General features: G+C 31.9%; 4 protein-coding genes and 2 long non-coding RNA genes across 12 annotated transcripts; 2 read left to right on the top strand and 4 right to left on the bottom strand.

The window, feature by feature from the left end:
* Positions 1-4,787: 4,787 nt before the first annotated feature.
* LOC107949766 (rhamnogalacturonan I rhamnosyltransferase 1) lies at positions 4,788-9,177 on the bottom strand. Its single transcript, XM_016884516.2, has 9 exons — positions 9,104-9,177; positions 8,282-9,027; positions 7,681-7,748; positions 7,402-7,490; positions 7,083-7,248; positions 6,629-6,918; positions 6,338-6,542; positions 6,087-6,244; positions 4,788-5,646 (listed from the first exon to the last, which is right to left on the bottom strand). Exons 2-9 carry the CDS (start codon positions 8,463-8,465, stop codon positions 5,388-5,390), a joined length of 1,419 nt encoding a protein of 472 aa, XP_016740005.2. The 5' UTR covers positions 8,466-9,027; positions 9,104-9,177; the 3' UTR covers positions 4,788-5,387.
* A 12,643-nt stretch (positions 9,178-21,820) lies between these two features.
* On the bottom strand, positions 21,821-25,013 carry LOC107950836 (uncharacterized). The gene is made up of 3 exons (XR_001698226.2): positions 24,895-25,013; positions 24,568-24,661; positions 21,821-23,901 (listed from the first exon to the last, which is right to left on the bottom strand). It is a non-coding gene; the product is annotated as an uncharacterized lncRNA (long non-coding RNA).
* Positions 25,014-28,470: 3,457 nt separating this feature from the next.
* Positions 28,471-30,118, top strand: LOC121215485 (uncharacterized). The gene is made up of 4 exons (XR_005911356.1): positions 28,471-28,667; positions 28,816-28,911; positions 29,325-29,420; positions 29,859-30,118. It is a non-coding gene; the product is annotated as an uncharacterized lncRNA (long non-coding RNA).
* Positions 30,119-33,053: 2,935 nt separating this feature from the next.
* Positions 33,054-35,375, top strand: LOC107949767 (uncharacterized). 4 transcript variants are annotated; one of them, XR_001697886.2, is made up of 4 exons: positions 33,085-33,305; positions 33,534-34,493; positions 34,575-34,653; positions 35,163-35,375. XR_001697886.2 is itself a non-coding variant. In XM_016884518.2 (3 exons), the coding sequence occupies exon 2, from the start codon at positions 33,573-33,575 to the stop codon at positions 34,470-34,472; it is 900 nt and encodes a 299-aa protein (XP_016740007.1). In that variant the 5' UTR covers positions 33,054-33,305; positions 33,534-33,572; the 3' UTR covers positions 34,473-34,493; positions 34,575-35,375. The 4 variants fall into 4 exon arrangements, 1 of the variants encoding a protein (XP_016740007.1); XR_001697885.2 differs by having other exon boundaries at positions 35,153-35,375; XR_001697887.2 differs by having other exon boundaries at positions 34,966-35,375.
* Positions 35,376-37,897: 2,522 nt separating this feature from the next.
* LOC107950837 (uncharacterized) lies at positions 37,898-46,581 on the bottom strand. Of its 4 annotated transcripts, XM_041090102.1 has the most exons (7): positions 46,284-46,581; positions 46,080-46,169; positions 39,511-39,651; positions 39,180-39,416; positions 38,898-39,095; positions 38,725-38,817; positions 37,898-38,650 (listed from the first exon to the last, which is right to left on the bottom strand). In XM_041090102.1, exons 4-7 carry the CDS (start codon positions 39,252-39,254, stop codon positions 38,525-38,527), a joined length of 492 nt encoding a protein of 163 aa, XP_040946036.1. In that variant the 5' UTR covers positions 39,255-39,416; positions 39,511-39,651; positions 46,080-46,169; positions 46,284-46,581; the 3' UTR covers positions 37,898-38,524. The 4 variants fall into 4 exon arrangements, 3 of the variants coding, with proteins under 3 accessions (XP_040946036.1, XP_040946035.1, XP_040946037.1); XM_041090101.1 differs by lacking the exon at positions 39,511-39,651 and having other exon boundaries at positions 46,284-46,577; XR_005911355.1 differs by lacking the exons at positions 39,180-39,416; positions 39,511-39,651 and having other exon boundaries at positions 46,284-46,572.
* A 21,461-nt stretch (positions 46,582-68,042) lies between these two features.
* Positions 68,043-68,846, bottom strand: LOC107949909 (uncharacterized). The gene is made up of 2 exons (XM_041089892.1): positions 68,294-68,846; positions 68,043-68,188 (listed from the first exon to the last, which is right to left on the bottom strand). Exons 1-2 carry the CDS (start codon positions 68,844-68,846, stop codon positions 68,043-68,045), a joined length of 699 nt encoding a protein of 232 aa, XP_040945826.1.
* Positions 68,847-72,089: the final 3,243 nt, after the last annotated feature.

The raw sequence follows: 72,089 nt of genomic DNA, 5'->3' as shown, positions 1-72,089 counted from the left end.
TGCACTTTTGACCTACACGACCACAATAAATTACACGATTTGTTCACATGGTCATGTGACTCCAGTTCCGTATAGGGTCAGTCTATTACACGATCTGTCGACACAGTCGTGCGTCCCACCCTCATACAACCTCAGCCTTTCACATGGTCAGGGACACACCCATGTGACCCCTATTTATAAAACTTTCCTATTTTTTAAAGTGTTTCAAATCGATCCCTGATTGATACCGGGTTAATTTTTGAGCTTTCATAAGTTCAATTTAAAACCCGAAATTGGTTGTATTGCATGATATACTTTTTATATGTGATTAATTAATATTAAATTAAAATTTTTAATTATGAATTGTATATAAATGTTCTGTATTTATCTGTAGCATCATATTACTCAGGTCCAACGATTGGACCGGGTAAGAGGTGTTACACATATAACTCTAGTACAACATTCCCACTAGAGTAATGAAAACAAATCACTGTCTCGATCTTGATGTCCCCTGCGATCTCAAATATATTATATCTAACGGGGTTCAATGACATTAGATATGTACATTTCAAGCTTGAAATACTTCTCCGACTTCCCACTTTTCGCTTAATTTTGAATCGAAGCTCGTGCAATTTTATGTTTCAGTTGAAAACCAAATATTCAGATTGGGCTGATACAAAAACAAGCCCAATTTTGATCTCACAAATATGACTGTCATAACAAATAATGGCTCTGACTCATCTGCTCATCTTGAACCAAATAACTTATTCCATATTTTTAAAACCGAGAAAATAGTAAAAATATGACATCCAAATTAAAACACCTACACGTGATTTAACAAATTACCTTTGTTTGAACAACTATATTAAAATTCAGATTTTTAACAAAAACACTCTTCTCCTAAAGCCAAGTCTCCTTATGGAAATAATCTACTCGAAATTTTAGTATGGAACCTCAACGGAATGTATTTAGTTTATTTTATAAGGAACAATACCCCCTTTATATCAAACAATTTCATATTTAACACATGTTGCCGGAGATTCCTGGGTTTTGAAGTACATAGTTAGGTTTAGGGTTGAAAATGGTGGCAGAGAACATGCTCCCCGCATGGCATATTTTCAGCTAACATGCAGTGAAAACGCGCTCTGCAGGATGCGTGTTCATTAACTTGTCAAACATGTCAGGGAAAACGCATCCTGCAGGGCACATTTTCACTGCCATGTTAGCTTAAAACGCATCTTGCAAGGGTGTTTTCTCCCCAACCATTTTCAACCCTAACCCTAATTGTGTACCTCAAAACCCAAAAATCTCAAGATAATTTTGAGACACTAGAACCTAGGAATCTCGGGATAAAATTGCATACCGAAATTTTTTTCTCCCACCCCCTTGCAATATAAAAGAGAGTTTCCCTCCCTCTACTCCATCATCTCTCTCGCCCACCGTCTCCTTTAAATTGTTTTTTTTTCTTTTGGTTGCATGTTGAAACTTCTGCGTTTAAAGATTTATTTCTCTTTTTCTTTGAGGGAGACATAGTGATATTTTAAGTTGTGTTTGGGTTCACGGTGATGTCATAGAGCTCGATGACCTGCAAATTTCATCTATTATGTGAGGATGGAGCCATCACTTAAGAAGTCGAGATCGCATCACAACTTAAGATCCCAATTGACGATGATTATACGACCACGAGTAGAAGTGTAACTAGGGCTTCAAGTTTACAAAGGTTATATTGTCAAGGGATAGAGTATAACTGGAGCCCCAATTGATAGTAGTTAAGCGGCCACGGAGTCGAGTTTCACCTCATCAGAGGAAGATGCTTTATAAAACTCATACAGAAGTCTAAGATCATAGTCGTAGCGAAAAGTATAGGAGCTTTCCAGTATAATAAACTTAGTAATTTTCTCCACCAAAGACGGTGAGCCCGTTACTAAAACCTGTGACTTAGTTGGTGGCAACAAGATTTATATTGAGTCACAGGCTTTAGTAATGGGCTCAACATTTTTGGTGGAGATGGATAAAATGGATTACTTATTTATACAAGAAGACCCTTGTGTTTTTCACTATGACTATGATCTTAGACTTCTGTATGAGTTTTATAAAGCATCCTCTTCTGATAAGGTGAAACTCGATGTCATGTCTGTATAACCATTGTCAACTAGGGGGCATAATTATACTTCATCCCTTGATAGCAAAACCATTGTAAACTTGAAACCTTAGTTACACTTCAACCCATGACCGTATAACCACTGCCAGCTAGGACCTTGAGTTGTAATGCGATCCGACTTCTCAAGTAATGACTCCATCCTCACATGGCAGATGAAATTTGTAGGTCACTGAGCTCCACATCATCACCGTAAATTCAAACATACCTTAAAACTATAACAATGTTTATCTTAAACACAAACAAAAATAAATCTATAAACTTTAATTTCCAACAAAAAGAAAAAATAATTTCTAAGTGAGTGAAAACGTGCCCATTAAAACGTGCTTTCATTTTCTCTCTCCAAAAACAGCCTATTCTCATAAATATAAAAAAAGCAATATAAATTCATAAATTTTATTAAAAGCTACATTTTTATAAATTAACAAAAAAAATTTAAGTATCTAAATGAGAAAATTTTCATAATTTAGATGCTTTTCATGTAAGTCTAGACTTACAAATTTATTGTATCAAGCGGAACTTAAACAGGCCAAACCCAACTTATATTTTAAAAAGAATTTCTCAAATTTTTCTTAAAATTCAGACCAACCCTTGAATTTGATAAGATAACCCGGAACACTTGAAGAAGTCCAGTTTAGGAGTCATTCTTGCTACTATCCTTCACTAATTCGTTAAGTGCAAATCTACTGGTGCTTTAGAATTAGGGAAATAGAATATCATCATGACAAGTTCACACTCCTTTCGGCTCTTCATTTTCTAGGCTGGCTTATCACATCATGCAATTTTTTTTTCCATTACACAGATCAAGCAATTAATTTATATTATTTTTGTGAAATTAATATTGAAAAATAAAAAATTATTATTGTTTATTTAATACTTTTTATCGACCAAGTATTTTTCATGAAAAAAATACAGAAAAAGAAGAAAATAGCTTATTAAAATAATTATTTTAATACATTGTTGCAGTTTTTCAGGTTGATGTGTGCAAGACAAACTTTCGGTATCTCGACCAATCTTTAGGATCAAAGAACTAAAAATCAAGAATTTTTTTATAAAATTAACTCAAAAAATTAATTATTTACATAAATGATTTATTTTTTGATAAAATACGTAAATAACTTAAAATCTATCGTAAAAGTTGGTGAAACCAAAGTGTGCCAAAGTGTTTGGTGCCACCAACATACCTTGTCAGTATTGAGATAAAAAAATCATTTTTTTAGTGAAGCCATATAAAAACACCACATATATAATTACTAGAGAAATATTACGATTTTTAAAAAAATTAGATCTCTAAATAAATTTTTCTTTTTTTAGTGGAGCCAAATAATTTGACACCACAAATTCCAAGGCCTCTAGTACATTTTGTCATTTTCCTATTTTTTATTTATTTATTTATTATTTATTTTATAACATTTTAAATTTATATTTTAAATGTTTTATAATATATGTTTATTCAAACTTTTTTTGACAATTTTTTTTTGTAACTTTATATTTTAAATGCTTTATAATCTCTATTTATTCAAACGTTTTTTAGTAAACAATTTAAAAATAAATAAATTTTCAAAAAATGTTTGAATAAACAAATATTATAAAATATTTAAAATATTATAAAATAAATAATAAACCATTTAAAAAATCAAATTTTCAAAAACAAAATGTTTAAATAAACAAATATTATAAAACATTTAAAATATAAATTTAAAATATTATAAAATAAAAAATAAAAACAGGAAAAGGACAATGTACCAGAGGCCTTAAAATCTAGTGGCGCCAAATTATTTAGCTCCACCAGAAATAGAAAAATTTATTTCAAGCCTCTTATTTTTTCAAAAATCGCAATATTTCCTAATATTTTTACAAGTAGTGCCATTTTACATGGTTCCACCAAAAATTTAATTTTTTTAACACCAATACTGACGTGGCATGTTGATGGCACCAAACACTTTGACTCCACCAACTTTTACAGTAGATTTTAGGTTATTTACGTATTTTATCAAAAAATATATTACTAGTGTAATTAATTAATTTTTTTAAGTTAGTTTCATAAAAAAAAAACCAAAAACAATATTACATTGTCCATTTCTACCTAAATTATTATTAAGAAACAAAAGTATCAGTTCCTGGCGCTATGAATATGACTGACATCTATCCCTTGTCTCTCTCAAAATCTGTCACCTTTCTTTCGAAACCATAACTAAACTAATTACATCAAAATTTGAACTTCATAAACAAAAAGAATTTACAATATGACACCTTTAAATATTTAACACAATTAACAAAGCATTGTTATTGTGTGTGGATGTAATCATAGCAAGGAAGAAGAGAGGCAATTGCAATTATAGAAACAAAATGATTTTTAACCTGGTATCAAGTATAAACCAATATTTCCTTATACTACATTCTGTCATATATCAAATATAGAATGGACCAGGCAGGCAAGCTCTGGTGTTCTAATTAGTAAAACCCTAACTCAGAAACAAATCATTCACAAAAGTGGATCATAATAAATGAAAAGAACCAAAATTCCAAAGTTGGGAAGTACCATGATAGGCTAGGGTATATTGAATCGTTTATCAAATGTGATTATCAATTTTGAATCTTAAAAGCAAAAAGTCTAGATCCAACAACCTTAGTAATTGAACAAGCAAGATTTAATAAATAGGCGTTATTGACATTGATAAGGATGGACCATATTTCCCCCAACAGGAAGGCAAGACCCCAGTCACCAACACTAAATGTGAAGTCAAGTACTGGTCATTTAATTTACAAGTGTAGTAAAGTCGATATTCAATGCTTTCAACCATTCCCTGCATTTATGGGGTCATACTAGAACAAAATGCCGATGGTCTGAGTAGGCTGTGACAAGATGAATTTATTTCTAGACAGTGATATATGCTAGAAACTGAGATCATTAAGCAATCTAAAAAGGAAACAAAAAAGAAATAGTGCAAGAAGGGAGAGGGATTAACCTTCCATGTCCAGTATCGTTAATCCGAATTTAAACTTGCATCCCTCTTTTGTACAACACATTTTGATCTGGTAGTAGCCTATAAAGGCAGGGCAGCTCTTCTACATATGCTTCTGATTATTTGCATATATTATATATTTTTTGCCCTCCAGCTGCTTCACAGGACCCTTGGGCTTTCTTTGAGTTCTCTGTCCCCCAATCATCTCCGCAGTAGCCTCCTTGGAAGAAAACTACATTTTACTTTCAGGTATTATCCTAGCCGTATACCAGTACTGGTAAATGTCACAATCCCCCAACAGAAAGATCTAATCGACTATATGATGGCTGCAAGCATTCTTCTGGATTCGCATAGAAGTAATCCTCTTCCTTAGGCCTGTCAGGAATCACCAACCTCTGAGTTGGTTGCCCCTTGCGACTTTCATGAGATTCGTTCACAGCATCTGAGAACTCATACCAACTCAGAGTTCCACTATTGTACTGGTCAATCAGATCAACCAAAAGCCTTCTCTCCAATAAAATTGTCTGCTTGAACCCCAGAAATCTGAAGGAACATTCAACACTACATGTTACACTAATGACAAATAGCTTTAACTATGAAAAACAAGAAAAAAATACTACTATCACTAAGGGAGGAAACATTGTAAAAGGCACCCTCAAGAAAGAGTGGCTGAAACAGTCCTTAGTTCATGTTGCATACATTGGAAACAAAAATAATCAGATTCCTGAGTATAAGAAAAATGTTTGGAAAACGAAGAAGGAAAGAGGTTGGAAATGATTTCACAGCTAGAAATAAACAAACTATTACAAGATTGGAAAACTATTCTTAATACTGGAAATAAAAATGGGGATGTTAAAATGTTAGTGAACTTGAAATTCCAAAATTATTCATCTCATCTAAAGGAAAAAGGGCCATTGAATCATTTAACAATTGCAGGAAACCTTTCTGAACTTATTAAGAGCCAACTGTATATAGAACAGTACCTGCGGTGGCCTTCAACTACCTTAGCCATGTTTCCGTCATATGTAGGAATAAAAATATCACTCTCCAATGAAACAAGGTAATCTAACGCGGCCATCTGGGATGAATGGTTTTGAAAGAACCCAAGGTCTGATGGCTCCAATAGAGTCTCCTTTCTAACCTGTTTCAACAAAGAAAATGGACATTCATTGATACCGGAGAAACAAACTTCAAAACTTATTACATTATGTTTGCTGAGCTTCTACCTACTTACCAATTTTGGATAAGCTGCAGCAAGAGTAGCCATTCTCCTTTGTCCGCCATATATTTCACCGGCTGCAATATAGATTTGGTAACTGTTATCTATGTCCAATGCCCTCAAAATAAGGGCAGTTTCCTCAGGCGTCAAAGGGCAGAAACCATCTTTCCTTTTCAGGTCAGAGTTTATTATTTTTTCTTTCCACCATGGATAAGCATATCTAGCAACATGGTTGTGACAATTAGATTAAAGTTTGAAATTTAGGGCAGCTGATCAATAAATTGTTCAACATCTTGTATGGCTCACCTCATTCTTGTCAACTCCTCCACCTCCTCACTGTTGCAACCTTGGGTACAGCCAGAAAATGCTAACATGTCCATTTCATATCTAAGGTGAAGTACAATAAAAGGACCATTTTGCCTCAGAAGCTTAACAACTCGTTTCCCCAACTCCTCTATCTGGGAAGTGAATCTCAAAGCACTAAAATTTACACGACATCGCAGCTTCTGAATTTCTAAAGGCTGCCCATTGTTGGCAAGTCGAGTATCAGTTTTATTCAAATGTACAACTTTATACTTCTTTATCAGAGGAAGAATCTGCATGAAATAGAGATCAAACATACTACTTTAAGATGAGTCTTGGAGGAAGGAAAAGAACCGAGGAAGCATAAAAAACATTTTAAAAAATGAAGAATGAACCAAGCTAAATTATAGTAAAACCTAAATAGGTCTAGGTCGAAAGGTAATGACAAGGAATTAACCTGGTTATGGTAGTAGGATATATCCGACCAACTAATTGGTGGCATAGAATACACCATCCCTATTTCTACTCTCCTCTTAAGCCTAGGAGGCAACTCCTTCAATATACGGACCTCATCTCTCAATGACATAATGAAATGATCCACATCAAATATATCTTGAAATTCACTGCCATAAAAGGTAAATGCATATTTAGAGATAAGTGGGAAAAATAAACTCAGTTGAAAACTACCAGTAATATATTTTAAACATCCTTTCCAAATCCATACATGCACAATATCTAATGGCTTCAATCATATGAGCAAAGCTTATTTAACACACCTGGGATCTGACCAGAAAGATGTTTTATCCAGCTCCGGGACTATAAGTGTGACATTCAAATATCTTGCAATGGTAACCATGTCACAAATCTGTTAAGCAAACCCCCCCCCCCAAAAAAAAAAAAGAAAAGAAAAGAATACAGCATCAGTTTCCGTATAGATTTGAAGTAAAAACAACCCATTAGCATACACAATCTAGAAAAATGTTGAAAAGAAATAAAAAAGAAAGAAAAGGAATGGAACAAGAAATGCGTTTAGAGTTCTTTGCTAAAGCACTCACTGCTGCTCGCATTTGATTGAGACCTCCATTGCAAGAAACCATCAAGTAACCATTGTTCTTATATACCCCTATAGTAACAACAAAACATCATATCAATTTCGAGTTTAAAATTCCATAACCAGAACATATATAGCAAGTCGCCACCGATCCCTAAAACTGAAATGGAAAGAAAATGGAAGCAAAAGTAACAATATATTAAAATAAAAGCACATATATGAAAAATTCAAGAGATAAACGATCTCAAATTTCAAACAAACATATGCCACAACAAGAAAAGGATAGAATTCCACAAAACTAAGACATAAGATACGAACATTGGAACCATTAAATTGATACAAGTTCAATCCGTATGACTATATAAAAGGAAAGCTTCAATGAAAGCGCATAGAAATCCCCAAGAAATCTATCATTTTCTTCTCCTCAAATAGGAATGCGGATAAGGATAAAAAGGATAAACCCATTCCTTCTTTTCCATTAAAGACTAGCTCAAAATTTTTCTCCGATTTAACCCCAAAAAAGGCCTAATAAAGAATAACTACATCAAAATCAGCAGAAATTTCAGTAAAAAAAAAAGAACAAAAAAAAAGGTGGAAAATCTTACTTTTGGGAGGAAGAACACGGGCAGGAACGGAGGGAACCTTATCTTCAACAACGGAAACGGAAGAATCCTGGTAAGAAAAACAGGAAGGCCAACCTTTAAGGAGATGTGGACCCCAAGTATCCCCCAAGGCCGTTAATTGTACGATGCAAGTCCAAAGCAACACCGATGTGGTGGCGCGTATCATCCACAGCTTCGTTCTCGAGCTCTTCAACTTCTCAACTCTCTCCCCTCCGCCGCCACCTCCCCTTTCGTTGCCCCCATTCTTATCCCTCTCATTTTCCCTTTCCCCTTCCCTTCAATACTGCACATTTCCAGCAATAACCCCGATTTCCACCCTCCTCATCTCCCCCCCCCCGATACGCCACCGTCTTCTTCCTGTCAGATTCGATCAATGTAGGTCGATTTTCAGAAAATCTGCATCTAATTTAACAAAAACCTTTTCCTTTCTTTTCTTTCTATTTTCCGAAAATTTTCGAGATCCGTTAACTTCCAAAACAACATCAACAACAACAAAATAATTCAAAATCAATCAAAGAGATCCAAATTTTTTCCTCCTCTTCCCAAATGAAACTCTTAACAACTCAACCAATTCCAATCGAATATTAAACAGTATTTTCCCGAAACAAAAAAAAATCCTTCTCTTCCTCGGCGATCTAATCACTTTTCCGGCGAAAATTGTCGTGGAATGGCCGTTGAAACCCCTGCCTGTCTTCAAGTATAAGCGAATCGAGAAAATATAGAGAAATCTGTATAGAGAAAGAAGAATAAAATTAGAAATGAGAATATAGTGCAGATTACAATGCGATCGAGAGAGAGAAAAACCGGGATGTGAGCCGTACACCGTTGGGCTTGGGGTACACTTTTTTAACCATAGTTTTCTTGAATCTAAAAGGATTTGTTGACTAGTGTTAGTTGTCGACCACAGTCCATGGTTAACTCCTTTTTAACCAATAAATACCTGCCACCTCAGTTTATGTCTGAATGGGCCCAACATTTACCCTACGTGGCTGCTTTCAACTGCGTTTGTAAAAACTACAGGTGTCCACGTCTCAGGAATTGGAGTTCATCCGTCGCCGTTAGATTTGTAATGGGCATTAAAACAGCTGCCGATACGCCGACAATATATCGCGAGAATTTCTATAGGTGCGAATATACCGCGACAATTATCCAATTTGTTCAAAGATTTCTTTAAAAAAAGTAATTCATTTAATTAATATTTTCAGCATTTAATTCTTTTTCCGTGAAACAAAATAATAAGAAATTTTGTTTGTAATTAACAGAATTGTGTATCAAAGCAAAAGGACCAAAAAAGTAATTATATTGACGCTATGTATTAGTATTTCAATAAATAAAGACTCGAATTATCCTTTTCAAAATAATCAAACACCAACTATTATTTATTTAGTAAAGATAATATTACAAATGAGGGTGTAATCATGTATAAAACATCACTGTCTTTTCTTACATTTTATTTTTATTTAGATACATTCACACATAATTTTGATTAATTTACTTATAAATGTCCATTTTTAAGTATATTTATAAAAATGGGTCAATTTTTGCATTATTTATCGAAAAAGGTCAATTTTGACAAAACGCATTCACGTAGGAGCATTTTAGGGTGAAATTTAGCAAAACGCGCCCCTGGGAAAGGGATTTTACTATGTTAGCACAAAACGCGCTGACGTGGATGCGCTTTGTTGACATGGCAAAATCGCTCCCTCAAGTGCGCGTTTTGCTCTGTGTTTTTTTCCCCAATAGCTATTTTATTTTTTGACATTGAGAGGTCCAACAGTAAAAAAAAAGAGTATAAAAACCCCCTCTCCTATTATTTCACACAATATTTCTTCAAATTTTGACAAAAAACTCTCAAACCTCTCCCTAAATTTCTCAAAACTCTCAAATTTCTCCTTAAATTTCTCAAAGCTCTCTTTAATTAATTATTTCCTTTTAATTTTTTTCTAAATTAGTATTATTTTTTATAATTTCAAAAATATTTGATCGTGTTAGCAATGGACGGGGAATTAATTCGTCTCGATCATAAACATATCTTCGTCGAACAAATGAAAATGGTAAGGGTTAATTTTAATTTTTTAATATTTTTTAATATTTTTTCATTTATGTAATTTTAATTAATTTGTATTTTATAATTTTTTATAACAATCTGTAGATATGGTGTTACAATGTTATATTCGTAATATGTCTGGTCCTCCATCACCGTTGATAGAAAATTACTTGAAGGGAGCGAGTTTTTGGCACGTGGCCACTATAGGCCGGGGATGCAAGTTGGACCAGCAACTCATCAGCGTGTTAATAGAGAGGTATAGACCTGAGACGCACACATTCCATCTTCCATGCGGAGAGTGTACTATTACTTTGGAGGACATGCAGTTACAATTAGGATTGCCGGTGGATGGTTCTGTACTCACCGGGTTCGTTCAATCTACTGATTGGGGAGCCATATGTTACGATCTTTTTTATGTGATTCCAGATAATATTTACGGAGGTCGGATCGAGATGAGCTGGTTACAAGACACATTCCTGGAGTCGAGGAATGATTCGACTAAAGTAGAAAGAATATGATATGCTCGGGCATACATCCTTGAGATGATTAGAGGTTATTTGATGCCAGACTTGTCAGGAAACCTCGTACATCTGAGGTGGCTGCTAAAACTCGTTGATTTTAGAGTAGCTGACAAATTTAGTTTGGGGTCTGCCGTGTTGGCAACATTGTACTGGGAGATGTGTGGGGCGACGCCACCAAATAAAGCCAAAGTCGGAGGTTGTCTATCACTACTACAATCATGGGCTCTGTTTAGTTTTCCATTTTTACATCCTCGAGTGAACCACCCATATACATTCCCACTTATAACGAGGTAAATTTTTTATTTGATTTTACAATTATTACATAGATTTAAAATAAAATTGTATGCTAAAAATTTATTTAATTAGGTGGAACCATCCGACGAGTTATGTTGGAATACCTACCGCTCTTAAATATATACGACTTCTATTAGACCAACGGTCGGAAGCGCAAGTAAGTATTAAATAATATATATAATAGTTGTTTCATATTTAGTATTTAGTATTATGTATATAACTAATATTTTTATCACGTTCATGTAGTTTCAATGGACACCATACGAGGATCCGACAATTTGAGCAGCAATTTTGGATGAATTCTTTCAAAATTCAAACATTTGTCATGTTAAGGTCCCATTGGTCAACTATGTTACTGTCGAGATGCACCAGACGAATAGAGTGTTACGATAATTTGGATTCTGACAACTGATTCTCGAGGCACCTGAGGTGCTCGATAAAGAGCACAAAATCGACTTACGGCAAACAAATACGAATTGACTGGTATTTTTCTCGAAATATATCGAAATTTGGGAAAATTGGTATGATCATATACCTACTCACGAACCGATCATCATTCTAGAGTTAGCGTGTGCACCGGATTACATGCCATAGTTTAGGATTCCTGGCAAGCCATATTTGCTATCGAAAAAGTAGAGGCATCGACAAATCCGTGTCGAAAGGGAACGAAGGGGCCCTTTAAATTCAAGGAGAAGGGATAACGGCACGGACCCATCAACAGCGCCCACACAATCACCGGGCCCAACACCTCAACCGACAACACCCACACCACAGCCCCTTCAAATTATGTCAGGTGCATATCCTAGCCTTTATATGTATCCTAACCCTTATATGTTTTCTTTTCCCAGTCCTATGCCAGGTTAGAATGCATGGCCCGGTACATCTTCTTTCCCGATGACTCCGACTCAACCGACGATATATAGGCCATCATCGCCAGATGGATCGCACGAGGCACCGTTGGGGGAACTCATCTCATTACTAATCCCCATCGCCTTATGGGATTCAAACACCTCCGCCATGGGTGATACAAACACCTCTACATTTTTTATTCTATCAAGGTGGGTCATCCTCCTAACACCCACAACCGAAGTAACCACAACCCCCACCGGAAGCTAAACCAAGGAGGAATCCAATGCGTAATCGTCGACCACCCCTATGTGACACTGATTTCGACCGGTCAATATATTGATTTTTTTAATATATTTGTACAAACTGTTTTTATATTGTTTCATTTAATAAAATAAATTTTTTTACTATTTTAATAGTAAATTATTTTTATATTTTTAATAAAATAGAAGTTCTTTTGAATAAGGCAATAGAAATAATGCAACATAGTTTCATTATAGCAATTATCAACTATTTCGGTTTGGACATAATCGAATTGTATGACCTGGGTTCCTACATCATCCGCACAACTTCTGTTGGTTCGTTCTTTTCCGGATATCCATATTATTACATATTCTACTCGAGCAAGGTCAACCTTTTGGTTTGCGATGCAATTCTCTATCCAATAACAACTTAAACGGAGCAAGCGGTACAGACGACCACTTACGTTCATCTGGGACCGATGGGAATACATGTCTTCACACATTGTACATGTATTCTATTTTGCATACTTCGTCGACATATTTCATGGGATCCAAATGGAGATTCTGACAAGCTGCAATTGCATGAGCGCATAGGTAACGAAGTGCGTCAAACGTCCCACAGTTGCAAGTCATATTTCTCAGGTGTACATAATATTGCCCGCTGGTAATATATTGGTTTGATCTGTCAAACTCCGTCACACGAAACCATAGGTTGTCGCGATTGTGACACACTGTGTGCATGGTGTTGGCCTGTGCCTTTGTATTGTTAATTTCTTGCAATACCTTTCAAAACCATACATGGCCTCCCTGCATTTGACCTTTATAACTCATTGTTCGCTTTGGAAATAGTACGCCAAATAAAATATGTGTCTCGCAAAACCGAGGTTATCGGTATATGACGCATTCCTTTTAAAACATAATTTATACATTTAGCCAGGTTTGTGGTCATATGACCATATCGTAGGCCACCGTCGTATACTTGTGTCCACTGTTCAAAAAGTATGTTACAGAGGTATTCTGGGCCTTGATCGTTAACTGAACGTAAAATCCCCAACATCTCATAAAAACGAATTTTATTAACCTCGTACCCTGCCAATATAAGTTGATAGCAAAAATTACATACCACTATTCCATTCAGAATAAACTAAATATTACAAACAAAATTATATTAATAGAGATTAAATACCTATGTTGGTCACTTGTTGTCATTCAGTGGTAGATCGATATTGCCCGTTGTAGTTGGACGCAACGTATCTTGGACAATATCGATAGTGTGTGTGATCACATAGGCTTCCATGTTGCTCAATTGCGGCTAGTATTCTAGTGCCCCGATCTAATATAACGCAGATATCAGGTTGGGGCATACATGGCTCCTTAAACTAGAAAGAAAGAAATCTCAGTCATCACTTGACTCCTCCGATGTTATTGCAAATGCAATTGGAAGGATTCTCTCACCGTCATCCTGTGCCACAACTAGCAATAGTCGATGGGTATTTCTACCATACATAAAGGTATCGTCAATTTGTACTAATGACTTGCAGTACACAAATACGTCTTGACATTGCTTAAAGCTCCAGAACAGATGCTTGAGCACTTGGCATCCACGGAGTAATCGGTCGTTGTAGTATGCAAGGACCGTTTCAAGGTCTGTTATGCAACCTAGGACGTACCTCTCCAACATCTAACACCACTGCCACACCTCATTATATGAAGCGTCCCACTCACTATGCATCTTTTCCAACGCCTTTTGCTTAGCTATCCAAGCCTTGCAGTAAGAGGGCGTGTACCTCAATTGACTACGAATATTGGCAATTAAGACCAACACAAAAGTTCTGGGATCTGCCTTCAACATCGGTAGTATTAAGCTAACTATCATACCTGAATCTATCTTGGAATGACCTTGTGAAACACCTGTCAACGAAGTACGTTAAATAATGCAACATTAAGTAATAACATTATTATTCAAAAACCCTAAACACTCACTGATACTGTACCAACAACACAGGTATGTGGACCTTTGTACTTTTTTATCTCCCACAAGTTTGTCTTCTTCCTAAAAGAAGCCATGATTTTTCATGAACAAGTACTGCCTTGCACTGCACACTTAGCCTCGAACTTCTCAAATTTAGATTTAACCACGTTGTAGCTAACCCCGTGATGGATGCTATGTTGTTTCAATGCACCAAGAAAACTATCCTTATTGGAAAACTCCTTACCAACTTCTAATTCACCCGAATCCAATGACGAACTTGTACGGTCACGCCTTCTGTGTGATAGATCTAGAAACTCAAATACATCATCTACTGATATATTGATATTATACATGTGGGCTGGAGGCAAGTATGCCCTGAATCACGGATATTCTTCTTCCTCATCTGAACCCCCTTCAACGCATTCAGGTTTAGATAGAACAAGCTTCAGTTTAGAAAATAATGCAAGTTCTGCACCATGGGACCGGACTCTCGAGGTGGATCCACATCGGACTCATCATCCAACCCACTATCATCTACAACGTACGAGCTCCCCTCGCTGGTGGATGTCGTAGGGAGTACATCATCCTTTCTTGTGGATATTTTGTAACGTCCCCAGTCAGATATAGATTGCCAACCACTAGAAGTTGATGTCATTCCCCAATACGTATTTCCAACATTGAACATCGACCCACCGACGTGCATGTCCTATCCACTAACTGAGTGTCGTGCAGTAGTTGTGTATTCCATACTGCCACCAAACACGGGCACTTTCGTATTCTGTCTCCCACTAACGGAGTGTCAGGTAGGAATTGTGTATTCTTCTCGAACAACAATAGATGTTGAAGTCACAAATGTTTCATTTAGCGATGAAAATTGTACATATAACTCAAGATAGGGTGATCCACTAGCGAGATGAATATGCACAATCGCCTCAAAGCTACGACCACCTTTAATATCAAATGAGTCATATGTCATGGGATCAATCGAAGCACAAAATTGATACTTAATAGAAGAAACCCTGATTGGCATTGTTCTGAAGATTTTACGTCTAATTCTTTTACGAAATTCTATCAAATCTATAGTCTGGTTAAAAATCAGTCGCGTTGTATTCTCTGATAAAAAAATAACATTGTTCTGGGTGTCACAGACCTCACCATCATTGTAAATAACAACACTAATACGTTCACTCATCTTCAATTTCTATTCTACTTAGTCTCTTTAATATTTCTTGCTATAACTTATGCAACCTGAGAATGAAATTTGGCTCATTTATAGCCTAAGGCCAAACATGAACTATTGTAGAAAAAGAGTGTCGACGTAGGAGTTTTTTCATCAATTTTGCTAACAATGCATCTTGGTTGAAGCTTTTTTGACACTATTTGTTCAGGAACGTCTTCTCAAAATTATTTTTTAGGAACTACAGTAGAAAAAGAGTGTCCACATGAGAGCTTTTTTCTGAAATTTTACTGACAGTGCATCCTGCTTGAAGCATTTTTCACATTATTTGTTCAGAACCGTATTCTCAAAATTATTTTTCAGGAACTATTGTAAAAAAAACAAAATCCTTATTGTCAATATAATTTTCTCTAAACCCTAAACCTAAACACAATATTATTTTAAAAAAAACTAAACCCTAATTTAATTAATTTTTTAAAAATAACTAAACCCTAATTTTATTTATTTATTTAAAACCCCTAAGCCCTAATTTAATTAATTTTTAAAAAAGAACACTAAATCCTAATTTATTTTTTAAAATTCTTAAAACACAGAACCCTAAATTATTTTAACAAAACCCTAAACCATACAAACCTAACCCTAAATTATTTTTAAAAACCCTAGGGACTAAACATGCAAAAAGCCTTAACCTAGAAAAAACACGGAGCAAAACGCGCCCCTAGGGGAACGATTTTTCCACGTCAGCAAAGTGCGTCCATGTCAGTGCGTTTTGTGCTGCCATGGCAAAATCGCTCCCCCAGGGACGCGTTTTGCTAAAAATTTACCCTAAAACACTTCTACGTGGACGCGTTTTGTCAAAATTAGCCCTTTCTGGTAAATAATACAGAAATTGGCCCATTTCCGTAAATATACTTGGAAATGGGCTTTTATAGGTAAATTAGTCCATAATTTTAAAGTCTCATCAATAATACTATTAACTATTAATAAAAATGGGAATTTGTAAAAAAAAATTTGGTATATTTTTATATTTTTAAAGTCTTTATTTCATTAAATAAAAGTTTATGTTAATTTTTTAATATTTTATTTTTTAGCTATTAAAATAAAATATTTGAAATAATATTTTTTATTAGATTTTATTTTTAAATCATCAAGATCAATATTAAGGGCTTGTTTATTAGTGCTTAAAAAAACACTTTTTGGCTCAAAGAGCACTTGTGGAAGAAAAGTTGTGCCAAACAAGCTACTTTTAGCTGAAATTTTTGACTTTTCAAAAGCACTTTTAAAAAGCACTTTTAAAAAGCACTACTGAAAAAGAGAAGCTAAAATTTTTAGTTTTTCCTCTCCCAAAAGTATTTTTGGTGCTTAATTTCTTTTTCACCCATCCAATAACATAGTACTTTCCTTTCTTTTTTTTTGGTGCTTAATTACAAATGTGTTAAAATTATTAATTAAATATAAAATTTTTAAAATAATACAAATGTGTTAATATCTATTTACAAATATTTAAAGGTTATATTTAAATATTTAAAATAAAGTTTATATATTCTAATTAAATTTTATAAATATTTAATATTTATTGCTTAAAAACATTTAAAATTTATATTTCATATATTAAAATATTAATAACAAGTTATAATAAATTTTTTTATATTCTTACTAAATATAATAATATTAACTAAGTTAAACATTATTTAAATGCATATTTGTTACTTGATAATAACATGTCTAAAATGAACATTTTATTTCTCAAAAGCACTTTTTGACAGAAATGGTAAACACTCAAATATTAAAAACCAAACTTTTCAAAAGTAATTCTCAAAAGCACTTTTCCACATCACTTTCCAAAAGCATTACTAAACTAGCCCTAAGTGGTGTTGGAAACTTCGACTTGCCCTATCTCATTTTATGTTCTAACAACAATTAGAACAAACTAGTTTATAGCAGTAAAAAATTTTGTGTTGGCATATTTGATTGTGTTAATTTTATTTAAGCCTTGTATAAAATTGTTTTGTACAACAAATGGATTGGTAATTTGTTTCAATAATAATAAAACACGTGTTGTGTTTTAGGCCTAGTTTAGGAATACTTCTCGAAAGTGCTTTTGAAAAAAAAAACACTTTCGGGGAGAAGCTAAAATTTTCAACATTTGAAAAAAAAAATGCTTTTGGGCCAATTTTTGGCTTGGAAGAAACACTTTTTCTCTTAAAAAATAACTTATTTAGGAATGTTTTTGAACTAAGAAAGCACTTTTGAGAAACATTCCTAAACTGGCCTTCTAGTTGAATGACTTCTTAAAGAAGAAGAAGAGTTTTTGTTATTTTAAGGATTCTATCTTTATCCTGATCATATTATTTGAAGTTGTTGGAAGACTTGTTTGGCAGAGGCTGAGAAAGTGATGGAATCACTAGAGGTCAAGAGAAGAACACCGAAGGTTAGAAGAAATAGGTAAAAGGTCGAGTCGAAGTTAGAGGTTAAGTCGAGGCAATGGATTAGGTTAGGTTTTAGCTTGAAAGGGCTCAGGGGCTCAGGGGTTAGTGGGATTCATTAAAGTTGTGGAGTTTGTTGAATTAGTGGAGTTAGTTAAGTTAGCTGGGTTGAGGGGAGAATTAGTTTGAGAAAAATCCATAGTTTGGTCCATGCTCACCGCACCAATTATTAATGAAGTGTATCAACAAGAGAGGATAGGAGGAAAAGCTGGTGGTGCAAAGGAGGTCGGTTCACCTAAACAGGAAGAGAGTAGGAGAAGGATAAAAGGAGAAAGGTTGTTGCGAAGGTAAAGAAGATTGAGTGTAGAGAATAAATGCTTAGGATTGCTAATGAAGAAGAAGATCCCTTTCTCATCGCCATGAACGGTATTTTTAGGTGAGGTCCTCTTGTTTGGTAGTAGTGACGTGACAGGTCGTAACCAATGAGTTGTCATCATAGAGTATGTGAAAGACACTAGTGGTGGAGGCCATCCTATTATTCTTTTTAAGATAGTATGAGGTTGTTATTTTTAGGTAAACCCCAGTAGTTCCTAAAATGAGCGTTCATAATTGGATAAGTGTTCACACTTAAAAATGAGTGGCCTGGCTATAACAACAGATGGCTTAATGTTGGATATGTTCTCGCTACCGGTGGATAGTCCCCATGGGAGGTAAATCGTTTGGGAGGCGAAACAGGCAGTGACACTTCGAGGGATGAGAGGTGGAGAGTCAATTGCAGACGTCTTTCTAGTGTTCCCTCAAAGTGTCACATGTTTAGCCTAGGTGAGGTATAATAATGTTCAATGTACTTTTGCAAATCTTATATGCAGCCATTATATCATTGTAACACCCCTAACTCGTCTCTGTCACCAGATTAGAGTTATGATGTATTATGACATATATCAAAATAATTAACATTATTAAACCATTTATTTATTAATTTAAATAACAACATTCAACTATAAATTTCATTCATAGCATAATTACATTTACGGGGTCTTAAAAATAGTTTAGGAATCATGGACTAATTTGAAACAAAACAGAAAATTATAGAAAATTTTAAAAATTTAGGAAATAGGGGTCACACGACCGTATGACAAAGCCCAGACCGTGTGGTTCAAGAACACGGTTGTGTGGCCAAACCGTGTAAAATTTGAAGTAAGGGTCACACAGCCGTGTCGCAGCCTTTGTGCCCGCTCGTGTACAAATCGAAATAGGGTCACACGGTCGTGTTCTAGACCATATGAGTATTCAAAATAAGGTTACACAGTTGTGTCTTCAGGCCGTGTAACAACCTGATACTGTGTGAAAAATCCTGCACTTAAATTAAAAAAGACACACAGCTATATGAGAAGACCGTGTATGGCACATGACCATGTGATAGCCAGTGTCCAAGCTGTGTGCACCTTAAATAGCTTTCAAAACAAGGCAAAAACTTCATCCAAACTTAGGTACCAAGACAAACCAAAAACAATCATTTCCATACCTTCAAAACACATTGAAACATGCTTAAAACATATCAAAACATTCAACCTAAGTGCCTAACCAATGTGTCCTAATTGACACCACAATTCAATTAACAAACCAAATATACATTTCATATCAAACGAATTTGCATTCAAAGTTCACAAGGTCATACATTAAACACATGCCAAACTTACCATTTCATCCAATCTGTTCACATTCAATCTTACCATATTTCAAACACTTCCATAAGGTCTATATCAAATAGCCACAAAAATAACTTTACATGGGAATTTACATACCTAAAGCCAAAGTCACATACACAAACAAGCTCAAACGACTTTATACCAACCTAAGATGCAACACATGGAGTAGTAATCCAAAACATATACACAACACACGTATTGCATGCCATATAACCCAAAAGTGAACATGTCAATAACTACTGATAAGTATTTGGATAGTGTGATCTTCAGGTTGATCCAATCACCCGATTTTGCAAGACGATATATACTAAGAAATAGGAAAATGACACGAGTAAGCTTCTATAGAGCTTAGTAAGTTCAACTGTTAAAACGATAAAACTTACTATATAAACATATCAATTACACTAACAAGATTAACAAACAATAAATCCTGTCAACCACAGTTGTTCAACAGGTGAGTTCATACATATACTTATATGAGTTGCATAATATGTTCAATCACATGAAAATCATTCAATATCAAGTCATGATAATATCGAAAAATCATGCAATCCATTATACAATTTAGTATCAAGTCAACTATCATTGAAAACTTGCTCGATGAATGATATAACAGATACGAGTATGCGGTTAGCCACCCGAAACATGCTAGAAAGCTCAAACAAGCCAATCCAACCGAAAACATGCCTGGGCATCAAGTGCCAAGCCCGAAGGCTTTAATTTGCCCCTAGTAACATGCTATAATAATTGTAAATATAACACGATAGTTCGCAACAAATGTTAAACTTTTTTATATTTAGTGGATAATCACAAGTCAAGAATCATCATCTCATCACAAGTCAATCTCATACAGCGCGCAATATAAACTATTGACATGTCAATTGTACTCTATCCTATGTTCATCTGAATCAAAACACATCATCATTTAATAACGTTCAAAATAATTATTTCATCAATTTGCAATAGTTTATAACAAATCAATTATACCAAAAATATTCAACAAACAATTTCACAATCAATATATCATTTCAAATTATAATAAACTAAACCGAACAAACTTATCAAGGTTAGATTGCAAAGATAGTAAAAGTTTAGGGACTAGTTAGTAACTTTCCCTTTTCCTCGATTATCTACTTGTTCTTGATTTATAAAATAGTTTATTTCAACTTATTAGCCTCAATTTCATATAATATTCAATTTAATGCATATGATTTCCTATTTACAATTTTTTCTCACATTTTCCCCAAACTTTTACATTTTTTTCAATTTGGTCCTTAAAACCAAAACAAACTTATTTCATAATTAAACCTTAAACCCTTTATGTTGAATTTACTAATGCTTCAAATCAGTCCTTACAAGCTAAAATTTCACAAGAAAAATATGTCCTAATTTTTGTTATTTTCAATTAAATCCTTAAACTTAAAAATTATACAAAATTACTTTACAAAATAATTCTATTTATCAACCAAGCTTAATATTTTACCATTTAACTTCAAAAACATACCAAACTCATCAATGACATCTTCGAAAACATTAACGGTTTTACAAATGAACCTCCGGGTTAGCTAGATTAAGCTAAAACGATTACAAAAACATAAAAATTAATAAAAACAGAACCAAAAATCACTTACATGCACCCAACCTAGCTTGGCCGAATCTTTTTCTTCAATAAAGGTGTTTTTCTCCTTCAATCTTCGATGGTAGCATGAAGATGATGATGATACTTACTTTTGAATTATTTTTAGTTCATGTTAACATAATTATTATTTTACTATTTACCCTTATAATATAACTTAATAACTAACCAAACTTATTCCATATTTTTCCACTAACTTTTTATATGGTTTATTTATCATACAAATCCATCCACTCACATTTCAATAACCATTTAACAAATTTAACTACTAGAACTAACTTTTTAAGCTTTTACTATTTAGTCTTTTTTTACTTAATTAACTATCTAAATATTGAAATTTCTTAACCAAAATTTTAATATGACTCTAATGACCCCGTAAATATTAAATAACTAATATTTACGGACTGATACGTCGAAATTATCGTATCGAACCCACTATTTCCAACACCATTGGAAAACAAGCTATTACAATCATAAATACCAACACTGCCTACAAACTTGAATAAAAATGAATTAATTTCAATTAATTATGTAACACCCTAATCCCAAATACGGAGTACTCGAATACCAAGGCGCTACATCAAGTCACCGGAGTAACCCAGCAAAATTTTCAAATAATTTTAAAACATTGAAATACATTTTATATAAGAGAAAATACCATACATAGTTATATTTAAAATAGTAATAAAAGTAGCTATACAAAATATGTGGAGCTCCAATATCATCGTCTATCAAAATAGTCAAAATAACAAAAATGATAAATGAGTTATAGACCTACAAAAAAAATACAAGTAAGGCCTTAAGAATACAATGCTCACTAATAGATAAGGTATTGTACTCTGAATATGTAATGCTAGGAGTCTCTCGTCGATGATGTTCCTCGGACACGAACAAAAGTCTACAAATCTGAACATTAAGACAATTTGAAGGCTGAGCTTGTGGTGCACAACAAATCTACCATACTTCAAGCAATTCATAAATATAATCATGCAACTCAAATGTATACATAGAAACATGACATGAGTATCGAATAATTAAATCATAAGTCATTAAATCTACATAACCAAATCGCTTGCATATCAAACTTGTCAAACATGTTAGATTGCACATACTGCTCAAATAATCGAGTATCCGGATAGTCCCACGCCACTTCTGGCCACTAGTTAGGTTAGAGCCTGAAGGCTGAGTGCAAACAAAGCATCAAACATATAATTACAAAAATACAACCATGACATTCGAGTCTCATACTTATTTCAACTTGTTTATCATTCCAGCTAAAATATTAACTAATGAGATGTGACAGTCTGCTACCTTGACATTCTGACCTTTTCTCATTCAAAAATTAATAACTCTTAATATATAAATCAAAATTGAGCATCGTTTGTTTTAAACGAAACTAGAATTCTGTACGGTTATAGAGATATAAGGCTCACTTCCTATTTTATCTTATGAAAATTTTGGTGATTTTTCAAAGTCACTATTAAATCTGTTTTATAAGAATTCTGCTGCCAGATTTTTATGACCTTTCAGCACTAAAAAATTCATATCTTTTAAAATAAAAATCGAAATAGATCTCCATTTGTTCTAAACAAAACTAGACTGACTCACGATTACAAAAATGTATAGATCACTTCTTAATTATTTTACAGAATTTATGGTGAATTTTCAAACTTACTATTCATGTAATAATCTGTTTCTAGCAGATTTCACAACTAAGTTTTTAGCTTCATTTTAAATCTTTCAAACAAGGTTTCCACCCAAAAACATATAACATGCAAGCATTATCACACAACCATCATATTTATGAATTATTAAGAAGTATAGGAGAGTTAGAGGGTACCACCTTGATGGAAGAACACCAACAAAGTTTCTTGCCTAGCTCTCCACTAGTTTACCTTTAGCCTTAGCTTTAGAAGATTCACCACCCTCTTTAACTAATAACTATGTAACACACAAGATTTCCCACCAAAATAAGAGTTGATAGGATGTAAAATACATACTTTAAATAAATAAATAAATAAAATATGAGAAGATGGGTAGAGACTTCCTTAAACTCAAACCCTTCCAAACACCCAAAAACCTCCACCTTCATCCTTGAAGAACATAGATATTTTTTTCTTCCATGGAACTTTTTAAAAGAAAAAAAACTAGATCAAGACCCTTACCTTCTTTGAAATTCAGAGGATGAAAAAAATGGTGAGAACTCACTTAAATCTCTCTCCCTGTACATGACTTAGTGAGGAAAAATAGATGGAGAAAAAAAGAAAAAAATGAAGAAATGTAAAAAGAAAAAAAACAATAGGGTGATTATAATATAGATAATGTACTGTACTCTGAATACGTGATACTAGGAGTCTCTCGTCGATGATGTTCCTCAGATACAAACAAAAGTCTACAAATTCGAACATTAAGACAATTCGAAGGCTAAGCTTTACAAGCTCAATGGTACACAACAAATCTACCATACTTCAAATAATTCATAAATATAAGCATGCAAATCAAATGTATGCATAGAAACATGACATGAGTATCGAATAATTAAATCATGAGTCATTAAATCTACATAACCAAATCACTTGCATATCAAACTTGTCAAACTTGTTAAATTGCACATAGCTCAAATAATCGGGTATCCAGATAGTCCCGCACCACTCATGGCCGCTAGTCAAATAATCTCGGGTGTCCATAGGGTTATCACGAGCGCCACTCATGGCCACTAGTTAGGTTAGAGCCTGAAGGTTGAGCGTAAACAAAGCATCAAACATATAATCACAAAAATACAACCATGACATTCAAGTCTCATACTCATTTCAACTTGCTTATCATTCTAGCTAAAATATTAACTAATGAGATGTGACAGTCTGCTCCCTTGACATTCTGACATTTTCTCATTCAAAAATTAATAACTCTTAATATATAACTCTAAATCGAGCACTGTTTATTTTAAACGAAACTAGACTTCTATACGGTTATAGAGATATAAGGCTCACTTCCTAGTTTATCTTGTGAAAGTTTTGGTGATACTTCAAAGTCACTGCTAAATATGTTTTATAAGAATTCTGCTGCCAGATTTTAATGACCTTTCAACACTAAAAAATTCATATATTTTAAAATACAAATCAAAATCAATATTTGTTTGTTCTAAATGAAACTAGACTAACTCACAGTTAGAAAAATGTATAGATCACTTCTTAATTATTTTTACAGAATTTATAGTGAATTTTCAAACTTACCGTTCATGTAATAATCTATTTCTAGCAGATTTCACAACTAAGTTTTTAGCTTCATTTTAAATCACCCAAACAAGATTTCCACCCAAAGACATATAACATGCAAGCATTATCACACAACCATCATATTTATGACTTATCAAGAAGTATAGGAAAGTTAGAGGGTACCACATTGATGGAAGAACACCAACAAAGTTTCTTGCCTAGCTCTCCACCAGTTTGCCTTTACCCTTAGCTTTAGAAGATTCACCACCCTCTTTAACTAATAACCATGTAACACACAAGATTTCCCACCAAAATAAGAGTTGATAGGAAGTAAAAAATACATAATTTAAATAAATAAATAAAATATGAGAAGATGGGTAGAGACTTCCTTAAACTCAAACCCTTCCAAACACCCAAAAACCTCCACCTTATCCTTGAAGAACATAGATATTTTTTTTTCTTCCATGGAACTTTTTAAAAGAAAAAAAAAAACTAGATCAAGACCCTTACCTTCTTTGAAATTTGGAGGATGAAAAAAATGGTGAGAACTCACTCAAATCTCTCTCCTTGTACATGACTTGGTAAGGAAAAATAGATGGAGAAAAGAAGAAAAAAAAATGAAGAAATGTAAAAAGAAAAAAAAAAGGTGATTATAATATAGGGACAAATTCACTTTATCCGATACCCCAATCTATCAAACCATCTTTTCCCATTAATTGGGAGAAGATTTTTATTCAAAAATGGCAAAATCACTATATTAGCCATTCATCTTCCCCTACTTCACACAAGCTTCCCAACATCCTTAATTTCTTATAAAAAGGTCCAAAATTCACCCAAATTAATTCCAACAAAAACCCAATCCCAAAAATAAATTTATCCATCGCCAACCCAGTCAACACTTGAACGTTGACTCGAGAATTTGGGGTCGTTACAAATTACATCAATTTTCATTTTATCCAAAAAAATCAAAATTTTTGGTGTTCTTTTTTAGGGATAAATCTGAAAATTATACATGAACTTTAATTTGGTGCAATTATACTTATGAAACTTTGATTGTGGTTTAAATGTATATATGAAGCTTTAATTTTAATTCAATCATACACATTTAAAGAATTAAATAATACATAAATTTATTTATGTATTGGATAAATAAAATTATATGTGTATACTACATTGTTGTACCCTCACCTGAGTTTGACACATGGCACTCCGAGGGAACACTGAAAATATGTTTTGTAACAACTCGTTTTTCTGTGGTATTGGAAATGGTGGTTTTGGAACCCTATTTTTCGATGATTGAATCTGTAAGTATTATTATTTAATATTTAAGTATTTACTATAGTATTATATTGAATTTTGGTTTAGAAATTTTATCAAATCATTAGTTAATTAATATACAAAGACTAAATTATAAAAGTGGTAAAATTTAATCGCTATAAACTTTTAGTCGCTAAAGGGCTTATTTAATGATTGAATAATGCCTAAAATGGTAATTAAGCTAATTTAATTATATGTGGACGGTTGGATAGCCTATTATTGGTAAAAACAAAGTTAAAAGAATTATATTATAATATGATAATAAAAAAAGATAAATAAAAAGAAACATGGATAGAAAGACAAAACATCTCTCTGTTTTTCATCCTTGCACCGATTCTCCATTATTGAGGAAGGAACAATTCGACCAAGCTTTGAGCTCTCAATTGATGAGTTCAATTTAGTTCATTTCGTGTAATTTTTATGTTTTTTAGGTCCCGAGAGCTTCATTTAGCTAACCTGGGTATCAATTTGTAAAATTGTTAAAGTTTTCAAAAGTTTTCATTGTTTATTTTTTGAAGCTTTTGGTACTAAATTGCTAGAATTTAAGCTTAGAAGTGAAAAATGACTAGTTTATAAAGTTTAATTGCTAGTTTTTGAACATAGGGACTAAAGTGTAAAATTTTCAAAATTTATGTTAAATTTCTATAATTAAAGATATTATAGGGCTATAGAAGTATGAAATTAAGATCGGTTTCGAAATTGAAGCTCAAATTTGAAATTTATAGCAATTTCGAATTTAGTGACTAAATTGAATAAAATGCAAAACTTTAAGAGTTTTGTAAAAATAGAATTAAATGGGTTCATGCATATCATACTATAGCATTACATTGTTGGTATTGAAAAATTGAATGAATTATTATATATAGATCGAGAACTGAACCAATCGAAGGATATTTGTGAAAAACAAAATTACAGATTAGTCCTCAACATCGTGTTTGGTGTTGTTTTTGTCAGATAAGTTCATATGGAATTTATTATGTTAATTTTTGTTATTTACATATTATATATATATATAAATTCTTGCTTGTATATTGAGTTGGAATGAAATATAGTTACTTTTAACATTAGATAAAACTAAATTGTAAAGTTTGAAATATAGGACATTTTTTAATAAGCATGAGTTATCGAATTGAGTTTGACTATATATATGATTGAATGATATGAAATTGTATATATGATGATGTTATGGATATTAAAATGGTACGAGTACAAAATAAGGTTAGGATGTATTTATAAATGACTAAGGTACGAATGGCAAACCATTACGGTTTTAAAGGAATTGGGTGTTGGTTAGGGACTTAGCTATCGATGGCTGAGATCTAGCATATGTTGTGGATACTCTATAGCCTATACGAGCAGCATTAAATAACACTTATATGAATAATCCCAACCTACAGCTTGTACAACCAGACCCAAATGATATAGTTCAGGTGCTAGACAGAGACTTAGTTATTGACGACTGAGATCCGACATATGTTGCGGATTCTCTACAACATATAAATTACATAAAAAAACATAGTTGCGCTACTTATCATAATTATGGTGTATGTACCTTGTTATATTATATATATACTAGTTTGTATATCCGTGCTATGCATATACTTAAATTGTGTTAAGTTTAATGTTATTAAACAAAATAAAAAAAATATTTAATGATATATTTTTGTAAATATGAATGTTATTCAAATTGATATAACAGAGAGTATGTATGTAAGATGATTTAAAGGCATTTAAATTAAATTCTTAAATATGTAAAAAGAAAGGGTTGAAAATATCACATTTATATTATTTTAATGTCGATATCAATTGAGTTAAGACTCAATCGACAAAAAAAAAATATTTGAAGAAATGGAAGTAGTATTATTTTAATGAATTAAATCATATATATTTTTAGTGAAAGTGTTGAAAATCATATATCTAATTGATTTTTTTGTGTGCGTTTTTGAATATCACATGTATACAATTCTAAGAAGGGTGATTTAAAAAATTATTAACCCCATCTTCTAATAAAATATAAAGAGTATTTAATGATTATGATGGAAAAAATCCATAAAAAATTACATAAATAAAAGGCTAAAATTGAAAAACTATTATTAATTTGGGTATTTTTGTTAGGTTGTAGTATTTGAAGGACCATTAACGTTAATTAGAAAAAAGGAAAACAAAATAAGCTAAAGTAGAAAACATGAAGGGGCATTTAAGAACAATTATTCCATTTCTTATACCTCTAAGTACGAAATATTATTTCCTTAGTACATAGAGATGCGATATGTAAATCATCTCCAAAAATATAAAATCTTCTATCATGTTATTTATTTTGTAATATTCAATTTGTTAATTAATAATTTATTGAATAACTTTTGTAACCCCCAAAATTTTTCAGTGTTCTATGTGAGACTGTTCTGGTGATTTTGTTTATGTATCTGATGAAAAATTCATTTTTATTAGATTTAATTATTTTTAGATTATTGAGAGGTCATCGTATTTTTAAATATTTTTATATTTTCGAGTTTAACTAGATAAAATATGAGATAAGGGGATAAACTTGTAATTTTTGCCTTCGAGGATATTTTGACCATTTGGGACTTAAATATGATTAAATATTAAAGATATAGTGATGTGTAGTGGTGAAATAATTTTTGAGATAGTTAAACACGTTGTATCACACCTTTCGTTAACTTTTGACTTGTTGACCCAAAAACTTAAAATTTAAATATTATGAAACATAAAAAGGGGGGAAAGAGACATCCTCGTGTCATCATTGTGCACTTGGCCATAAGAGAGAAGAAGACACCATACTTTTTCAAATTCCTTCACTTTCTACCATTTTTACTTCAATCTCCTTCCATTTTTCTTTATTTTCTTATAAAATCATCCTTTAGAAATCATAATAGAGCTAAGATTCTCCACCAAACTCGTCACCCACACATCTATGGTTTGGGTTTTAGCATGTGAATGAAGCTTTGGTAAGGATTCATGGTTTCTTAGCATTTCATCATTTTTATTATATGTTTAGAAGCTTTAAAATGAGTTGAGCCATTAATATGACTATTTAATGCTATTCTAACATTTTGACAATTGGGGAAAATTGTTGTTTTGTATGAAACTGAAAAGAAAGTTGTTAGAGGTGATTCTAGCAAAGAGAAAGAGAAGGTGGTGGATTGAAAGTATTGGAGAAGTCTCTAATCATTTTTGTTGTTTTTGAGAAAGGTAAGTTCTCATGAAACTTATTATATTTTCATGTTGTAGTGTGCTGTAGTTATTTAACTTATTAAATATGTTATTTGAACGTGGAAATATAGTATAAAATCAATAATGTTGACATGATAGGCAAGGTAGCATGAAAGCATGAATGTATGTTAGATTTATGATGCTATGTGTTGAAAGTATGAGGCAATCAAATGAGTTTTGTAAAAAGAAAACCATGAGTATTTATGAATGTTATAATTATGCACAATGAGACTTAATGGTAAATGCTCATTTGGTTGTTGTGCCCATGTAAACTTGGTAGGAAGGTTAAGATACGGTTGACATGTTGATTAGGGTCATATGTGCATTTATGTACGAGTTATTATAGAGTTGGAGCTGTATCGTGTCATTCAATGGTTTAACATTTGTTTCAGATCATCAGATGTACACCATCTCTTTAAAGACTATTTTGGTGTGGTAGACGGATGAACACGATGGTTTTGGGCTTTGCACTTATGTGCCTTAGTGTGGTATAGTTCTATACTCTTATGAGCATTCTTGGTATGGTGGTGGATTCTCGAGTGTCCAAGTCCATTTTACTAACATTGGGCAAAAAGCCTTATACGAATAGATACTTGATTATGAAAAATGAATATGAAATGATTGTGCTATAAACTTTAAAGAAAAGCTAAAAGTCTTTATATGTGTTACCATGATATCTATATTTGTGTTCCATGAGATGATAAGAATATATATTAACCATGTTATATGTGCTATATTAATTGTGTTGGTTGACATGATTATAAATTCTTATACTTAGCTTGCCTTATGTGATGTAGTTGAGAATGATGTAGCAAGTATTTAAGTTCTTATGACATTTAGTATGCTCACCTCCAACAAGGTAAGTATAGTGAATTCTATTTGAATTTACTAAGCATTATTTGCTTACACGTTGTTTTTACACGTAGATTGTTGATTTGCGGAGACTTGAAGCCTAGCTCAATCCGAGACATCACACTATCATTGAGACCTACAAGATTATGACAATGACATGTTTTTTAGTTGTAGCATGTACTAGGTGTCTACATGAGTAAATATGTTAAATTCATATTAGTTGGTCTTTATGTTGATTGTTATTGAAATTTGAGCTTGAAAGGCATGTTATTTCCCTAACCAATCCTTCTTTTGGTTAACTGATTATGTGCATGAATACTTTACTTTAGTAAAACATTTGAAGTGTTCTTGGATGAATTCAGCAATTCATGTTGCAACCACAAAGATGCAACATTGCAACTATGGAGCCCAACATTACGACCTTGCATATCTCACATGTCCCCACGTTGTGACATCGCACTTGTTTTGTCACTAGACTATTTTAAGTTGTTTTGACCTTCGATCACCTCCGATTAACTCCAGATAAATCCTAAATTATTTTAAATTGTTTTTAAAGTTTTAAATATTGTCTAAAACATATTTTAATTATTTTATAAAAATATTTTAAACTTTCTGTTAGGGATCGGCCTGTATAAATAACGAACAAGTAAAATAGAGAAATCAAACACACAAATATTTACGTGGAAAACTCCTCCGAAGAGGATAAAAACCACAGGTAAAGGAGGTATCGAATTTTCATTAAATGAGTCAACAAACGAGAGTACAATATGGAGAAAATAATCCTAAATGTACAATAACAAACCTCGAAAACAAAACCCTAACTTGGGAACAAAATTATCTCCATAGTTATCACGAAACTCTCACCAAAATTTATATGTGACTACATCTTGTTGCCCTCATGAAAAAGACTTTGCTGATTGGTGTGTCAAAACAAGGATACAATGACCCTTTAAATATGTTGAGATTGAAGGGATAAAACGACTAAAATATCCTTGAAGTAATCAGAGTTCAACTCGGAGAAGAAGTCCTGTTTGGAGTCTAAAACACGGCTACATTAGGTGAGATATCGCCGCGATGTTGCAACATCAACGTTGCCCTTGCTCGTGTCTCAAGAGATTGCTGCCTTGTCCTGACATCCTGACGACCCTCATTGTGATGTCGTCCATTGCTCGTCACAACGTCACATTTCTGGAAAATTGAGAATTATTAACCAATTTTATTTATTTATTTATTTCAATATTAAATTTTTTATTTGAGAAATTTTTTAGGGTCCATAGGAAAAAAAATTCTGGAATCTTTTCAGAATTCAGCAATTTGGATGAGAGCTAAAAAAGAATTAATTGCATATATGAAAATAGATGAATATTAGCTAAACATGGAAATAACTAAAAAGTGTAGCAAAGAAGGATCTTAAAATTTTGTAAAGCTGTAGTATGATTTGTATTGCACAAAATAACCTAAACTCCATTGTTTAATTTCATTTGGAACATTTTCGGGATTTTATAGATAATATATGATTAAATAAATAACATTTATTTAAATTAACTTTATATTTTTTTGCTTTTAAATATTTTTCAATTTTTTGAAATTATATAGAAAAGAAAAAAAACATTTCTTTTATGATACTATCATTTATCTTTATGATGAATATTAAATTTAAGATAAATATAATTTGAATATTAAGATATATATTATTAATTGAAATATATATGATTTGAATTTATTTTACTTTTTAAAAAATATTGTCATTGAATTTTAGCTCGATTGGTATGGGTATTGGCGGAGCCAAGAGGCAGGTAGGGGTCTTGCTCTCCCTTAAAATAGAAAATTTTCTATTTAGGGCTTTTATAATTTATAAAAATTTAAATTAGTAATGGTAAAATTTTATTTTAGCCCCTCAAAATAATAAAAATTTGATTTAATCTCTTAAAAATTATAAATATATAGTTTATTCAAATGGTAAAACTGCATTTTTATTATCTTAAAAATATATAATTTTATTTCGGCCCCCAAAAAAGTTTTTCTGGCTCCGCCACTGGGTATGAGTATTATTGTAAATGCAGAATGATGTGGTTCAAGTGTGTTGACGATTATCCTCCTATTTATATGAGTTAAGAAAATGTTACAAGTAATTTTAAATATTGTGTAAAAAAAATATTGGATTATCACGTTTGATCTTTTGGGATTATTTTTTATATTTTAAATTATTTTATTTTGGTTGAAAAGATACAATAATTGTAGGACAATTTTATGACCCATGTGTCATTAAATAAGACACCCCACGTCAATAATGGACTTGAAACCTTGTTAATATATAGAGAGGTTTTTTACATAATCATAAATAAATAAAAATTAATTATCAAAATATTATTTTAAAAAATTATTTTAACAATGTTTTGATAAATCTAACATCAAATCGCTACCATTCATAAAGATTTAGGATTCGATTAGTGTTTATATGATATCTAACATTTTATCATCCTTTTCTTCATTTCTTCCCTTATTTGTTTTTTTTCTTCTTAAATTACAAAAAATCAAATAAATATAATAAAATCAATGTTTTACAAAATTCAATCAAAACAATATTCTAAATATATCAAAATCAAAATAAATATAACACATATCCAATGCCTCATTTATATTTCTTTCCTCAATCTTGATCGGTTGAGAATAGAGGTGATTATGAATAGGGTCAGGCCTCAACATAATTTCAAGCTCGGGTTTGATTTGACCTAAAAAATAGGCCTAAAATTTTATCCAAGTTTGATCCGAATAAAAATACTAAAACCTGAGTCCGGTCCGGCCCAAATCATCCGTATTAAATTTTTTTATAATGTTATTTTTATATAAAAATAAATTTAAAAAATATAATACATAAAATACACTAAAATATTAAAATAAATATTTTTTCAAAAAATTTAAAATAAATTTTAAAAAATATTTATACTTAAATAATACTAAAATAAGTGTAACTTAACAAATAAATGCATCTAAAATAATAACAAAATTAACAATAAAATAATAATTATATAATATTCAAACAACAACAATAAAATAGTAATAATATAATAGCAAAATGACAGTAAAACAACAAAACATAGTAATAATTCTTTTACAAATTTGAGTCAAACCGAGCTCAAATAAAAAAAACCACTCGCCCATTTAAAAAATAAATCTCATTTTTTTACTCAAAATTATTTCTCAAAATTATATTTTTTTTCCAAACTGTCGATTTTTTCGAACTACGAATACAAACTTACTTTTATAACATGCCGTTATCGATGTCTGAAAAAAATCAAATCCTAAATCTCTAATTTTACGCTTTAGACAGTCAAATTTAAAGTTTTGATCTTTGATTGCTTGCCCAATAAAAAAAATCAGAACTAACATTCACTTTCTAGTTTGTAATTATTCAGCAGCCTACTTAAGTAAGTAACCCACCAAAGATTCTAATTTGGAAGCATGCAAAAATTCAATTTCTTGTGCCACTATTACTACTACTACTACTACTCCCTTCCCAGGTTCACTTCTTCACTTTTTCCTTATCTACTTCTGCTTTCTTCTTTTTTGTTTATTCACTGACGTTGATGTAAATTGTACTTGTAAGGATCTTTAGATTGTTTTAGGAAGATTAATTGTTGTTTTTGGGTGATATTTTATTTGGATTTTGTGTATCTACTGCAAAATTTTTGAAATTTTTAGCTGATTTTGAGGTTTAATTTTGTGGGATTTTGCTTTGTTGTTATTAGGGTTCGATAAGGAAAAAAAAGGGTAGAAATTGGTGTAAAATGTTGGCTTTAAGCGTGAATTCAAAAAGGCAAAGGCGACCGAACGTTAGGTTAGGGGAAATTGGATATGTGTCTGCTGCTTTTGCATGTGGGTTTTCTCAGAAAACTAAGGAAAATCTGGTTCACAAAACATGGAAACCTGATTCTCTCTACTCTCAACACAATGAACTTGATACTGTTATTGAGTTTTCTTCTAAGGGAATTTCTCCAGATTTCTTCATATCGGCTGATTCCCAACACAACACAGAGAACAAGAACCCGAATTCTTCGAAACCAGGTTTCGATTCGGTTGGTGCTGATGAAATTCACATGATGAAGTCTGGTTTAATTTTTGGTACCGTAACCAGGAAGAGTAGGGTCATGAAATGGCGAGGAAGGAGTAGGGAGGGCAATAATTGCTTGTTCGGTAGTGCTTGGACTCGGAGTTCTAAACTTAGTCCTCGGTTTACTGGTGAAGATAGAAAGGAGCATGGTGAGAAAGAGTTAACGGGAATCGGATCAAATGCTTTTGCTGGTTATTACCCTGATAATGTTTTCCAAGACATATTGGATCATGAAACATCAGCTAACAGTAAAGATGCTTGTGAATATAATGTGGATGAACCTGGTTATGACAGTTGGAAGGATGCTTTTTATGAAGGAAACAATGTGTTTCTTAAATCTGATGATGCATGGGACCAAACAATATATACGCATAATGACACAACTAGTGTCCGAGGATGGTTGGAGGACCTTGGATTTGGCAGGTATGCTGGTATTTTTGAAATGCACGAGGTCGATGAGGAAAGTCTGCCTCTGTTGACACCAGATGATCTCAAGGAGATGGGTATATTTGCAGTCGGCCATCGAAGGAAGTTGTACAATGCAATACAGCGGTTAAGAGGCAATGATTCTTCTTGAAGACTTTTCAGATAAGCAGAGGTAAATGCTAGCTTACTTGTTTTTCAAGCAATCTAATTAATTCTGTTTTAACTATCATGCACATGTTTCCTTATTTCTCAGTTTGAAGTATCACAAGTGATGCTGCTATGCCAACTGTTGTAATTCGAGGACAAGGAAACGTTATTGCTGCAAAGCTTAGGTATGAATTTTGTGTTTAATGCTAGTGTTGTTGTTATGAGCTTTATATCAAAAACTTAAACCACAAATCACAATCTTCATTCCAAAATCTTTTAAGTAGTTCAGAGATCTCATTTTCTTAGTTTTGCAAATAAAAACTATGTTTATATATATATAGGTGTGTGTGCGTGTGCGTGTGCGTGTTGTTGTACCACTTTTTCCTTTTCTTAAAGTTCGGAATCGTTTTATGATGAAAATAAGTAATGGAGTGCTAAAGCTATGATGCTTTGATTCATCATTTTTCTTGAAGTACTCATGTTTGATACATATTTAGACATAGGTAGAGAGATGCGACCTTCCAAGAACGCTCCTAATCCTAATACATGGGAAAGCTTGGAAAATAACTTTTGCCAGGCATACCCATAATCGACACTTACGCTCGGGTCTAAGTAACATGAATTGTTGGGTCTAGTTATTAGCAAGAACACATCAAATATTTAGATATTGAGGGCTGATTTCAGGATAATGCAGGCCAAGGGTTTTGGCTCTTATTTTATAGCATCTCTCAACTTTCGTGGGGAAAGGAAGAATAATTTGCTGCTGAAGATGTTTATAAAATTCGTATAATTAGCATAACTTTGTCCATTGGAGGGTCTTTCTGTAATTTGGTGCAATTATGTATATAAAACTTTGATTTTAAATTATGTTTTAACAAATCCTTAGAATGATATAAATTTATGTCTACTTATTGCATGTACAAACAATTTTAAAACAAGATAAAAATTTGTATAATCGAATTAAAATTAAAATTTTACATGTATTGAACTAATTAAATTACATGGATTACATTATAGAGGCTTAAAGGTAAACAAGTCTTCATAAAATAATTAAGGAATCATTTAAGTCCCTAATGGAGTTTCTAATTGAAAGTTAACCATCGAGTCCTTGAAACATAACTTTGTCAAAACTCTTGGTGGACTGTTAAGCGAGGACGTAATAGTTGACATGGTGTTTCACATGAAAAATATAAAAATGGTTAAATGATTAAAAATTTAAAATTATAAAATTATAAAATTTATCAAAGTAGTGGTAATTTTTTTATAATATTTAATAACTTGTTATTTTTCAAATAATTTTCTAAATTTTTTATATTATTTTTAGTAATTTCTAATAACTTTTAAAAAAGTTTTTTTGGTTTTTCACGTTGCCCTACAACATACCTCGATCTTTATCAATTTCTTTCTCATCACCTTTCCTCACCCAAAATCATTATTTATCACTATGATAAGCCTACACAAGCCCCTTGTTCGTCTCTCTATACTTTTTTGTATTTTTGTCATATTTTTTATAATTTTAGAATAACATTTTAATAACTTATAATTTTAATATTTTTATTTTTAATCCTATTGACAAATTTTATTCAAATTTCTAGAACTTTTTATAGGTTTTTTTTATATCTTTTTAATAATTTTCTACAAGTTCTGACAATTTTATAATTCTTTCATATATTTCGTAACGTATTAAAATATTTTATAACATGTAATTAATGTTTCTAATAATTTTTATTATTTTATAATATTTTCATATTTTTCATAATATTTTATAATATTTCATAAATTTTTATCCTTTTCTAAATTTTTATAATATTTAAATAATTTTTAAGCTTAAACATTTAAAAATCAATTAAGCAACTATGAAATAATTTAAAAAATCAATTACACTCATTTTTTTCCATCAAACACCATATCAATGGCAACATCATTTTTCATGTCAATTTTCACGTCACTTATCATGTTAGTTATCACATCATCACTTAATAATTTTAATTTTTTTTCCAGAAATTCAAAAAAATCAAATGATTGCTAAGTTTTGATTAGTAACTCAATTGATTGTAGTTTACAATTAAAAGCTTAATTGATTTTACTTTATGAGAGGACTGTTTTGATATTTAAGCTTATTTAAATAAAAAATTGTATTTAACTTTAATATATATGATTTAAAGTTTTGGGTTCGTGGCAATTACACGTTACATGATTTAATTTTAATCCAAGTCCACACTTTCCATTGATTTTTACCCTTCATGGTCCATGGCATTATATGTTTTTTTTACCAAAGTTACAACAATTTTAATAGAATCGGTTATTATAATTATCAAATTGATTAAGTAATCAATAATAATTCAATAAATATAGAAAAGGACCCATGTAACATCTCCAAAATTTCTGTTCTGACACTTAACATTGTTTAAGGATTAAACATAATAAAATTTTGAGAAAATTGAAAAACGAGTTAGATAGAGAATTTTTGTGAAAGTAAAATTGATATTAGAGATAGAAATCAATGAAAAGAGATATGCACGTGAAAATATGACAAAAAGACCAATTTGTAAAATTTGAAAAGTTAGAGGATTAAAATGTAAATTTGACAAAAAATAAAGAGAATGAGGCTTATTATTGATTATTTGGAATGAGAGTAAATTGAAATGTGTAATGGTATAATAATAATCACTTATGGACAAAATTAGAAAATATTTGAAAGTACAATGATTAAATTATAAAATTTCATTTTTATCGAAAAAAGAGTATAAGTGTAATTTTCATCATTCATGGACTCATATTAAAGACTATATCTACTTGAACTGGATTAAGAAGTCAAAAGGGACAAAATGATAATTTTATCACATAAGAGCATTTTAGTCATTTTACATGGATATCATATTGAGAAGAGTACGAAAAATAAGGTATCAAAGTTATTGGGATCAATTGTGGACCATTTGATATGATTAATATGGAAGATTGAATATGGGTTGCACATTGAAAAAGTTTGACTTGACTTTGACTTGGGGGATATTTTATAATAGGTTTAATGGGAAAAAAGAGAAGAAAACTTTCATCTCCACTACAGCAAAACAGACTTTTAGTGGCGTTTTTTTAGGCCTATAGCGGCGCTTAAAAAAAGTATTTGCGACGCTTTCACAAGTGTCGCAAAAAATGCCGCTATAGACAATGTCGCTAATTTTGGCGGCGTTTTTTTTCACATAAACGCAGCTAAAGAACATGACCTTTAGCAGCTCATTTTTCACAAATGCCGTTAAAGAACATGACCTTTAACGACACTTTTTTCACAAACGCCTCTAAAAGTACCGTTCTTTAGCGGCGTTTTAAACTTTGGCATATTTGTAGCATCCAATTTTCATCCATATGCAACCCTTCCTGTAGCATGGAATCCAACCAAAAACAGAAAATCTAAATGATACTTCAAATTCAACGAAAGATATATGATATAAATTGATAAATGAAGTATAATTCAAATTATTCTTACAATAATGTTAAAAGTTAAAATGTTAAAAATATTCATACAATAGTCTAAGATGGCGGATTTTGCGACTGCTGAAACATCTTCATCATATTCTGAAGCTGTAGCTGGAGTATGTCGTATTTTTTGCTTTGCTCTGCTTCCCTCGCTGCTGCCTCTGCTTTAAGTTGAGCAATTCGCTCATCTGTGCTCGCTTGCATCTGTGTCATCTGGTCTCTTAACCTCTGAACTTCAGCTTGAGCCTGACTCCCCGAAGGCATGTATTGCTGTGAGTTGAATCCAAAATATTGAGTTGGGTTAACAAAAGATCTTTGAAATCGAACCCGACCATACCTTTAAGGACCCAAAACTTCAGTAATAATCCGGTTATCAATGTCGTCAAGATTAACAGAACTATCACTTGAAGCAATCGCTTCATACTCCACATTTTTATCCTTTAGTTTCTCCTAATAAATCAATCAAAGAGTTAGAAACGCGATATGTATTATAACAACAAATGCAACATAACTTAACATTATTTGCATTACAAACAAAGAATTAAACCATTATAATTAAACATTATAAATATTTAAAATAATTCAAATTTTCTTAAGTAAACATACCATAATTTCTGCAGCTTCAGAAGTCATAGGAGATCCATCTTTCTTCCTATGTGTAATGTCAAAAAGCTGAAGGCGTCCAACTTTTTGACCAGACGACAGTTCCTACAATATAGTAGTAAAAATATTATTTAATAGAAAGTAATAAATATTTGACACTATTAATAAATTTAAAATACCTCGGCCTCAGCTACACAAGCAAAACTTTTCAACCCAACTATGTGAGTGAATTTCTTTTTTCGCCTGCTGCTTGTTCCAACTCCTTCACGATCCTACATTATGAAATTATTATTACGTATATAGTAAATACTATAAACCGAAATAATTATAAGAGTTTGGAAGTACGTAATACCTCTCTTTTCTTTGAATTCCAAAATCTAGCCGCATCTTCCCATTGGTACCTCAGCATTCCCGGCAGGACATTTTGCAATTTATCTTCGAGGGTTGTTTCTGTCTTAAAATATTCTTTCTTTAAAGTACTTTTATGGTCTCTCCATCTTTTTCCCAATGCCTTCTTGACATAATTATTCGAGACCTCTAAAGCAAACCTCTTTTACAAAAAACACAAGTTTAGAAAGTAAATATAATTGAAACTTAAACCAAAGTATTATAAATTACATTCACGTTTTGTTACATTAATATTATCGAGAGCATGATTTTTGTTACTATCAGAGATTTGATGCCATGACTCGTAGTTGATAGGCAACATATTGCCATTTCATGCTATAATGCCCAATATCCTGCTAAAAGTCGAGCTTTTGATCCAACAGGCTGACCAAGATTGTTTTTAGATACTTTGACATGCTCGACAGGATTTAACTTGTATAAATCTTTAAGTAGCGTATGTCCTCGACCTCTGCGCGTCCCATCACTTTCAGTTGAAAAATGTTATATTATAATCTAAGAATTTGAAAAAGAAATCAATAATAAAAGTCAACACGCATGTAAATTAAATTTAACATTACTTTGAATTTCTGCAGGTTCGTCACGTGTATTCGGAACATTCAAAGATCCAATAGCAGTCTGTTATTCACTATTTGTTTCTTCCAAATTTGGAGTATTTTGAACAATACTTAGATCTTGCAATATTTTTCTAGGCATTTTCTCTACAATACACGTAAAATAGTTGAAATTTTAGTAACTAATTACAACAATAATAGTACATATAAAATAGTTGAAATATTTAATAAGACCAATATTTATGTATTATGATATTACATATAATTAAAAAATCGTAAAATCTTACATCATAATTCGAAAATATCTTCATCAACATCTTGGCGAACCCATTGAGATTGTGTACTAGTACTAGGGATATTTTCATTTAAGTTTTGTTCTGGGAAGGTAAAGTTTCTGATCTTTCTTCGATGTCATCTCTACTTTCATTGCCCATGTCAAACAAGTCTCTAGGGATGTTACGGAGTACAACGTACCAACCCTCATCAGTTGGATCTTTCGAGTAAAAAAACTTGTTTCACTTGAGAAGAAAATACATACGACTCATCTATCAATTGTTGTCCAGTGTGAATCAATCGAGAGAAGTTCACCATTGTAAAACCAAATTGATCTTGTTTAATTTCGCGAGTAGTATTAACATCAGCCCAATCACTTCAAAATAAGACAACTTTCCATTTGTCATAGTAATCCAACTCAATAATGTCAGTAAGAAGTCCGTAATACTCCACATTTCCCTCAACAGGATTACTGTCCCTAGCACTAGCATAACTTGTAATTGAAGAATTAACAACTATTCCACAATTTTGAGTTCTCCTCAATCTCTTGCGATATTTCGTATGAAATCTGAATCCATTGATGAAGAAGACACTATATCTTTTTACTACTCTATTCGGACCTTAGGAAAGCCATTTAACTTCGTCATTGACGTCCTTCCCACTCCAAACCTATTGAATCGAAAGTAAATTGAGTAATTATAAGTGTTATGAGAAAACATTAATATTTGTCAATGAAAGCTTAAATTGCATACCGTTTGGCTTAACTATTCATGAAAAGATTCTGTGAATAACTTATTAATCTCTCAATGTTGTAATCTTCGGTAGCATGAACGAGATCTCAAGATTTGTTTGCACTCACTATGTTAAAAAGAGGTTTGCTTTGTTAGAAGATAAACAAATTATAATTGATTAATATTTATCAAATTCTAGAACTTACTTGCGTAATGGTTCCATTGAATCGTGGTGAAAAAGAAGATATTGGTGTGCTTGTACCCACGATCTATCATTTAATTATGCAATTTCAACTTTGCCGATTGGTTCTCCATAACTTTGAAATAAATAAGTTTCGGTCAAGTTATGATTAGTGACCCCAACATTTCTACTTGGTCTGTTCAGTCTTGTTTCAACATCTTCCAAATATCTAGAACAAAAAGTCATACACTCCTCTGCCAAGTAGCCTTCAGCAATTGATCTTTCTGGATAATGCTTATTACAGTAATAAGACTTCAATTTGGATAAGAACCTAAATACGGTATAAAACATTATCAAAAGTTGTAACTAAAGGCATAGAAGTGAATGAATGAATAATTTACAAATAAATTAACACCTTTCTATAGGATACATCTATCGATAGAAAATGAGTCCATCAAGTATTGCTTCATGAGGGAGATGGATTAGCAACTGCACCATAATAGTGAAGAAGGAAGGTGAGAAGATCTTCTCCAAATTCCATAAAGTCAAAGCGGCTCGATCTTATACTTTCTCAAGTTCTTGAACATCCAAAACTTTGCCACAAATGGCTTTCATTATATTGGATAGTTTAATTATACAAGACGCCACCTTTTTTGACATACAACACCGTAAAGCAACTGACAGTAAATATTGCATCAAGATGTGATAATCATGTGATTTTACGGAATATAGTCTTCGATCTTTAAGACTCACACATCGAGATATATTTGATGCATACGCATCTGGAACCTTTATATCCTTCAACACCATGCAGAACACTTCTTTCTCATTTTTCGACATTGAAAAAATAGAAGGTGACAACCGATATTTCCCATTTGGAAGTACTTGGGGATGAAGATCACGCCGAATTCCCATGTGAACTAAATCAAGTCGACTCTAAATATTATTTTTTGATTTTCTATCGACATTCAAAATTGTCCCAATGATGTTCTCGCAAAAAATTTTCTCAATATGCATGACATCAAGATTGTGTCGTAAAATGTTTTGCTCCCAATAAGGCAACTCAAAAAAAATACTTTTTTTTTTCCATAAGTCCGCCTCATTAGGATCATCCTCATCATCAGATTCATCCCTCGATCTTTTCTTTGTTTACGTGTTGGGTGGTTGATTCATCTTCCCATAACTAAAATTCATATCTTTCAACATGAATAAGATTTCAGATCCAATGGTCTGCGAATGAACTTCTCTGAACTCTTTAATACCGTCAAATAGAGTACTTTAAAATCTAAATCTATGATTTCCCATTAACCACCAACGATGCCCCATATAAGAGAACTTCTTCCCATTATATAACCATTTCGAACATGTTTACGCAACACAACAAGGACAATCATAATGTCCCTTGGTACTCCAACCAGATAAATTGACATAAGCTGAGAAGTCATTAATAGTCCACAACAAAGCTGCACGTAAATTAAAGTTCTCCTTTCTCAATACATCATATGTCTCAACACCAGCCCATAATTATTTTAACTCTTTAATAAGTGGCTGCAAATAAATGTCAATATCATTTCTAGGACCTTTCTCTTCTGAAATAATCATAGATAAGATAAAGGAATATTACTTCATGCAAATTCATGGAGGCAAATTGTAAGGAACAAACAATACAGGCCAAGTACTGTACGAAGTGCTCATGATCTTATAAGGATTAAATCCATCAGATGCTAGCCCAAGCCTCACACTCTGAGGATCACTTGCAAAGCTTGGAAATTTACTGTCAAATGATTTCCAAGCTAAAGAATCCACAGGATGCCTTAATAATCCATCATCGATTCGTCTATCATGGTGCCACATCATAGACTCGGCTATCTTCGACAACATGAAAAGCATTTAAAGCCTTGGTATTAGCGAAAAATATCGCAAAATCTTAATTGGCTTCTTCCTTGACTGTGCATCATTTTCATCCTCATTCCTATCTTCTGTATTTTTATTCGTCCAATGAGATTGACTGCATACATGACAACACTGTTGGTTTTTCCGATCACCCTAATACAACATGCAGTCATTTGGGAAACTATGAATTTTGTTGTACCCAAGGCCTAAATCTTTTATCAGTTTCTTCATATCTTTGCATGAATGATGGATTTTTGCAAACGGAAACATATCTCTCAAAAACTCTAACAACATTGTCAAAGAATTTTCGGTCCACCCTCCCAAACATTTTAACTGAAAAAGACGAATACAGAAGGACATTTTTAAAAATTTTGATCCCTCATAAAGTTCTTTATTCATTTCAGTAAGTAACGTGTAGAACTTCGCCGCTTCTCCATTCGGCTCTTCATCAAGTACACTTCTTCCCGTTTCGGTAAAAGCATTTCCACCAAGATTACAATCATTGGATGCAACAAAGTTGGGTGGAAACGATTGCAAACCATGACTGCACAGATTAAATGCATCCCCCAACATACCTTCCATGTCATCTTCTCTAACAGACTGATGGTAAGCACTGTGAGGATAAGACGGATTAATCGTTGAAGAGGTTCTATTAGATGTGCACTCTCTATGGAAATTTTATTTTTTATACCCTGAATAAACCTATCAACAATTAGATGTTCGTAGACAACTTCATGGAAATGCCAGTTGATGTTGCCACACTTCTTACACGGGCAAATAATCATATTCGCTTGGCTTGCATTTTGAAATGCAGAATTTAGAAAAGTTTGTACTCCATTTCGATAGTCGTTGCTTACCATTGACAAATTCATCCAAGACCGGTCCATTTCGTAGTTCTTGAAGTCTAAAGTTGACAATAAATTACACGGGTAAGTTGTTTATTTATAAGTATAATTAAGTTATGTAAGTTATGATATGATATATATTTATGTATTATGTAAGTTATGTAAGTTAAGTGAGTTATGTAAGTTATGTGAGTTATGTAAGTTATGATATGATATATATTTATGTATTATGTAAGTTATGTAAGTTATGTAAGTTATGTGAGTTATGTAAGTTATGATATGATATATATTTATGTAAGTTATGTGAGTTATGTAAGTTATGATATGATATATATAAGTTATTATGTATGTTATGTGGAAATTAGTTTTTCAAGATTTGTATTTAGATTTTTAATATCATGTAAATTGAGTAATAAGTTATTTAAAAATATAATATTTATAATTATGTTTAAAATTTAAAAAGTTATTAGTAATGAATTTGAAATATAGGTAACATATCCATACTAATATAGGTTATATATTAAAAATATAGGTTTTAATATTTAAAATATAATATATATAATTATGTATAAAATTTAAAAATTTATTAGTAATGAATTTGAAATATAGGTTAGATATCCATACTAATTTAGGTTATATATTAAAAATATAGGTTTTAATATTTAAAATATAATATATATAATTATGTATAAAATTTAAAAAGTTATTAGTAATGAATTTGAAATATAGGTTATATATTAAAAATATAGATTTTAATATTTAAAATATAATATATATAATTATTTTTAAAATTGCATAAGAATAGTTAAAACCAGAATCTATTTCCCGGTATTCCACTTGTTCAAATAATTCTCAAATTATTCATACGCTTTAGATCCAACTTTTCTGTTTACATCTTTCATAGTCTGTAAATATTTTGCAGCCCATGGAGTGAAATGGTAAAAAATTTGAGTTTATCATTTTATATGAAAAACAATGCATGAACAGCATGAACAGATTTGAGTTTATCATTTTAAATGAAAAACAATACATGAACAGCTTGCCTCTTGAACAATATTTGATCTAATTCGACTTTAGATTTAATGCAATCCTTGTGGTTAAAAGATTAAAATGTAGTCTTAAATTATACACATAAAGTTCATAAATTGTTTCCAAGAAAATTTAGGGTTAAATGCTAAAATTAAATCCAACTTTTTAGGGATTGTTTATGTGAGGGTCAAACCTTTAGAATTAATCAGATAAGGGTCTAACATTTACAAGTGTGTGCAAATAGGATTTTTCGCGCGCTTCAACCAGTATAAGTAGAATTTTGTTTGTTAGATAAACAAAAAAAAATATGAAAAGCCAAGCAAAATGTAAAACAACATTACTTATTTAAACAAAACAGAGTCCTATAATTAGGGGTGTGCAAAATTCGAGTAAAATCGAAAAAATTTGGTTAACTGACCAAATTCGGTTAATCGGTTGGTTAACCAAGTTTTTTCAGTCGGGGGCCAGTTAATTATTTTTAATTTTTTGGTTAACGGTTAATTCGGTTCGAAACCTGTCAGTTAACCGATTTTTTTCGGTTTAACCGAAAAAAATTAATAAATAAAATTATAATATATAAATTGGCCCACTATTCACCTAAACCCAATCCTAACCCAAGTATTCAACCCAATCTAATTACCCAACCCAACCCAATCATAAAAATTACAAATAATTTAATAAATAAAAATAAAATTCTAAAACTAAAACTAAAACTAAAGTCTAAAAGTCTAAAAATAATTTAATTATGTGGGGATTCAATTCGGTTAATTCGGGTAATTCGGTTAATTTTTAACGAAAAATAAAAAAATATAATTTTCGGTTAATTCGGTTAACCGACCGAATTAACCGAAAAAATTTCGGTTTGGTTAACGATTAAAGATTTTGAAAGGTCGGTTAATTCGGTTAATGTTATTTCGGGTCGGTTAACCAAATGAACACCCCTACCTATAATACATGAAAGTCAGATACCTAGGTATAAATACATAAGACATACATACATACTTTGCTGTTTCCGAAAACCTAAGGTCACTACTCATCTGTTTTAGTAGCATGCTTCAAAGTTCACCCACATTATACTTACACAGGATTGAATTCAATTTGTTAAGCCAAGTTTCAGTGTTGAATAGTAAATTGATCAATAAAAATTTCAAGTAGTATAACATACCAAACCATTTACTAAGAACTAGTTTACCATACCAAAATTAAATCTGGCCCAAAACATGAAGAACTTAGCATAACAAAAAATACCAAACTTCATAATTCATATGAGCAATTAAAATTCTGTTTACCTGATTGAAAAACAAACGTATCATGCTTTAGAAAAGCAAAATAGGTTTATTAATAAAGCAGTGTTGTCAAAACAAAACTACTGAATTTTAATTACAACAAGCACCCTTACAGACCCAAAATTCAGATAAAATTTCAGCATCAAATTCATCTCAGTACACCAACAAACATCATAACAAGACAACCAAATTGCTAAATTACAACAGCAATTCCTAAGAAGCCAACGTAACAAGCCATTTTTTTAAAAACTAACAGTATAGTGTGAATCAAAAAGGGATTCAAACTAAAACCCTAATCCAACGCCAAAACTTGAATTAAAAGAAAAGAAAATAATACCTTGAGGAAGATGAAGAGAAATGAAAGAACTTTGGAACGGATTCCACGAGTAAAAGGGTGAAATGAGAACGTTTTTAGGGATCAAAAACCCTAAAACCAAAGACGATTTGACTACATTTCAGGCTCAACAACAAAATATAAACAAAAAAATCACAAAAACAAGAAAAACCAAAAGTTGAAACACGTAAAAAATCGAAAACGAACCTGATTGAAGCTTGACCAAAAAACAGAATGGGAATGTTCTTTTCCTTCTTCGTCTTCTCTGTCTTTGTATGAATGTTGACAAGAAACCGAAATGAATCTTTTCTTTTTAAGTAAAAAAACCAAATGAAGAATCGAAGAACCAAAAATCGAAGCACCAAAACAAGTCCTCTTTGTGAATGTCTGATTAGGGATTTGGAAAGGGGAATTAGGGGCTGGGAGCGGGGAGCGGGGATGGGGAAGAAAACTGATTTGTGGAAGAAAACGGCGCCGTTTAGTATTGCAACATTTGTGGTGCTTACGAAAAACACCACTAATTTTATAACTTTTGCGGTGTTTTCAGTAAAATCGCCACTAAAAATTAAATTCCTACACCGTTTTGTACAATTTTAAATACATATTTGCGGCGTTTTTAGTTCAAACGCCGTTATTGCTTATATTTTGCGGCGTTTTTTAGAGAAACACCACTAATGATTGACTTTTTAAATATATATATGTCTGAAATAATATTATTTAAAAATTTTCAAATTTGTAATAGTTTTATAAAATTAAAATTTGATACATTAATATGACATTATTTTTAATTTATAAAATTTTATAAATTTTATAAATCTTAGAGAGTGTATAATTTAAGTATTTTAAATATTCAAATTTATAAATTATTGATATTATTCAAATAATGTATTATAATTTTAAAATTATATTCTATTTTTAAACGAAAATATGAAAGTAAAAAACACAATTATCAAATGTCATCATAATATATATGCCACGAGTCAGTAAATTAAGCATCCATATCACTTAGAACCTAAAATCTTGTATATATATTATAACATAAAAAGAAGTAAAAGACAAATTATAATTCTTTTGAATTTGGTATCACAAAAGTAATTAAACCCTAAAACCCTAAATCCTAGACCTTAAACCCTAAACCATAAATCGTAAACCTTATTCCATAAACACTATACCATAAACCATAAATACCAAACCCTAAAACCCTAAACTTCTAAGTCTTATAAGCCATAAACACTAAACTCTTAACATTAAACCCTAAATTATAAACCTTAAACCCCAAACCCTAAACCTACACCATAAACACTAAACTTAAAACTCTAATCCCAAAATAAGCCAAGGTCCTGAAAGAATCACTAACGAAATACCGCACCTAGAAGCCCACTTTCTCCGCAATTTAGACAGAAATGGAATTGTGATGATGGGATCTTGGGTGGAGACAGGCAATTTTTTAGTAGGGAAATTAATGCCTTAGGTGGCGAAAGAATCATCGTACGCTCTAGAATATAGATTATTACGGGCCGTACTTGGGATTCAAGTATCCACTTCAAAGGAAACTTGTCTCAAATTACCTATAGGTGGGAGGGGTCGAGTCATCAATGTGAGATGGGTCCAGAAAAAAAGAGGTTCTAGTTATAATCCGAAAACGATTCGTGTATATATTTAATAGAAACGCGAAATCAAAGTAGGCGATAAAGTAGCCGAAAGGCACAGAAATAAAGGGACACTTAAAAAAATTTACCTAGACAGGATATGCCTTATTTGCAAGACGGAAGACCTATCGATATGGTCTTCAACCTATTAGGAGTACCTTCACGAATGAATGTAACACAACTATTTGAATGCTCTCTTGTATTAGCAGGGAGTCTACTAGATAGACATTATCGAATAACACCATTTGATGAGAGATATGAACAAGAGGCTTCGAGAAAACTAGTGTTTTCCGAATTATATCAAGCTAGTAAGCAAACAACAAATCCATGGGTATTTGAACATTATATCATGAACCCTAAAACCCTAAACCATATACATTAAACCTTAAGTACTAATCCCTAAACACTAAAATAAAATTATTTTTTACGGCATTTCTCAAAAAGCACCGTTAATTAATGATCTATTGCTGTGTTTTTTAAAAAAGCGCCGCTAATGCCACTAAAGCTCAACAAAAAACGAACTCATTTTGCTCAGCTTTTTTTACGGCGTTTTACAAAAAGCGTCGCTAATTCCTGATCTATAGCGGCGTTTCTTATAAAGGGCTGCCGATCTATTGTGGCATTTCTCAAGTTACACTGCTAATGTTCGATATATTGCAACCCTAAACCGTAGACCCTGAACCCTACACCTAAAACCTAAAACCCTAAACCATAAACTATAAACCCTATACCATAAACCATAAACACCAAACCTTAAAACCCTAAACTTCTAGGTCTTATAAGCCATAAACACTAAACTCTTAACACTAAACCCTAAACCTTAAACCCCAAACTCTAAACCTATACCCTAAACACTAAAATTAAAACTCTAATCCCAACATAAGCCAAGGTCCTGAAAGAATCACTAACAAAATACTGCACCTAGAAGCCCATTTACTTCGCAATTTAGACAAAAATGGAATTGTGATGCTGGGATCTTGGGTGGAGACAGGCAATTTTTTAGTAGGGAAATTAATGCCTTAGGTGGCGAAAGAATCATCGTACGCTCCAGAATATAGATTATTACATGCCATACTTGGGATTCAGGTATCCACTTCAAAGGAAACTTGTCTCAAATTACCTATAGGTGGGAGGGGTTGAGTCATCGATGTGAGATGGGTCCAGAAAAAAAAGGGGTTCTAGTTATAATCTGGAAATGATTTGTGTATATATTTAACAGAAACGCGAAATCAAAGTAGGCGATAAAGTAGCCGGAAGGAATGAAAATAAAGTGATCATTTCAAAAATTTTACCTAGACAGGATATGCCTTATTTGCAAGACGGAAGACCTGTTGATATGGTCTTCAACCCATTAGGAGTACCTTCATGAATGAATGTAGGAAAACTATTTGAATGCTCGCTTGGGTTAGTAGGGAGTCTACTAGATAGACATTATCGAATAGCACCATTTGATGAGAGATGAATAAGAGGCTTTGAGAAAACTAGTGTTTTCCAAATTATATTAAGCTAGTAAGCAAACAGCGAATCCATAGGTATTTGAACATTATATCATGAACCCTAAAACCCTAAACCATATACATTAAACCTTAAATACTAATCCCTGAACACTAAAAGAAAATTATTTTTTTGCGGCATTTCCCAAAAACGCCGCTAATTATCGATCTATTGTGGCATTTTTTGAAAAAGCACTGCTAATGCCACTAAAGCTAAACAAAAAAAAAGTCGTTTTGCTCAAATTTTTTGTGCTGTTTTACAAAAAGTGCCGCTAATTCCTGATCTATAGCGGCGTTTCTTATAAAGCGCCACCGATCTATTGTGGCATTTCTCAAGTTGCGCCGCTAATGTTCGATCTATTGCAACATTTTTTAAAAAGCGTCACTAAAGCCAATAAAGCTCAACAAAAAAAGAAGTTGTTTTGCTCAACTTTTTTACTGTGTTTTAAAACAAGCGCCGCTAATTCTTGATCTTTATTGGCATTTCTTATAAAGCGCCACTAAAGCTCAATCTATTGCGGCGTTTCTCAACTAGCGTCGCTAATGTTCGATCTATTGCGGCGTTTTTTAGTAAGCGCCACTAAAGCCAATAAAGCTCAACAAAAAACAAAGTCGTTTTGCTCAACATTTTTGCGGCGCTTTACATATAGCGCCGCTAATTCTCGATCTATTGCGGCATTTTTTGAAAAGTGCCGGAATTATCATTTATGTCGGTATTTTTTAAAAAACGCCGCTAATACTTAATCTTTTGCGTGTTTTTTTTTCAAACACCGTTAAAAACCTATTTTGTTGTAGTGCTCCTTCCCTTAATTTTAGCAGCAACAAGAAAGGGAAAAGAAAAAAAATATCCCAAGCTCTTTCTCCTTCCTTTTTCCAATCTAAGCTCAAGTATGCCACGCAATTCAATTATTTTGTTGAAATCCATCAGAAAACAGAACTATAAGTATTTTTGTACTTTTAAAGCTATAATTTTTAACCTAGGGTTCTTGAAGCTTAGAAAGAGAAACTTGAAGCTAGAGAGAGAAAGCTTCACTCAAGGTAAAAGAATGGTGATTTCTTCATCTTCACCTTATTTATGTGAGCTATTTATTGAGAGAAAGTTGTTTAAATTAGTAGATTGAAATTTTATTGATGTTGTTGTAATGAGAAATGAGGAAATGGGTGTAGAAGAGAACTTTAGGCAGGTGGCCAAGGGTAATCAAGTTTGAGAAAGAAACGATAAGCTTTGATTTGAATCTTATAATCTACAAAAGTAATTATCTTGAATCTTTCCTAACTTTCCTTTAATAAGGTAGTATTGAGAATTGACATAATTAGTGAAATAAAAATGTGATTATGAGCATTAGTATGAGAAAAATTGGTATGATATTTTTGACAACTGAAAGAAATATTATGAAATCTATGTAACTTGGTTTAATTTCAATAGAATGAGCTAGGGAAATATCATAAGAATTTTATGCCATGGTGTAATGTGATAAAGTGTAATTATTTTGCTATAATTAGCTAAAATTTGTATTTCGAAACATCAAAATGAAGTACATTAAAAAAGGAATTTAATAATGAATAAGGTTTACATGTAAGGATTTGGTAAATGGTAACACCGTTACCTTAACAATAATTGGAAATATGATAATTATATTGAAAACACTAAGTGCTTGACTACCTTAATAAGAGAACTTGTGGAAAAATTCAAAGTATTAATTTAAATTGCTTAATGAGCCTTTAAAAAGTGTTATGTGGAATATTGTGGTTATGATATATGAACTGTTACATAATGATAACTGTTATGAAATGATACGAAGTGGAATAATGTGTTTATCATTACTTCTTTAATTTGATTTTGAATATAAGAATCGTGAAATCATAAAAAAGGCCTTAGTAACTTAGTCAAATAGCTAGGAGGATACGATTGGCATGCCATAAGGGATGTAGCGCACATATGTTAGAAGATGTGGTTTAACATTTATTTAAGTTGAAAGGTATAGCACTATTGTGCGATATAGATCCATTTCTATAGTCTTCAAACATTAGCGCTTTTAGCGTGTTATTTAAAGGTGTTTGGTTGGTTAGTCCAAGTATCCGACCTTGATTTTTCTAAGTTTACAAAGGCAAGGACTTAACCATGAAATTCAATCGTTTATGCTTGATATAAATGTTACAAGCTAAAGTGATTGTATACTAAATGATCTAAATGATTAATTTGGGTGTAAGAAAAGTTAAATGAGAATAAAATACTATGAAAATTTAATGTCATAAGAAATTATCCTTGAGATGTCATGTAAATGACAAGTACAATGAAGTTCAGCAAGGCCAATGAAAACCTTGAGAAAATGGAGTAACCATATTTTCAGTTAAAAGAAAAATACACAACTTGGTAACGGTAGAGGTTAAGTGTTGAAAATTGTGAAACCCATATATTTTTGGAATATATTTTAAATTTATTTAGGTAGATAAGTTTTATTCATATTCTAGGAATATTTTATTTTATTTTTTAGTAGTTTATTAGAATAATGGAATTATTTTTCCTTATGTTTTAGTAGTTTATTAGAATAAGGGAATTATTTTCCAATTAGGATTAGGACTCTTTTCTCTATTTAAGCTAACACATCCAATAATCCTTCTTCCTCTTTTGCCCAATCAGGTATTGATTTTTTATTTTTTTTAGTGTCAAGCCTTGTAAAACAAACATGTGGATAATTGATTCTAGAGCTAGTGATCACATGACTAGTAGTCATTTTCTTTTTTCAACTTACACACCATGTGTAGGAAACAAAAAGATCAAAGTTGCAAATGGGTCGTTCTCGGCAATAGCCAGGAAAGGCACCACTAAAATTTCGTTTTCCTTAGTTTTACATAATGTTTTACATGTGCCAAATCTAGCTTGTAATCTCATATAGGTTAGTAAATTATCCCAGTCCTCGAATTGTCATGTTATTTTTTACTTTTCTATGTGTAAATTTTAGGACATGGTCTCGGGGAGTATGATTGGCAATGCTAAAGAATCTGGTGGAATTTACTTTCTTGACGACGACCATCTAAGTCAACCAACAACTATTTTATGTTTAAATTTTGTTTCTAATTTTTATGTTTAAATTTTGTTTCTGATTTTGATAAGGTTATTATTTGACATTATAGGTTTGGACATCCTAATTTTTACTATTTAAGATATTTGTTACCTAATCTATTTAAAAATAAAAGTCCCTCATATCACTATGAATTTTGTGACTTAGCTAAACATCATCGGTCATTCTTTCCACCTCAAAAATATAAAGCTTCCAAACCTTTTTTGTTAATTCATAGTGATGTTTGGGGGCTTTAAGAGTCTCAACTTTTTCAGGAAAACGTTGGTTTGTCACATTTATTGATGATCATACTCGTATTTATTGGGTGTTTTTATTAAAAGATAAGTCTAAAGTTAAAAATGTGTTTCGGTCTTTTTATGCTATAGTGAAAACACAATTTGGTGTGAAAATAGAAGTATTTCAGAGTGACAATGGTGGGGAATTTTTTAGTAACCAATTAGGTGTTTTCTTAACCAAACATGGAATAGTCCACCAAAGTTCTTGTACAAATACACCACAACAAAATGGGATTGCAGAAAGAAAAAATTGACATCTTTTGGAAGTAATTAGAGCCTTGATGTTCACTAGTCAAGTATCACGTTATCTTTGGGGCGAAGCCTTATTAATAGCTACATATGTTATTAATAGAATGCCCAGTAAAACTCTAAACTATAGAACTCCTTTTCGTCTCTTTAAAGATAACTTTCATAACTCTAAATTGATCACATATTTATCCTTCTGACTTTTTGGGTGTAGTGTTTTTGTTCATCTTTACAACCAAGGTAAACTAGATCCTAGAGCAAAAAAATGTGTCGTTGTTGGCTATGCTTCTAATAAAAAGGGTTACAAATGTTATGATCCAATTTACAGGAAGATTAATATTACCATGGATGTCACATTTGTTGAAACGCAATCTTATTTTGATTCTAATCTTCAAGGAGGGAATTATAGTAAGGAAGATTCTATATTTGATCAAGAAAAGACTAGAAATATACAACATAGGGATTCTACTAATGGGGAAGGTGAATTTATTATTAACACATAAATTAATGATGTTAATGTTGTTAATGAAAATGAGTATGAAGGTGTAGAGTCTGATCATGAGAACAAAGAACAAACAAAGGAGTTAATTGTTTACTCAAGAAGAAATTAAAATCAAGAAAGGGAAATCCACCAGATTCATCACCAAGAATCCGACCCGCAAGATCTTGTCAAAAGTCTAGGTAAAGCTCATAATCCAGCCAATGAATTTTCTAATTTAGATATTCCAATTGCTAAAAGAAAAGGTGCTATAAATATTTTCAAATATCCCATGTTTAACTTTGTATCCTATAAAGCCTTGTCTCCGACATTCTTAGCCTTTGTTTCGTGTCTCGATACTGTGAAAATACCCAAAATGTGAAAGATGCTTTACAGGTTTCTGAGTGGAAGGACGCTATTTTAGAGGAGATGCACGTTCTTGAAAAAATAGGTACATGAGAAACAGTGGAATTACCTATAGAGAAAAAAACAGTGGGCTATAAATGGGTGTTCACAACCAAATTCAAACCAGATGGATCTTTAGATAGATACAAGGCCCGGTTGGTGGTTAAAGGGTACACTCAAACATACGGGATAGATTATCTTGAAACATTTGCTGCAGTAGCCAAATTAAATTTCGTTAGAGTTCTTTTATCAATTGCTATTAATCTTGATTGGTCTTTACAGCAGCTGGATGTGAAAAATGCTTTCCTAAATGGGAAACTTGAAGAAGAAGTTTACATGAATCCTTCTTCAGGTTTTGAAGAAAACTTTAGAACTCGAGTATGTAAACTCAAGAAATCTTTGTATGGTCTAAAGCAGTCTCCTTGAGCTTGGTTTGAACGGTTCACTCAAGTTGTTAAAAACTAAGGTTACTTACAAGGGTAAGCTGATCACACAATGTACTATCGACATTCACAAAAAGGTAGAATAGCAGTTATTATAGTTTATGTCGATGACATCATTCTTATAGGAGATTATGTGGATGAAATAAGGCGTCTCAAGGAGCATTTAGCATTGGAGTTTGAGATCAAAGACTTGGGTCATTTGAAAGACTTTCTTGGAATGGAAGTTGCTCGATTAAAGAAGGGTCTTGTGGTCTCTCAAGAAAAAGTATGTGATTGATATTTTAAAAGACGCTGGGATGAGTGGTTGCTGCCCAGCTGACACACTAATTGATCTAAATGTAAATTTAGAAATAAAGAAGGTCGATTAGTTGATAAAGGGAAATACCAAAGATTAGTTGGTAAGTTAATTTACTTATCACATACAAGGTTAGGCATAGCTTTTGCAGTAAGCTTAGTGAGTCAATTTATGCACTCCCCAATAGAGGAATATGAAGAAGTAGTGTTTTAGATTCTAAGATACTTGAAGAGTTCACCTGGAAAAGGCTTATTCTTCAAGAACTCTGAACAAAGAGGAATTGAAGCTTATACAGATACAGATTGGGTAGGCTCAATAACAGATAGAAGATATACATCAGGATACTGTACATTTGTTTGGGGAAACCTTGTGACTTGGTGAAGTAAAAAACAAAGTGTTGTAGGAAGAAGTAGTGCAGAGGCTAAGTTTAGATCAATGGCTCGAGGAATTTGTGAAATGATGTTGTTAAAAAGAATTATGGAAGAGCTGAGGAAACCAGTAAGTTCACTAATGAAGTTGTACTGTGATAGCAAAGCTGGCATTAGTATTGCTTACAACCCAGTCCAGCATGTTAAAACTAAACATGTTGAGATTGATAGACACTTTATCAAGGAGAAAATTGAAGAAGGCCAAGTGTGCATGTCGTTTGTTCCTTCAAAACAACAGATTGCTGACATACTCACCAAATGGCTCTCTAAGACAAGCTTTGATTTTCTTGTAAGCAAGTTGGGCATGATTTATATATATGCACCAACTTGAAGGAGGGTGTTGAAATATGTGAAACCCATATATTTTTTAAATATATTTTAAATTTATTTAGGTAGATAAATCTTATTTAGGTAGATAAGTTTTATTCATATTCTAGGAATATTTTATTTTATCTTTTAGTAGTTTCTTAAAAGAATGGAATTATTTTCCCTTATGTTTTAGTAGTTTATTAGAATAAAGGAATTATTTTCCAATTAGGATTAGGACTCTTTTCTCTATTTAAGTTCAGTTCTTTAGTTAATAAAATATAGAACAGTTTTATTAAAAGCTCTCTTGAAAACTTTCATTAAGGACTTACGTGAATTGTTTAATCAATTAGTAAATAAGAATGTTAAATGACAATTAATTTTGAAATTGTCAAAATTGATACTAAACCTTATTGGCAATCAAATTAGCATAAATTAGAGGCAAAGGATAGGTAGGAAATTCCATGTGTACTTACTAAGTTTCAAGCTTATCGCGTTAGTTGTTTAAAAACGTAGGTGAAAACCTTCCAAGAAGATTGAACTTGTGACTTGGAGGCATTACATCACTACTTGAAGAGTGTCTAGGTTGAACTTATGGTATTGTACTAGAATTTGTTAGTTATGGCATGGACATAAGGGCATAGACCTTTTAAGGAATTGTATTTATGATTCTAAGTGAAACATACATTTAAACATATGATTTGTAAGTTGAATATTGGCTTTGAACTACCTCAAACTTGTTTTTGTGTCAAATGATTTTTTTAATTTTCATTTGAATGTGTTTAAATTGATCTAGAACTTCTTGATATGTTTTGGTAGTATTTAGGGATGATTTATAGTGTTTTTAGACCAATTTTTTGTTCCAAGTGTCCTGCTTCCAGAAATTTTACTTAAAAGTATCGAACCTTGTAAGTCAGTAGTTAAAAAGCTACGATAAATGACCTAAATTCCAATACATTAATCCTATGTATCAGTAGATAGCCTTATGTATCTTACATAGAGGTTATGTATTGATACTTCGCTCCCTAAGTAGTGCCACTGCACTATTTTTAGTGGTTTGGGCCCATCGAAGCTCATCAAACACCTCCACTCACTCACAAAATGTTTTTAAATAATTTTGAACTAATTTTCAAGACATCAAAATTATGCTACATAAATTTTAAGATTTATTGAATTGTTTCAAAGTTTGATTTCTTGAGGGGTTTTGAGTCTTTCACTATGATATATGCACGAGACTTGTCCCCATCAGTATTTGATGGCTTAAAATATTTTCAAATTACATTTAAATCTTATAAATGTGGCCAACTTATTTTAAGGAACAAGAATATGTCATGAAAAGGCCATTTTTATAAAACTTCAATTTCGTATAAGCTTGAAAGTGTTATTGTAGTATCTCATATTTGTACTAATCGCCAGTATGGGTAAGGGGTGTTAAACCCACACATTTATACAAGGTGAGACTCAAACCTATGGTCCTAAAATTCTTAGGTCTTCAACCTTGTTACTAAGCTAAGGCCTCATTGGTGATGGCCTAATAGTTTTAGACATAAAAAATCCCAATTACTATGTTGTTTGATTTATCCATGATTTTTTAAGAGGTTTTAAGTATAATACAGATCACCAATTATACATGTTTGATAAATTAGAATCAGAATCAACTCATTACAAAAGTGCAAAGACTAGTAGATCAAAACAAATTTGGATGGGTCACACACATTATAATGACCCAAAATTTCAAGCATTAGATCATGTACTATTCTAAGATAGTTTTTAGTGAAATTTGAAAAAATCCATATATGAGTCAAGTAAAGGGGTTTCATAAGGAATTAAATTGATATAGGAGATGGAAATCAGTATTGTGGATGTGAAAATATGTAAAAAGATAGAATTGTAAATTTTTAAAAGTTGGAGGACAAAAATACAGTTTGACCAAAAGGAGATAATGTGAATTATTATTGATTATTTGAAATGGAAATAACTTGGAATATGTAGTGGTGTGATGAAAAGAACTTTTGGCCCAAATGGAAAACGATTTAAAGTACATGGACTAAATTACAAATTTCTCAATTTCCCGAAAGAATGGTAAAAGTGTAATTTTTACTGTCCAATGACATTTATTAAAGGCTAAATGTGAATTATGAGATTTGAGTTTGATAAAGGTTTATTTGCTGTAAAGAAAGTGAAATAGGAGGTTAAAATGACAATAATGGTAATTTGACTTGGATATATGATATTTTGATGAGATATTTGATATATAGAATAAACTTGAATCATTGGATGTTAATAAAATGATGAGTTGGATTGTGGACTACAACTTAAGTTTGACTTTGAGATATTTTTAATCGGTATGTTAAATGGGATAAAATAAATGGGGGAAAAGGGAGAAATCACCCACCTTTGCCCTTGTATCAGTTGTTGTTCTCCATAGGGGGAGAAAAACTTCTCTCCTCCCATTTTTGATCTTTTCTTCAAATCTCACCAAAAAACCAATCACCCAAACCTTGTATTCTTGTTAAAATCAACAAGAAAAATCATCTTCAAGCTTAAATCCACCTTCATATCCTCAATTTTACCTAGTTTTTTCATGGGTCTTGAGAGATAAAGCTACAATAATGTAAGAAATTGATAGGGGCAACAGAACAAGATTGTATTTAAGTTGTTTGAATAAATAAAAGTTGACTCTGATTTGAAAGAAGAAACAAAGAAAACAAAAACAATTAAAAAAACAAATTCATGAAGAAAATAATAATAAAGATTCAAAACATATATAGATAATGAAAACGAAAATAAAAAGATGGAAGATGGATCAAATAAACTGATGGACATGGATAAAACATAGTTGTCTAACTGAACCCTTTGAAATATAAACCCAACAATTTCAATTAATGACTCTAATCAACCCTCCAAAAAATAATCATTGGAAAATTGAAGGATGAAGAATGAATTCCCATGACTTTTTGAAGAAAATTGAGAAGAAAAATTGCTTCTAAAAAAATTAAAAGAAAGCAATCTTGCATACAAGAAATTAATTCCAAAAGTTGAAATTTTTATTAATGATGAATCAATGCCTTCAATGAATAATGAAGAGGCCTTTATATAGGCTGACTAATTATATCCAAATAAAACTCTCAAGTATAATGAAACTTTAATTAATCTAAATAAATAGTTTTAGTAGAACTAAACTTTCTTGTTGACTAAGAAACATAAAACTTTCAAACAACTTTAAATACTTAACAGAATCCTAAATTCATAATAAATAAATAATAAAATAATAAAATCTAATGGATACAATATTGGGCTCATATATAATCAAAATTAACCATTAAACTTTAACCCAATATTATTTCAACATGAATTAAAACCCGAAACTCATAATTTCCCATAATAATCCTGTCCAAAAATTCTTCTCGCATCTTCAGTAAAATTATCATAACTTGAGCTTTCAAACTCTAAATCAAGTTATTCAAAGTGAGTTTCGAAGCTAAGAGATAGATATTCAAACTCTATGAATACATCTCAGCCCAAAAATATTTTAATCCCATCCAAAAATTCATCACAATTCGATTGAACTTCCAAACTTGAAAATTGGCAACTTGGTTGAATTGACTTTAATAAATTTCACTCAATCCCTGTACGTATCAGAAATGGTGTTTTTTTATCTCTCATAGCTTGATGTTTAAGTTTGGTTTCTATGAGAAAGCTTGGAAAGCTTATGTGCTAATATTTTGTTATGTTTTTATGTATGAGAAAAGTGAAAAAATAATGAGAAATGAAAATTCAAGCTAGTATGTGGATAGATTCAAGTGCTTGGAAGCTTGATTTTGAGTATATGTGTTTCCAAAAGGTAAGTACCATTAGTTTTCGTAACTCTTCCATTAATGTTATAGTTGTCACTTTGAATAATTAATTGATAATAAATAGATAAAGTAAGATATATATGTTGAATACATGGAAACATGACTTAAAGTGTTAAAATGAATAGTTAATTTGATTTTGTTGTTATTAATAAAGCTTAGCTTAAGTTAAGTAGAAAGAAGTTAAGAAAGTGATATGAGAAATTTTAAGGCTATGGTATAATGTGAAAATTAATGATATGATATGAAAATTGACGAAATACCATGAAATAATAAATTGTAGCAAATTGTTAACTAAAATAAATATCGATAAAAATAGAAAAGTGAAGAAATGGAATAAATAAATGTGATACACAAGAGTTTAATTGAATATTGGCTTTGAATGTAATGTATAATTGTGCACAAGTGATGCATGAGAACTTATCAAATCTTGACTAAAGTACTTACAAATGCATGAATGTGAATGTAATGATTTATTTCACCTATGTGATATGTGAACTAATGAAAAGTGTATGAAGTTACATTAAATGGAATGTGTATATCTAAAAGGGAATTTCCATGTGAAAATGATGTGTAATAAGAATTTGATAATGTTTATTTGATTTTATAAGTAAATTGTCCTTGTAAACATAGTGGAATTGTTAGGGTACAATTTATTCCATGTGCACTTTGGAATGGTGATATGATGCCTTATGGCATAACACTTTTATACACCTTAGGCCTTTATGCATTTGGTGTGTTAGGCTGGTTGCACAATTAGTGCAATATGTGTGGTGTGATCAGTTTGAACCTTGATTATTCAAGTCGAATCCACTAGAGTTTACTAAAGGCTAAGTGTTTATAATTGTTTTTAATTAAACTTATAAGGGGCATGGATAAATTGACATGGTTTTTAAGTGAATGAAAAGAATAATTGATTATGAGTGGACTTACGTATAACTATTGATGTTAAGAATAAGTGAAATTAATAAACCAAGAAATGAACATTGAAATGCCATGTGACTAATAATTGGGAAGAATCAAAGTGATACATAAATAAGCTATTAATGGACTAGGGTAAGGTAGGACAGTCATTGTGTACTTACTATGTTCTTTGAACCTAACACATTATGGTTTAAACGTGTTGGCGGAAGAACTTTTTGAGAAGTTAGAGACCATATCAATGAAGGACACATAACCACACGAGGACTGAAGGGATTAAGAAATTTAATTTGCTTTACATGTATTAGAAAAGTTTTGAAGTGGCATGTATATAGACTAAGTGTAATCCTTATTGATCTTGTAAATTTTATAGATTTTTTCTGAAATTTGCAATGTTCTTAGCTTCCACAAATTAAGCCTTTTCAGAGTAATTTTGATTTGATTATGTTTTAAATATGAATGTGTGCTCAAATGAGTTTTCATATTGTTTTGAAATGCATTGAAACTATTTTGTATGATTTAAGGATGTTTGGAATGTTTTAAAATGTATTTGAGTCAAAATTTCAACTTTAGGGGTCTAAGTTTCAGAACATGACTTGGTTGCATCAGTACAACCAAGTCAGTAGCTAAAATGCTATAGTAATGAGCGGAGGTACCGATTCCTTGAGAAAGGGTATTGATACCTCTGCCCTTACACCATTATAGTTTTGTCAAGAAATTGTATAAATGATTTGAAAAGTGTTTTAAGACCTTGGAAATGATTCTTTAATGAACCAAAGTGGAATATGACCTGATTTTTAAGAGAATACTTTATTGTTCTATATTCGATAGCGTGTATTCTAAGTTAGTTGAACATCCGAAACCCAATTTTAGGTTTTTACCTCTTTCGAATTCTTGGAAACTGATTTGACTAAGGTATAAAATGTGGATTCATTGGATGTTCAAAATCCTTTAAATTTGTTTTATGATATATTTTACAAAAAAAAAATGTAACTGCGGGTGTTTTGTCAATGTAACATCACTTGTCCGTTTAGCTTGTCGGTGTGGGTAAGACTTGTTATACATCGTGAGACTTAAATTCAAAACCATCTAGGGAAGAACCTATATAGGTCATTTGCATATGGTAAGACTTAAACTTGGGAGATAAAAGATCTTTTTAATTAATGATGATGTAATATTATGTTATTTATATTTTGAATTTATTTTTTATCGAAATAAATTTTTTATACTTTTAATTGTTAAATTTCAAGAATCAAAATTCTAAGTTGTATGTAAAAAAATTGATGAGGCAGATCGTTTGGTAGGATGTTTAGCATGAAAATGTGACAATTTTGTAATTGAGATTCTATACAAAGGAATTAAGTTTTTTTTTTGAAGTTGAATGAAGTAAAGGAAATTAAAAGATGAATAATTACATTAGAAGTTAAATAAGTTGACAAATATGAAAACATGTTGAACAAAGATGATAAGGAGAATGATATATTGAAGAAAAGTAATAAGATTGAGAAAATTTTAATTTTTTATAATATTATTAGTGTTGATGCATTGGATCAACAGTTGGTGAAAAGGGGATGGGGTGTGTGGGTTTATTCTCCAGGAGTAGAGAACCAGAAAACAAACAAGAAGAATGAGCCTCTCCACTTTGGGGTTTAGGTTTTCCTTTTATTATATCGGGTCATTTTTATTATCTTATAATTATATAACATGTTTGAAAAAGAGTTATAATGTGACTTTTCTGAGACAAACTCACACTTATCACGTGTTTAATTTGGGGCGTACTATATAAGTTTTAACTTGAAACTTTACTGAACAAATTTTGTTGTCTGATAGTGTAGGACAGGAGACAAGAATTGTGATGTAGAATACTGTGAACTATATTTCCTGTAAGAAAAAAAATTGTAGACTAGCGAACTCAGAGAAGATTATTCGATATCAATTTTGATATTAAATTAGCAAGCCATTCAAAGGCTGTGGTAGTAAATCATCGTGCCTTCGTAATATTATTTGCGATCTTAAATCAACGAGTTGTATGAGGCTGCAATCTTAAATCAACTAACTCAAATAATTGAATGGTGCGATTTTAACTCAGCTAACCTTTATAATATGAGCTAGGAACGTAAGTCCGTGAGCTGTTTTAGAGGTCGTGACATTAAATCGGTGAGCCTTTAGAATATCCATTAGGAAATGGGTTCGCTAATTATTTTGGAGGCTCTGGTTTTTCACCTGTGGGAGTTTTGCTCACGCTAACTGTGTTGAAGGTTACAGCTCTTCACCTGCGAACCTTAATAAAACAGTTGGCAGCTTTGCTCTCGCTAACTGTGCTGGAGGCTGCGACTCTTCACCTGCGAGCCTTAATATGATAGTTGAGAGCTTTGTTTTCGTAGCTGTGTTAGAGGATACGACTCTTCACCTGCGAGCCTTAATATGACAGTTAGGAGCTTTGCTCACACTAACTATGTTGGAGGCTGTGGCTTTTCACCTGCCAGCCTTAATATGACAGCTGGAAGCTTTGCTCTCGCTAACTGTGTTGGAGGCTGCGATTCTTCACCTGCGGGAACTTTACTCACACTAATTGTGTTGAAGGCTGCAGCTCTTCACCTGCGGGAGCTTTGCTCACACTAACTGTGTTGAAGGTTGTGGCTCTTCACCTACAAGCCTTAATATGACAATTGGGAGCTTTGCTCTCGCTAACTATGTTGGAGGCTGTGGCTTTTCACCTACGAGCCTTAATATGATCGCTGAGAGTTTTGCTCTCGTTAACTGTGTTGGACGCTACGGCTCTTCACCTGCGAGCCTTACTATGACAACTGGAAGTGTAACACCCCTAGCCCGTATTCATCGCCAGAACAGGGTTACAAAGCATTACTGGGGTTTACGGATCAATCAGACAGAAATTTCAAATGTTTCATTACATATCAATATTCATCATAAAACCAATCAAAATCATATATATTTTCCCTTAAACGAGCCCTCAATACCCAAAATACATATTAGAAACAAGTTGGGATTAAATCGAAAACTTGGAGAACTTTTTAGAAATATTTAAAATAGGGACACATGCCCGTGTCTCAGGCCATGTGGGCATTCGAAATAGGGACACATGTCGTGTCCAGCCCGTGTCCATACCCGTGTAACTCTATAACTTGGGTTACATGGCCAAGTCACACACCCATGTGCTAGGCCGTGTGAGCATACTGACTTGAATTCTTAAGATAATACAGGGGACACACGATCGTGTCACTTGACCGTGTATCACAAACGGCTGAGACACACGCCCGTGTCTCTACTTGTGTGGACAAAAATAGGCCATTTTATAAGCCACATATCTCACCCAAATTGACACCAACCTAGCCTCAACAAATTGCACATCAACAAGCCATAACAAGTCATTCAACACAAGCTAAAATCAAGTCATAAACACTTATTATCACCACATACAACTAATAAACCCTTAGGCACCTCAAATGACAACTTAGAAAAATGTCAACCAAGTATCCAACCTTACCTAATTAGTTTATCTAACCAAGTTACCAAAGTTCACTATAAATCAATTACATACATATATCACTTATACTAACATTATAATCATACCTTAATGTCATACCAATATGTGAGTTGGTTATATAAACAAAATATTATTCACAAAATTTTTATAAGTTAAACATTGACTAAGTCCGTACGAAAGCCTATACATGCCATATAAACCATATTGAACGTTTCAAAAACTACCGAGATAAGCTAGATAGTGTGACTTGAGTGCTGATTCGATCGCCCAACCTTCTAATCTACAAAGACATTAAACAATACAAATAAGATTAATGAAGCTTAGTAAGTTCAACGGGTTAAATAAGAATATTACTGAACCTACTGTAACAAGTCAAATAAATAAAATCATTCATGTCAACTTCCTGTCATTCACAACTTCAATTGATAAATACATCCATATTCAAATCAATACAAAATAAATAACATGTCTTTCAAATTCATTAAATAAATCAACTTACCAATTTTTTTTCCATTCGAAGAACGACTTACCGATAAGAGAACATCGTTAACAAAAGCTCATAAGAGCTGGTCCATCTGAATATGCCAACAGAAGCTCGAAAGTTGAATAGAAGCTCGTAAGAGCTTTTTCACCCAATTACGCCAAACAAAAAGTAAAACACGAGAGTTTGCAACAAATGTTGAACCCCGGTTTACTTGGGTAAAATGCTGATATCTCCCTCCAATACCATCATACGCCAAATTACTATTGTACTTAAATCCTGTGTTCCATTCAAACCGAATATTCAATTCAATGTTATAATTCCAACAAAAATTCATTTCCAAAAATACAATAAATGCATAATTCCATTCATCAAATTTATACAAATATTAAATTTTCACTGTACAAACTTACCTAGATTGAATTGTAATAATTGTAGAAGTTCAGGGACTATTCTGCTGTTTTTCCTTTTTCACGAGTATCTACGGGATCTTAATCTAAAATATAAATTATTCATTTATTAGAATATATTCCATTTCCAATTCATTTTAAAATTAATACCCTTTTATTTTTTTAATTTACACAATTACCCCAAAATTTTATAATTTTTACAATTTAATCCCTTAATTAGTTAATCTATCAAATTAACTAATTTTCTCCATCAATAATATATCCAAATATTCTAGGCCTTCATACAGACCTTAATAAACCAAAAATTCACTATTAAACCCTAATATTTTAACATTTTCACAATTTAATCCTAACATCAATATTTAACAAAATCGCTTTATAATATCATCATACAACAAAATCAAAGCTCTAAATCTATGTTATTCATCAAAAACATATAATATTTATCAATGGAAACTTCCAATATTTTTAATAAAATAAAAAAGTTATGGTTTAGTTGGACCTAATTGCAACAATCTCAAAAGAATAAAAATTACAAGAAACGGGTAAAAATTGAACTCACATTAAGCAAAAATTGAAGAACAAGCTTAAAACTTTCTCCCCTATGGCGATTTAGGCTGAAACAAGAAGAAGAATGCATAAAAATAACTTTCAAATTCAATTGGTTTTATTTTAATTTCAAATAAATTACCATTTTGCCATTCAATAGCTTTATTTAATTATTTTAGCTTATTATGTCGCCTCATCTTTTAATTTAGGTTTATTTATTAGTTAAGTCTTTCCTCATTATTAATCAAGCCATTTAATCACTTAAATATTATAATTAGCAAGTTTTGCACCTTTTTCAATTTAGTCTTTTTTAATTAATTAACTATCGAAACATTAAAAATTTTCAATGAAACTTTAATATCATTCTAATGACACTCCGTAAATATTTATAAAAATATTTACGGCTCAGTTTATAGAAACGAGGTCCCGATACCTCACTTTCTACCACTTGACATAGTGTCTTACCACTCGAACCTAATAAATCATTCTAAAACATAAATTACCAATTCAAAACCTTTTTAAAATCATATTTGACTCATAAATATTAAATAATAATATTTACGATCTTACTCGCCAGATTTGGTGGCCTCGAACCACTGTTTCTGACACTACTAAAAAATCAGGTTGTTACAATGAGCTTTGCTCTCATTAACAGTGTTGGAGGCTACGACTCTTCACCTACGAGCCATAATTTGACAGTTGGGAGGTTTGCTCTTGCTAACTGTGTTGGAGGCCGCGGCTCTTCACCTACGAGCCTTAATATGTCAGCTGGGAGCTTTGCTCTCGCTAATTGTGTTGGACATCAAAGGTCACGATATAAGTGTCGAGCGAACTGTTAAAACCATCAACAAAAACAAAATAAGGTGGAAATCGTACAAATATCTGATTAAATAACATTCATGCTGTAATTTCATATGATGAACCTGTTCTAAATTTAATTTTGTGAATAATATGCAAACTAGTATAGAAGTTTCAGATAGCTTAAAAATTCAAAGGCAATAAATATTACATTGAACAGTGTACCTAGTGATGAAATACCACATAGGAAAAAAAATCAAGGGAGATAACAAAGGAAGAAGTTCAAGTGTGATAGCTAAGTAAACAAGTCTTCATATATTGCAAAGTTCAAACAACCAGGATCTACCATATGCAATAGTACATAACCTAAAATTAAGTAAAGGGGAGAACAATAGGGAGAATAACATCTACTATAGGTGATTTGGTTTGATCTTACTTGCAAAATGTTAGCATATACAAAAACCAATATCGTATAAAAAAATATGGCATATGAAATATGAGCTCTTTTTTAAACAAAACAAACTAGTTATTACTAATCCTACACGCCATCCTAGTAAAGGATATGTGCAAATAATATATCTTCAAAAAGTAACATTATATCAAAAGGTTGTAGAGATCTGCATGAGTTAATGCCTATGCTAGAAGTTAAAATGTCCATATTTATAAAAACTTACCATTAACCAAAAATTCTAAACAAACAAGCAAAAAGTTACCATGCTTAGTAACACTTTTTTAGAGATAGAAATGGATATCTCGTCAAAGCAGTAAGAATAAGAAGATCTCATTTGTTCTTGTTTCTTAAACGACTTATCCTGCATAAAGTTTAACTCGTCGAAGGGAGTACTCGTTAGAGGTAGATCCAAATATCATAGATTAAGTATAAATTCTTCTTATTTCATTAATAAGAAAATAACTCTCTTAAATATAGATTAACAGCTTTGAAACTAGCATTAAAAAATTAACTTCAAAGTAAAACATACCGTGAGCTGGTGTCTTTTAATTGTGATGCATGTAAACATAATATGAGCCCTCATGGTGAATTATTTACAAGCCATTAACAACTAAATTCTGTTGACAGTTAACAACAAACCTCCATGTCCTTAAAAAACTTAAATTTGAACTTGTACTAATGTTTAAGCAATTATTTTTCAACTTGGCAGTAACCAAACCTGATACTAGACATAGCCATCCTCACACTATGAGATCATGTTTAGTAATACAACAAAACATGTCAATTAAATTGGATTTCTCATTTGCTAGGTCCATTATGGATAAAGATCATACAAACATAAAAATTAACATGTAAAAATTATATTCAATTACCTTAGGGTATACTTATTATCCCATGTAAAGAGCACCACCACCAGGTTGATTCCACGTATATGCTCCAGCCATTTGTAGGAATATGTTTTGAGAAGGAGAAACAACAACAGACATGTAGCTTAGAATTTGTAAACGCGGGCTCGAGACAAAGCTCTTTCATTAGAGTCAATAAATTTATTATGATTATCATAGATAAAGAAATTCCAAACCAAAATCCCTAAAATCAAATGCTCCCCAAAATATAACTTAACTTCTCCAATTAAACAATCAAATTCTAAAAGGAAACAAATAAATTAGGTTAGAGAATAAATAGATATGCAATTGGTATATGTATCTTTTGTCGATGTCGCTCGCTTCCTCTCAACATCCCCCTATCACCACTAGGCACCATTGCTCCTCAACTGAAAGGAAACATAGGGAAAAATCCTCACACCCATTCTCTAAGACTCAGTCCACACATCACCCTCTTTCTTAAATGAACTAGCTCAACTCTAAAATGACTTTATCTCGGTCAAGTGATTGGAGGAGGCATCTTACGTTTCGATCGTCTTAGATGAACTATTTTCAGTTTTTTGGAATTAAGACCAAGCTATGAAGTGTTGTGGTTGTTATGGAACACACTTCGTATAACTTTGCATCGAGTAATTTCACAAGCTCGGGGATGAAACTGGCATCCCCTATTACTTTCTTAGCCTCTTCTGATGCATAACAAAATTTGGATGTGACTTTTAGAGTTGATTCTTGAACCAAAACCTCGCCATTACGAAGGTAGAACAACAGTCTATCGATGAACCTGTCGTTTATCAATGTGTTGATGTATTTTTGCGATGAAAAGTAGAGATCCTCGATCGTCCTCAGTGATATTTCTCTAGTTTTTAAAGAGACGGTCGATTTTGGATCCAAAACATGTATCAATGTATGAATCCTGCCTTCTTTAAGAACGATTCGTGTAAGGGTTCATCCCTAGAAGTTCTATTTTGAAGGAACTCCATTGAATTGATAAGCACAAGGTCTTCCCTTGATGTTACAAGCTTGATGAATTTTGATATAACTCCTTCTTCAGCCATAAAACTCTTATTTTCTTCAACACCCCACAAGCAGGACCAATCAATTCACCACCAAAATCACCATTAGGACATAATTTCAAAACAGCAGTCATTCCACCATGAGCTGAAACATACCATGCATTATCAACATTAACAGTCAAATTTTGCACAAATTCAACAGCTCATTTACCCAAATCATTCCCAGTTTCCAAAATTCAAACTAAAGGACCGATAATCCCAGCTTTAACCAAAAGCCCTTTATATAAATAAAACCCAGAGATCAAATTCACAAAATTTGAAGCTTCTCGATGAATCTCTATCTCTGAGGAATCAAGAAACTGTACTACAACATTCACAATATCACCAATTTCTATTATAAGTTTAACATACCTCTCATCTTCAACCAAAACATTATATAAATTTCCTAATGCTTGTTTTTTCATCTCTGTATCCCCAATCTGCATTCGTGTTAATAAACCCCTTATGTAAAACCTCATGTCATCTTTGGAAGCACTAACACCTAGCCTTGAAAGAACAATGGTGAAACCATGGCTTAAAATCCTAGCAGTGTAAAACTCAGAAAGATCCTTCACATAGTTGTCAAATTTAACAAGTATTACATCGAGGTAGCTTTGCATCAAGAGTTTTCCACTATAAGAAATATCCATACATGCTATTGCGAGATGGTGACATTCGTTTACAGCGGCTAAAACGGAAGCAACCAATCCAAAAAAGACCTCTATGTTTTGAGCAGAACTTGAACCACAATTTTCAATCGCCATTAACCCAGAACCTAACTCTTCTAGCTTATTTCGAATAAGTTGCTATTTAACAGTGAAAAACTCTAATGCAATGAGAAAGAAAAATCAATGAAGATATACCCTTGATATGTCAATAACCTAAAGGTCGTGTGTTCGATCCACGTTCATCACACCATTATTGATGCACTGGATCAACAGTTGGTGAAAATGGGTGGGGTGCAAGGCTTTATTCTCCAGGAGTAGAGAACTAAAAAACAAACAGGAAGAATGAGCCCCTCCACTTTGCGGTTCAGGGTTTTCTTTTATTATATCGAGTCGAACCTCGGATCGGGTCATGATGGTCACTAAACTAACTATAAATACGACAAAGGCAAGCACACCTATCGAATAATAGTATAGCTATGGTGAACAGGGAATATCGTTTCCACGAAGACTAAAAGTACCAGTAATTACCGTCTTCTTATTATCTAGCCGACAAATTGGGGTGATGTGTTTTAATCAAAAATTACTAAACTAATTTATCTAAGAACGCAACAGAGAATAAATCAATTACATAATCAAATAATAACCAATGAGATAGACAGTACCTAAGAAAGAATTCACCTAGACTTCACCTATTATTATGAATTTGAACTAAACGATTTATTCACTTGTTTCTTGATCCGTGGAAATCCATAAATTATTTTAATATCTCATTTGAGGGTAAGAACAACTGACTCTATGTTGATTAATTGAATCTCTTCTAATTAAAAGCCCTATTGTCGGACTAACTCGATCTATGGATTCCCCTATTAGATTTGACTCTAATCTGGTAGATTTATGTCATCTTATTTCTAGGATTGCATGCAACTCCACTCAATTATGCTAGATCTACTTTTAAACATTGAAATTTGCTCTTCTGAAATAAGTACAATAAATATGAATTCATATCCCAAAAATATTAAAACAAGAAATAAGCATACATAATTGAGAACAAGAATCAAGTATTTATCATGTAAATCATAAATCAAATAATAAGCTTCATCATAGGTTTCATCCTCCCTAGGTATCTAGGGAATTTAGTTCATAATCCTGAATAGAAACATATCAAAGTTAGGATAACCACAAGACATAAAGAAACTCAATAAAACTTCGAAAGAAATTAAATGAAGATCTTCGATCTTGAGGGAGATCTGCTTCCAAGTTTATTCCGATGGCGTTCTTCGAGTGTTTCTTCAATATTCTTTGATTGCCCCCTTAGGTCTTTTTCTAATTGGTATTTATAAACTTTAAAATGCTCAAAAAGCCTGAAAATTGAGTTTTTTTCGCGCATCTGGGAAGCAGGTTGCAAAATTGACACGGGCTGGCACATAGGCGTGTGGCCAGCCCATGTGGATCTTGGAAACAGCTCTATTTGTCCTATTTTGGCTCATTTTTCGCTCTCAAATGCTCTCCTAACTATAGAAGCATGCATTTAAAGGATTAGGAGCATCAAATTCACTAATTTACATAATTAATCATCCAAAAATGCATTAAGAATAAGATTAAAATATCCCCACACTTAAGCATTTGCTTGTCCTCAAGCAAAATCCTCAACTCACATTAAAATTAATATTTCTCAACTTGTAATTCCCATCAATAATGTCTCAAAATAATTCATAAATAATCATGCATTGGCAATTCAACTAAAAGAGTAGTGAAGTCTCAAACAATCTAAGCTAGCATTTTTATACACGAAAACATGGATGCCTCCCCTTATCTAAGTAATTACCTTTAATTCAAAATTAATAAGAATTGACATCCTCACTAAAGTTTCACTCAAATCACTCGAAGTGTTTAAGGTTCAAGAATAAGCACTCAATAGTTAAACATGAAATGTCATTACTATAGGCTTGCATGAAAATCAAATCACCACCACAGTAAAATGATATGATACACAAATCAAAAGGTCTTTAAGAGGTTGTAATGGGGCTTAGGTTAAGGGTGTTGAGAAAGGTCAAAAAAGATGGTTAAAATCGAGATCGAATTGATAAGTTACCAAACTAGAAAAATAAAAAATGTTGAATTAAAAACAAGTACATAAATCAAGAACTATTCAAGAATAAGAAAATGAGTTTCTTCTCAAAATATGAATTTAACTGTTCGGACTCAGTCATAGAACTAAAATAATAATATATATGTGTATTTTTTTTATTTTTTTAACAATAAGAAATAATTCAGCAAATTAAACAAAAAAGCATAGTTAGGCAACTAAGCAAATTAAATCTCGACAAAGAGAGAGTTAATAAAATGGGAAAAATTCTCAACGAACAAAAAATGAGTTATGCGTTAACATTAATGGGTATATTAAGAAACAGTGTGTTAGGCTCAACGGGGTTCACTAAGGGTTAATTAAAAAGGTAGGTTTTTTATAGGATAAGTGGGTTAAAACCTAAGTGCCTTTATCATCTCAGTATATCAAATCAAAGGTGTGGTCTTGACATGTATAATCAAAGTAAGTTCTAGAATAACAAATCAGGTTGACACACTCATAACTAGTAATAAAATGAGTAAGAACAATGTATGCTCTAAAGGTTCAAAATCTCACAAAAAAATCATGGTTTTTTATGTCAATCTTGCAAATCTCAAACTTTAAGATAATACTTCAATTTAGAAAAACAACCTAAAAATTTTAATTTTTGAAAAAACTAGCTTATCATGCTTGATTCTTTCATGTCTTTAAGTTTAAACCAACCAGTACACAATTATCTACAAATTAATCTAAAAAACATCAACAAAAATTCCAAATCGACAAAAATTCATTTTAATGGAAGTATGAGAAAATTACTTAAAAATAAGACATAATTCAGGGATTTTCTAATTGTAGTCGAATCTAATTGTAGTGCATGATTCTGAGCAAACTAATAAGAAAATAAACCCAATAATAAAGAAGATTAAAGGGTTATAACTCGAGTAGAAGCCATCATAAAAATATAGTTTAAAAGATAATAATTAAAAGAAGTACAAGAAAATAATAAAAATAAACATCAAATTTAAATTAAATTAAATAGAAAACAATTAAAATCGCTGATCCTCATCGTCAGAGGCATCAATAGGGTGAGTCATTGGTGCTGAGGAAGAGATATAAAGGTGTTAACAGATCTGCTGCAAAGTTTCATCGATGCTATCGAACCTCTGAAAATAGTATTGCTCGAAGTGAGTGAACTGTTCAGAGAGGCCTTCTAATGTAGCAGCAGAAGAAGTCGGACGGTGACTCGAATGTGAAGGATGAGAAGGATCTTCGTG

Source organism: Gossypium hirsutum, chromosome D03 (assembly GCF_007990345.1).
Source record: "Gossypium hirsutum isolate 1008001.06 chromosome D03, Gossypium_hirsutum_v2.1, whole genome shotgun sequence".
Classification (NCBI taxonomy): Eukaryota; Viridiplantae; Streptophyta; class Magnoliopsida; order Malvales; family Malvaceae; genus Gossypium; species Gossypium hirsutum.
Note: the sequence above shows the minus strand (reverse complement) of the source record. Positions and strands in the feature narration are given on the sequence as shown.

Bases quoted from the DNA above. Each gene is read 5' to 3' on its own strand.
- LOC107950837 (XM_041090102.1), bottom strand. From the start codon at position 39,254: ATGTTGCCTATCAACTACGAGTCATGGCATCAAATCTCTGATAGTAAC. The intron at 39,096-39,179 runs GTAACAAAACGT...TTTTTGTAAAAG, and splicing joins ATGCTCTCGATAATATTAAT to AGGTTTGCTTTAGAGGTCTC. The intron at 38,818-38,897 runs GTATTACGTACT...TTCATAATGTAG, and splicing joins GGAATTCAAAGAAAAGAGAG to GATCGTGAAGGAGTTGGAAC.
- LOC107949767 (XM_016884518.2), top strand. From the start codon at position 33,573: ATGTTGGCTTTAAGCGTGAATTCAAAAAGGCAAAGGCGACCGAACGTT.
- LOC107949909 (XM_041089892.1), bottom strand. From the start codon at position 68,846: ATGGCGATTGAAAATTGTGGTTCAAGTTCTGCTCAAAACATAGAGGTC. The intron at 68,189-68,293 runs GTCCTTTAGTTT...GGTATGTTTCAG, and splicing joins GGTTAAAGCTGGGATTATCG to CTCATGGTGGAATGACTGCT.
- LOC107949766 (XM_016884516.2), bottom strand. From the start codon at position 8,465: ATGATACGCGCCACCACATCGGTGTTGCTTTGGACTTGCATCGTACAA. The intron at 7,491-7,680 runs GTGAGTGCTTTA...TTTGCTTAACAG, and splicing joins TCAATCAAATGCGAGCAGCA to ATTTGTGACATGGTTACCAT. The intron at 6,543-6,628 runs GTGAGCCATACA...CCATGTTGCTAG, and splicing joins GAGGAGTTGACAAGAATGAG to ATATGCTTATCCATGGTGGA.